Source organism: Rhizoctonia solani, chromosome 3 (genome assembly GCF_016906535.1).
Source record: "Rhizoctonia solani chromosome 3, complete sequence".
In the NCBI taxonomy this organism is placed as follows: Eukaryota; Fungi; Basidiomycota; class Agaricomycetes; order Cantharellales; family Ceratobasidiaceae; genus Rhizoctonia; species Rhizoctonia solani.
The window spans coordinates 10579-74283 of NC_057372.1; the positions used below are offsets into that span (position 1 = coordinate 10579).

General features: G+C 43.9%; 15 protein-coding genes across 15 annotated transcripts in view; 6 read left to right on the top strand and 9 right to left on the bottom strand.

The window, feature by feature from the left end:
- RhiXN_02418 (uncharacterized protein) overlaps positions 1-3195 on the bottom strand; it is a gene marked incomplete at both ends in the record, with an annotated part of 5143 nt that extends 1948 nt beyond the window's left edge. Inside the window, 9 exons of the mRNA XM_043322237.1 lie at positions 579-678; positions 744-776; positions 837-970; positions 1019-1613; positions 1684-1830; positions 1895-1969; positions 2025-2291; positions 2357-2697; positions 2763-3195. Coding sequence (XP_043177733.1) covers positions 579-678; positions 744-776; positions 837-970; positions 1019-1613; positions 1684-1830; positions 1895-1969; positions 2025-2291; positions 2357-2697; positions 2763-3195 — 2125 coding nt within the window. The remainder of the gene's footprint in view (positions 1-578; positions 679-743; positions 777-836; positions 971-1018; positions 1614-1683; positions 1831-1894; positions 1970-2024; positions 2292-2356; positions 2698-2762) is intronic.
- Positions 3196-4229: 1034 nt separating this feature from the next.
- RhiXN_02419 (uncharacterized protein) lies at positions 4230-5128 on the top strand (the record flags this gene model as incomplete). Its single annotated transcript, XM_043322238.1, has 4 exons — positions 4230-4290; positions 4352-4655; positions 4733-4801; positions 4861-5128. The coding sequence occupies 4 exons, from the start codon at positions 4230-4232 to the stop codon at positions 5126-5128; spliced, it is 702 nt and encodes a 233-aa protein (XP_043177734.1).
- A 417-nt stretch (positions 5129-5545) lies between these two features.
- RhiXN_02420 (capsular polysaccharide export protein) lies at positions 5546-10987 on the top strand (the record flags this gene model as incomplete). The annotated part of the gene is made up of 6 exons (XM_043322239.1): positions 5546-6428; positions 6491-7482; positions 7539-7787; positions 7842-8412; positions 10018-10496; positions 10538-10987. 6 exons carry the CDS (start codon positions 5546-5548, stop codon positions 10985-10987), a joined length of 3624 nt encoding a protein of 1207 aa, XP_043177735.1.
- Positions 10988-11201: 214 nt separating this feature from the next.
- RhiXN_02421 (uncharacterized protein) lies at positions 11202-12882 on the bottom strand (the record flags this gene model as incomplete). The annotated part of the gene is made up of 6 exons (XM_043322240.1): positions 11202-11649; positions 11703-11887; positions 11941-12298; positions 12350-12636; positions 12692-12733; positions 12778-12882. 6 exons carry the CDS (start codon positions 12880-12882, stop codon positions 11202-11204), a joined length of 1425 nt encoding a protein of 474 aa, XP_043177736.1.
- Positions 12883-23114: 10232 nt separating this feature from the next.
- Positions 23115-23723, top strand: RhiXN_02422 (uncharacterized protein; the record flags this gene model as incomplete). Its single annotated transcript, XM_043322241.1, has 5 exons — positions 23115-23128; positions 23189-23247; positions 23299-23468; positions 23541-23567; positions 23625-23723. 5 exons carry the CDS (start codon positions 23115-23117, stop codon positions 23721-23723), a joined length of 369 nt encoding a protein of 122 aa, XP_043177737.1.
- A 3134-nt stretch (positions 23724-26857) lies between these two features.
- Positions 26858-27443, bottom strand: RhiXN_02423 (uncharacterized protein; the record flags this gene model as incomplete). Its single annotated transcript, XM_043322242.1, has 2 exons — positions 26858-27199; positions 27270-27443. 2 exons carry the CDS (start codon positions 27441-27443, stop codon positions 26858-26860), a joined length of 516 nt encoding a protein of 171 aa, XP_043177738.1.
- Positions 27444-30900: 3457 nt separating this feature from the next.
- Positions 30901-32952, bottom strand: RhiXN_02424 (Retrotransposable element Tf2 protein; the record flags this gene model as incomplete). The annotated part of the gene is made up of 3 exons (XM_043322243.1): positions 30901-31445; positions 31554-32527; positions 32555-32952. 3 exons carry the CDS (start codon positions 32950-32952, stop codon positions 30901-30903), a joined length of 1917 nt encoding a protein of 638 aa, XP_043177739.1.
- Positions 32953-33356: 404 nt separating this feature from the next.
- RhiXN_02425 (uncharacterized protein) lies at positions 33357-33978 on the bottom strand (the record flags this gene model as incomplete). Its single annotated transcript, XM_043322244.1, has 3 exons — positions 33357-33505; positions 33544-33700; positions 33736-33978. 3 exons carry the CDS (start codon positions 33976-33978, stop codon positions 33357-33359), a joined length of 549 nt encoding a protein of 182 aa, XP_043177740.1.
- Positions 33979-37562: 3584 nt separating this feature from the next.
- RhiXN_02426 (uncharacterized protein) lies at positions 37563-38461 on the top strand (the record flags this gene model as incomplete). The annotated part of the gene is made up of 4 exons (XM_043322245.1): positions 37563-37623; positions 37685-37988; positions 38066-38134; positions 38194-38461. 4 exons carry the CDS (start codon positions 37563-37565, stop codon positions 38459-38461), a joined length of 702 nt encoding a protein of 233 aa, XP_043177741.1.
- A 417-nt stretch (positions 38462-38878) lies between these two features.
- On the top strand, positions 38879-41812 carry RhiXN_02427 (capsular polysaccharide export protein; the record flags this gene model as incomplete). Its single annotated transcript, XM_043322246.1, has 7 exons — positions 38879-39121; positions 39152-39761; positions 39824-40004; positions 40233-40815; positions 40872-41120; positions 41175-41749; positions 41809-41812. 7 exons carry the CDS (start codon positions 38879-38881, stop codon positions 41810-41812), a joined length of 2445 nt encoding a protein of 814 aa, XP_043177742.1.
- Positions 41813-48167: 6355 nt separating this feature from the next.
- Positions 48168-50747, bottom strand: RhiXN_02428 (chromodomain-helicase-DNA-binding protein 5; the record flags this gene model as incomplete). Its single annotated transcript, XM_043322247.1, has 5 exons — positions 48168-49079; positions 49141-49240; positions 49294-49447; positions 49499-50257; positions 50309-50747. 5 exons carry the CDS (start codon positions 50745-50747, stop codon positions 48168-48170), a joined length of 2364 nt encoding a protein of 787 aa, XP_043177743.1.
- Positions 50748-52635: 1888 nt separating this feature from the next.
- On the bottom strand, positions 52636-56278 carry RhiXN_02429 (methylene-fatty-acyl-phospholipid synthase; the record flags this gene model as incomplete). Its single annotated transcript, XM_043322248.1, has 10 exons — positions 52636-52699; positions 52747-52951; positions 53003-53027; positions 53410-53590; positions 53649-53955; positions 54363-54694; positions 54748-54893; positions 54942-55149; positions 55755-55818; positions 55876-56278. The coding sequence occupies 10 exons, from the start codon at positions 56276-56278 to the stop codon at positions 52636-52638; spliced, it is 1935 nt and encodes a 644-aa protein (XP_043177744.1).
- A 738-nt stretch (positions 56279-57016) lies between these two features.
- Positions 57017-59869, bottom strand: RhiXN_02430 (uncharacterized protein; the record flags this gene model as incomplete). The annotated part of the gene is made up of 11 exons (XM_043322249.1): positions 57017-57351; positions 57810-57882; positions 57934-58032; positions 58081-58176; positions 58224-58295; positions 58346-58423; positions 58472-58525; positions 58604-59238; positions 59298-59418; positions 59471-59587; positions 59636-59869. 11 exons carry the CDS (start codon positions 59867-59869, stop codon positions 57017-57019), a joined length of 1914 nt encoding a protein of 637 aa, XP_043177745.1.
- Positions 59870-59935: 66 nt separating this feature from the next.
- RhiXN_02431 (uncharacterized protein) lies at positions 59936-60714 on the bottom strand (the record flags this gene model as incomplete). Its single annotated transcript, XM_043322250.1, has 5 exons — positions 59936-60227; positions 60301-60348; positions 60405-60431; positions 60495-60537; positions 60660-60714. The coding sequence occupies 5 exons, from the start codon at positions 60712-60714 to the stop codon at positions 59936-59938; spliced, it is 465 nt and encodes a 154-aa protein (XP_043177746.1).
- A 556-nt stretch (positions 60715-61270) lies between these two features.
- On the top strand, positions 61271-62075 carry RhiXN_02432 (Transposase family Tnp2 protein; the record flags this gene model as incomplete). The annotated part of the gene is made up of 5 exons (XM_043322251.1): positions 61271-61303; positions 61355-61466; positions 61532-61600; positions 61657-61923; positions 61978-62075. 5 exons carry the CDS (start codon positions 61271-61273, stop codon positions 62073-62075), a joined length of 579 nt encoding a protein of 192 aa, XP_043177747.1.
- Between the last annotated feature and the right edge of the window lie 1630 nt (positions 62076-63705).

Sequence of the window (63705 nt, forward strand, 5' to 3'; positions counted from 1 at the left end):
TGTGTATGTCCTTTAAAAATATCAGTAAAAGACTCAACACTGTGTGTACATTGTCCCTTGTATGTTATAGTGGAGTTCCAAATACTCTAGGGGTATGGATGTTGGCCTTGTACTGTAAACACATGTTACCAAACCTTCCACAACCTTTGACAGTCTAAGCAACAGTCTAGTAATGCCTGCATGCCGTATCTCCCACTTACCTCATCAGTGAACAATGTGCATGCATATATTGCAGTAAATTGACTCAAAACTGAGCTTAGCGCAGCAATTGTGAGGTTTGGAAATACATTCAAGTCTTTCTTTGAGGGCAAGCCCAATACAGCTTGTATTGATAGGCAAACTGTCTGAACTGCTGCATTGAAAAATTAAAAGCATGTAGCATAACATATACAGTGATGAGGATATATACAAGGAGATTAAACCCTTAACTAGGCCTCCATATTCCATCTTTGGATATGCTGAAGCCTTGCATCACTCAGAAATCTGCCTGACTATCAGGATCTATGGTGCCTGATAATTAATTCACAAGTCAAATCATATTTCTCAGAGGGAGACAAAACCTTGAATAAGCTCCTCACCATGGTTACTATCTCCACTGCGGTTGCTGTGACCATCATTGTCATCATCCATGCTGTCATCATTGTCACCTTCCCAGTCATTTTCAGCAGCTTCTACCATCTGATTACACTATAATCAGCCATTATGCCTTTTGATCACAGGTCTTAACAAGCCCAATGACTCACCAATACAGCCTTGGCACCCTGTTTGGCATAGCGCTAACAACATGAAAAGGACAAGTTCAATGACACACTCATTTCAAATAAATAAGATCAAACCTGGCCGTCATTTGAGAGAGAGCGAATCACTTGTCCAAAGTAGCTTGTGTGATCTACACTCTGAATAACCGAGAGTAGATTGGACAAGGCTCTTGCATCCCCTGAACTCATGTGAAGAGCCCGCTCCTGTAATTCTGTAAGCTGTTCCAGTAAAACATGATGGCATCTCAATGTGCGTCAACCAGTCTCCTCAAGACCTGATTGCCCATCTTCTACCTCCATGTTGCTTGGAATATAATCATCATCCTGACTGGAGTGATGTTCTGATTCTGAGATGTTTTCCGAATTGATATCTTGAACTTCAACCTTTTGCCTTTTTACGGCAGGAAGAAAATCAGAAGATGTTGTAGATTCCAAATTTCTGGACTTGATAGCCGTGTCAAGAGGTTGAAGACTCCCAGTAAGAAAAGTTGATAGTCTACTTTGTTGAAGCGGCGGGTCAATATCCAGTTCTTGCACTTTGGTGGTTGTTTCAGGTCCAGGCATCTCCAGACCGTTGCCAGCGCTTTGGTTCAAGTCCATTTGAATCTGCCTCTTCTGCACCGCAAGAAGTAATGCTTCAGCTTTACTACCTGCATCAGGGATGGGGACTTTGGATAAAACAACACCCTCCAAAAGCTTTGATAACTTGAGCAAGCTTATCAGCTCACGCCAGTGTTTACTGAGACAAAGGAGCTCATTGTATTCCTTGGATTCCGTACTCAGAGCATTGCTGATGCCGTGCTGACTTAGCTTGGATACATATATCTCTTGGTTGGTCCAAAGTTGGTGAATAAGCTGCAAGAATAAGTTTAAATCCATTCAAGGTCTGTAAGCGCAACAATATTATCTCAAATGCATTACATACCATGTGAGGAATGTTGCTCTGCTTGCCCTGTGTTTGATATCGAATGAGCCTGGAAATTATCCCTACAGGATGATCTTCTTCACTGGTATGGGGCGTTTTGCTTGTGTATTTATCTAAACTTTCACTTCCAGCAATAATCTTGATCAACTAAGAGAAAAGAATATGTTTGGCTGAGTAACCCATAAAACAGCATCACCTTCCTAAAACCTACATGTTGTGTCAGATGGTACATGGTGTTAAGTTCAGAATATATCAGCTCAGAGGTAAGCACAGAGGGCAGGAGTACCTATCATTATTGTTATAAGGAACAGGAGCTTATTTGACACTCAAAGATAACTTACGGTCTGTGAAAGTGTCCATTCACCTGATCCATCAGGATTGAGAAATGTAACAAAGTCAAGCAGTCGCTGTTTTACCCTTTCAAGGGTGCTTGAAGCCCCGCCTGGAAGCTTTGTCCATGGATGGTCTTTTTTTAGTGTTGACTTTTCAAGATACCTCCACGTGCAGCACTGAGATGCAAGTTGGAAAGGCTGAGAGTCCACAAGTAAGCTAGTGCTTTGTATCAGTTTGCACTGAGCAATCATCTCATGAAGGAGATCAGCAACAAGCTATGTGAAGAAATCATAAGTACACACAAATCATATTAAAAAAAAACTGATTTCCACAAGCCCACCTGATAAAAACGTCCCTTTACAAGTTTCTTTCCCCATGTACTGGCATTGAAAGCGGGATGTAAGAACAAGTTATCCAAGACGTCTTTGACAGCATCGGCTAACACGTCAGAGCGTAGTAAATTGATGAGACCGTGACAAGATGCAGGATTGATGATGGATCGTGTCAACACTGCAAAGCTGTTATCAAAGACATGTTTGCTAATATTGCCATCACGGTGCAGCTTGTGCAGCTTGTGTAAAACAAGGAATCGCTCAGCATCTGAGCTTTTAAGGCGTTTTTCTTCTTCATTTTTTAGGTGCATCTGAGTTAAAAACTCAGCCGGATGGTTCTTCTCAAGGTCTGCATGTCATGAGTACTTCTGATACCAGAGCAAGCTTCTATGAAAGTTGAATCTGCATGCTTACCAGGGTTATACACTTCTGCAATCCACCAATGTTCCTCTTGATCTGTTAGGAGATTACAAGCTTGAACTCTGTGCTGACCATGGTACACTAAAACCAGAACCTCCTTGGGCAGCTGGGGGATTTCTCCAGGACGGCATTTCTCCTTTAAGGACGTGATGAAAAACGTATCTTCTGCTTCACTCAAGATCACTTTGATGGGATGCACCTCCCTAGCTATCCCTACTTCAACAAATTGTTTGTGGAGTGACTGGATCCATTTTATGGTTGGTTCCCGTTGACTTGGGTGGGGCTTGACCTGCCCATTACTGGTGCTAACCCGGAACAGGCCAAGGAAAAAATCATGTTCTGCTTGTGCAAAAAAGTTGGAACACAACTCCCCCGTGTGCTCATTATTTTTTCTTGATTGTGTTGAATTGAATGACAGGGAATCCATTGAGATGCTTTAGTTGAATTTGACTAGATTTAGCAGATGGTTATTGAGCGTGTAGTACTGGCAATAGTCTGACAGGTATTGTAGTCCAGAGGGGGATGCAATCTGAAACATTATCATACCTCAACCTTATTATCAAATCTCACCGTGCTGTGATCCTTAATGGTGCCTTGCCCTGAATTCTAGTCATGTGGGTGGCTGAATGAACATCTATAAGTTTGGATGTGCACTAGGGCTTGCATGTTGCAACCCCAACAACTAACCTTGCTCCTTTACAGCATCTGGCAGTGCTATGTCAAAAGAGGATCAAAGCTTTAAGAACAGAAATAAACATATTCAAAAGTGGGTGATAGCTTCTAACACAAGATCAATGAGTGCCTAACATTCTTAGTAGGCCTATGGCTCGAAAAATGTAAGATATCAATGACATGTTGCTAAGTAATTTGAATCCCAGAGAATAATTGTTATGTTTCACTATAGTATATGGGACACCCTTCCTTCTGAAACTCCTTCACCTCGTAGTGTCCAAACCAGAGAATCAACCCCAAACCTTACGGCTCAAAGATTGTCTAATCAATTGCAATCGTCAAGCCCTTTACCTTTCACCCCACTTGATGGGTCACCGCTTCCTTTCCAAACTCCTAAAAGGCCCCGTAAATCTGATGAGATTGAACTACGGTTCAAACGACGCATGCTGCATACATTGTAAGCGCAATGACAGACCTACATATTATTTTCACCTCACTGGTTTATACACTGGGTCCAATAGCAATGAGTCTGCCACCTCACTTGAAGAGAGTGTTTCATCTGTGCACTTCCTGTGAGAGGTCCAGTGAAATTAATATTCCATTCATCTAATCTTTAATAAGTGAATTAACCGCTGAGCACACAACAAACCAGACAAAGCTTCAGACTCCTTCTACTCCAAGTTGCAAGTAAGGGTATCTGTTATTTCAAAGAATATTAATTCTCACCTATATTATTTCCTTTGCAAAGCGCAAATAGCTCCAGCTCAAATCCCCATGCATTGCATAGTGATGCAGAGAGCAAGAGAGAACAAGTTGGGTGGCGTGAAACTAAAGTCACTATCCCGTCAAGGTGAGTTTACAATACAAAAGTTGAAATCTCATTGTGATACATTCCTTTTACTTCAGCCCAGCGCCAAGTGCTTCAAGCAAAGAAGACTCCTCCAACTCTGATGTTGATGTTGTTGGATTGGATGATGAAGATTTGAATGCTAACAAACAAGAGTCCCAAATTTACTCTTGCATGGAAGGTCAACTTATTGCAGCTTCATCAGTTTCAAGCCTAGGCAACAGGAGCTTTGCATATAGTGAAGATATTATTGATTTAACAAGTGATTCTGAAGACATAGACCTCAATCATGGTCACAGTGGCTACACCTGTTCTAATAATCAAGCTGATATTATTGAAATTGATAGTGATTCTGATGGGCCTGACCAGTATGTGCTGCACTGGACATATAACATTTATGTTTTACTTATTCTTAATTCCCCATGATCTTTGACTCTTTATCTAGCTATGCTAACATTACCAATAATGAATATTCCCAGTATTCAAATTCAAAAGATACTGTAAAGACAGAAAGGTATGTGTGGGCCTACAGCGCACTGGGACTATTCTCAATCGCATTGGTTTCTACTACAGTTGCACTGAATGGATCCCATGCCTCAATACTTTGGATCACAATGAACTCATGATCCTCAGCACATGCATTGAAGCATGGGAACCGGCTATCAATTGGGAAGCTCAGAGCGATCACAATCCTCTCTGGGACGTTCTACATAGCCCACTTATGGGTTCGCATACTTTGGATCAAGTAACAGCATACCTTGTCTATGTTGCATGCCGCAAGCAACCAAAATCTCTAGGGGGACTTTGTCTGCTACCTGCATCATTATCTGGCGCTTTTTGACATGAGAACTATGCCATGGATTACACTATATGGGCTCATTCAGCTTCACCAGAAAGCCTTGCCCAGCTGCTGACACAACAAAGCATGATCTGGACCCATAATCTGGCTCCCCAAATCATCCTGATTCCAATTGTTGACCATAAGGCTATGCATTGCTACCTTTGGTATGGAAAGGTCATCCACAATTCCATACTTAACAAGCTTGATCTCTCTCTGCAACTCCTTGACTTGTTACCAAACCCTGGATCTTCCAAATTCAATCGTTGATTTGTCTTTGTCAAGAAGCTTGTAAATTACATGCTGCCACACATCAACGGGAGCATTAAAGGTAGCTTGATGGATTTACCATACTATTGTCAACGCCCTGGTAGTGCAGACTGTGGCTATTTTGTGTGTCAAGCAGTATTGGCTTTGACAATGAACCATGAACGCGCACTGGATGACTTGATTGGTATCACTGAGATCAAGGGCCGGGTATTCCAAATCTTACAGGACTGTAAAGATGGAGCATTACAAAATCTTTCTGATGGCTACATCCCGCATTCCTCCATTGTGCTTCACAAATTGTCCACTATTGCGCCCCCACCCTGGCTTGGGACTCTTGATCAGACAGCTAACAATCATTCAGACCCCAATAGCGAGAAGAAACAAACCTGGAATGTGCCTCAAATAGTTCGATCACTCTCAGAGCCAAGTGAGGATATTCCACCTGAGGGACTCTCTGGAGGTTGGAACGAAGTTTTTGGGGAACAAATGGAGAGAAGATTTGCAACGGTTGACCCAGAAAGATTCAGTGGCTTTCTTGATGGAGTTGAAAATGCCAGTTATCAGATACCTCAAGGAATGCTCTATGGTGTGGGTGGTCAGCTCCCCCAAAGTTTGATGAAGGCCCTCCTTTTGGAAGATGATAATACAGAAGAGGTTTCCTGGTTACCTGGAGATCACGTTCAATTGGACTCGGATAGTGACTCCCTTGAAGAACCCAATAACAGTCTGGCTGTGCCACGCTTTTTGAAATCTCTACCCTACCTTGGAAGTGAAGATGATCAAAACAAGGCCTTGTTAACTGGCTGTCACAAAAGGCGCCCACTCAGGCTCAACTGGGCCAGGGACCCATTGCCTATTGAGCCTGAGAGTCTCACAGCTGGCCTTACTGTTGACTCATTATCCCTCACAGTGAAGAGCCCTCAGTTTACCTCAAATATTTCTTTGCATGTTTGCCCACCACGAGGATCCACACTCACAACAGACATTGGGTTATTGGTCTTGATCAATGGGAAGGTAACAAAACTAAGTCATAGTGAGTAAACCTTACCTTTAGCTAAACTTGTGTTCAAAATCCCATAATACATGAAATTGTAGTTCCCAACTTCACTTGGGGCCATGTGGGCAGTGCCAATCCTTTCCGGATCAACGTGTTTTTCCCAAACTATGAGAAAGGCAAAAACGCTGGTGGTCGTTATATTACAATGCTCAATGCTCAGGATTGCTCTCTATGGTACACAGAAGTTGTCCGTCAAGCCATCATGCAAGCAGAAATGCGGTGCGCACCCCAACTCCGTCATGCAGTCACTTCCCTTCAACAAGAACTTCCTGTTACCTACTCTAATGCTGAATCACTTGTAAATGGTGGGAACCAGGGAAGGCTCCACAGGGGATATCCAGTGTGCCATGAAGTCTTCAACATCATTGCGCTTCTTGCCAGGGAAATAGTGGAAAACACAAGAAGGCTGGCCAAATTTAAGGGCTTTTTCTTTCATATCTGGGGCAGTGGTTTGAAGTCCTTAGGGCATCAAATTCCTAATGAGAGGGGATCTGCATTGCTTTGTATCTTCAAAGAATATCCTTTTGTTGATTGGAGTCTTCAAAACCCTCAAGACATTGTGGTGGACATTGGCCTAGAAATCAACATCAAGCAAGAGGAACTCTCATTGGATACAAACGACTTGACATTGCTATGGAAACTCAGTGTTCTCAAACAGCTTATTTGGCCTGCTTGGCGTAAAGGACATGTCAACTCCTACATGCACTCCCGTGTTGTGGCAGGACTTTCTGCAGCTCCGCGTAGCCTTATAAGCCACTCTTTTTACTATTCCCACGCATACATGAAGGACAAGGTTGTCACCTACCATCATTGTGACAGCAGTATTGGGATTGGCTTCTCACCCAAGGATGGTCTGAACAACACGGACCAATACAATAATGAGATTGCCAAGTTGACAAAAGGATGGACCCAGAGCACAGGCTGTTATGGAGTGCAATTAGAATGGCGGTGTGGAATCTGGGCATCAGAACAGATATTGAGGCTAGACCCATCCTTGTGGGTGCAACGTTTCCTGATGAAAGGCGCTATTGTGAGTGTCTGATTTACAAAGGGTAGTTGGGTTCACATTGACCAGATTCATTTTAGCTTGCATTCAAAACTCATCATGTGGTTCAGCTCAAAGTCACATTTCTCAGGGCCTATGACTATTTCTTTTGTAGGGTGCAAGTTTTGCCAGCCCCACAGCGCAGAAGTGAAGAGGTTCTTCTGCTTGCTGCAGTCCTTCATTACCTTATGCATGGACTAGTAAAGCGCCCAGATGAGATGAGCTCTAGTCGTTACATGGCAAAGGGTCTTGGAATTCTTTCCAGGGCTATGTCTTATGGGTTTGCTTCAGTCAACCCAGCAGCCCTCTCACCTGATTGTTGTGGAATGAGTTGATCCCTCCAGTTCACTGAGTACAAGATCCTTCAATACTCAGCTCGTCATACCCCTGCTGGAGCTCGTCTCAAGCCAACCCTTTCATTATCCAAGACTGATCAATTTATCATTCGGGCACTTGAAAACATGCAGCAGAAGAATGCAGCCAAACGGGTAATGCGTACTGGGAAAAAGCTGATCCAAAAGTCAAACAACCCAACTACACCAAGCAATTCAGCTCCTTGCCAACTGACAACAGAGACTGAAGATTTTGTCTTTTTTGATCACTTAATCAATGAAGACCTTTCTGGTTGGCTTTGGTCAAAGTTCCCCATCCAGGATCAAACAGAGGTGCCAAATTTGCGGAGCTTTGAAGGTCCATTTCAGCTGAAACTATGGAAAAATTCAGTTGGTCCTGGAGTTAAGTGCAAGAGCCGTATTTCTTGGGCAGGGTTCCAGAATGTTATTTCTCAACTATTCCCTGATGATTGGGTCATGAAGGACCGTGGGCAGATGTGGGATTCATATCAAGCAGTTGTTTTGGACCCCATCATAAAACGGCTTGAACAAGAAGACAAAGCCAATCGTGCCACCCGTGCCAGTGGGTACAGAAAATCAATACAGTTTGTATTTGGATATTGGGAATTTATCCCATGCATACAAGGTGACCGGATCTGGAGCTATAAGGGGGGAGGAAACAACCGGGTTTATATGATATATCATAATCATTCCAAGAAGACAAAGTAGTAGTCACTGTAGATCCAACATGTTCCTTGATATCTATTTTTTTTTTTTTTTTTCAAGTCACAGCACTTCAGCGAATTTTTTTTTTCAAGGCTGGACTGGTGGCTTGGGCATGGAAATATGTCAGGTTGGGCTCAGGTAAGATAAAGATCAGGCCTAGGCCAAGTGAATAGCCTGGTAGGATGTCACCAGCATAGATATGATTTGGGCTGTGGATAAGTGAGACTTGGAATAGAGTATCAATCACAGAAGATATATGAGAGTGAGGCTAGTACTGATGAGCATGTACTGAGAGCGGCTACAGATGTATATAGAACAGACAAGTGGAATTGAAAAAAAAAAAGGAATCTGTGGGACGGTCCCACATGGACCCTGAACAGCGGCAACAAAGATATGTGGGTTGCTCAGCAGCCAGAAGACATATGATAGTGAGGCTAGTACTAATGAGCATGTATTGAGAGCAGCTACAGATGTATATAGAACAGACAAGTGGAATTGAAAAAAAAGGAATCTGTGGGACAGTCCCACATGGACCCTGAACAGCAGCAACAAAGATATGTGGGCCGTTCAGCAGCCAGATGACATATGAGAGTGAGGCTACTGCTAATGAGCATGTATTGAGAGCGGCTACAGATGTATATAGAACAGACAAGTGGAATTGAAAAAAAAGGAATCTGTGGGACGGTCCCACATGGACCCTGAACAGCGGCAACAAAGATATGTGGGCTGTTCAGCAGCCAGATGACATATGAGAGTGAGGCTAGTACTAATGAGCATGTATTGAGAGCGGCTACAGATGTATATAGAACAGACAAGTGGAATTGAAAAAAAGGAATCTATGGGACGGTCCCACATGGACCCTGAACAGCGGCAACAAAGATATGTGGGCCGTTCAGCAGCCAGATGACATATGAGAGTGAGGCTAGTGCTAATGAGCATGTATTGAGAGCAGCTACAGATGTATATAGAACAGACGAGTGGAATTGGAAAAAAAGGGATCTGTGGGATGGTCCCACATGGACCCTGAACAGCAGCAACAAAGATACCTGAATTGCTCAGCAGCCAGAACATATATGAGAATGAGGTCAGAACTAGAGTAGCTCTCTAATCAATCTCATCCTTCCTGATTCATTGATATAAGCCTTATAGAGCTTATGATAGTTCAATGCTGTACATCCAATTTGAAATTTTGGATTGGTGGACTCAAGAGTGGTCAGACCCTGAACACCCAATGGTCTTGAGACTTAGCAGGATGGTTGGGACTGCTGCTGAGCCACAGTGTACCAAAAATTAGAGGCTGAAGCCAAGCTGCTGTTGTGCTACTGGACTGTCCCAGTGGTGATCAGCCCATCTGAGGTCTATTAACCTGAGGTGTGTGGGAGAACAAACCACTCTACTGAAGAACATAGGAAATCACGTGACCCTAGGGCAAAGGGCAATAAAGGGTCTGACAAGCGGAAAGATAAGGGTCCTGGCAACCCAGGGTATAAAGGAAGGCATCCCATGCCTGGGAAGTCATCTCAAACCACCACTGGCACCACTACTTTCTTATCCATCCCCATTACTAAGACATCATGCCTGCCATCAGAACAGAGACCAGGATCTCCAAGGCCACTGGAGAGTCCACCTCTTACCACCTTGACAGATCCAGTGAGCACAGGACCAAGTTCCCTTGGTCCCAGGACAACCTGGATCAATGGGCACCCCCAGATCCATCCATGGGCTGGGACATGGGGAATGATCAACCCCCTATCACCAACATCTATGACTGGCATAAGGTCATCACAAGATGTGATTCCTTCCAACAATCCAAGGCTTATGCCAAACTACTTGATCCCTCAGCAACCCTTGATTACATACCAATGGGTCAATGATGGAAGTGCTACTGGATTGGAAGAACCCTACGCTGTCCAATCAGGGGATACCTCCGCTGGGTTGGCAGTGAGCCACCAAAACAACCCAAACTAATGCAAAGTACCAAGTTCTTTGTGTGTAGAGGTAATGTGGGTGCCTCTGTGGAGGATGTAGTGAGGGCCCCAGTGCTAAAGCACACAAGGAGGTTGGCAGAATGGCATCTAGACATTGAGGAAATTGATCCTGAATGGTGGATACCAATCTCAACAGTAAGGGAATGGCTGGCTGCGGAAATTGAAAACTGGAAAAACAAACTGCCATCAGGCTTAGGTGGCTATGTGGACAACCTCACTCCTGAGGATGTCTATTACATGATCCTAGAACACAAAATGAGCATAGAAGATCTACATGACTGGCTCAAACAATGGGCCATGCAAGCAGCTCAGAATGATCTGAGCAGAAGTATATCCAACTTAGCAATCCATGAACTAAGTGATGAAGGAGGACATGAGTCTGACCTTGAAAGTAACAAGGCCATGAACAAATGGAACCCCTTGGATTATGCTGATGGAATGTGATGAAATATGTAACATTCCATCCAATAACCTTACATCCTTCTCTTCTTCCTTTTCTTCCAATGTTTGCTCCTTCTTAGTAACCATCTGTCTTATCTGATCTTCCAAGAATCATTTTATCTCTAAGTGCCAAATGGAGGAAAAGAAAAGACACTTTTATCAAGACAGGGACCAAAACATACAAAGCAAGAAAAGACAAAAACAGGAGAGGAACTATCTAATACAACTTATCACCAATATACACAAAGGTGCAATTGGTGTCTATCCAATTCTTGCCATCAACTGTGGCATAACTACAATCAGCAAATACAGAAGGCTTAGAATTGGAACAAATAACAGTAGAGCGCCCCCATTGGCAATGGCGCTCTGATCTGTAACTAGTGCGGAAATTGAAATCTTCCTGCACCCACATCTTCAAAGGAACCTTGGACCAGTCCATATCATCCAGCACTGCATACTGAACCATAGGATGGTCACTAAACTCATCAGAGTTAAGGTTCTGCCTGAACCTAATGTGGTGGCCCCAAGAACAAGCAAGGGCTGACTTCCCTGTCTCTGAGGGACCCCACAGAATAAGGATCTTACCACAATCAGATTCAGGGTCACGCTCCAATATATTGGAGGTAACCCACTCCTGAACACCAGGTGGCAAATTGACTGTGGCCCTGGCAACAACATGTCAATACTCCCTTCTACCATAGAAAAGAAGGAGACTCACTTCTTAAGGGCCTTGGGCTCACATACACCCTGAGGAAGGGCGCCCCTATCCCTGTAAAAGTAACCAGTAAAGGCCTTGAGGTTGTTATACCCCATGGCCATATCACAAGGTTGGTGCTCCTTTAAGCAACCAAAGAAACCCTCTGCATCCTCTGCCTCCATTGCATAGGCAAAGTCCTCATTGCGCTGTGAAAGGAAGACTATTAGCAAGTAATTTCACTCCATATCTTGGAACTTACATTTGTCTTGGCCTTCAACCCTGCAGGGCATTGACCCAATAGGAACTCTTCTGTAAGGGTCCCATATTGTGCCTCCCAGGCATCTGCCTCCTTCTTGAGGTACTCATAGGCAGATAAGGAAGCAAATCTCCCATTACTATCCTTGAGCAAAAGAAGACGCTCATGGGGGCGCACTCCTTTATACTTCCATAGGTTCAGGCCCTCTGAGGAGATAAGAGTCCTGGCCCAAACAATGACATGGCAATGCCAGTCAGGATGCCACTGTCCTTCTTTCAAGTCATGGGACTCTGTAACCCCCATGGCACTTTCCAAAAGGGGTCCCCCTCCACTCCTTAGAGTGAGCAGGTGGTCCACTAGACTAGAAAGGAGATATTAATAAAAGAAGACAATATCCAATCAATTCACTTACTCCTTGACAACCTCATGACAAGAGGCTTGCACTGTATCCTCACCCTTGACATAACAGGCATATGTCAAGAGGTAACACTTGCCCTTGCGGCAAAAGCGCCTTCCTTCTTGGGGAAGAACCCCAATGTCCTCTTCCCCTTCAGGGGCTGCAGGAACAATAGAGTCCCTTGACTCCAATGGAGCCATGGATGGGACAATGGAGTTTCCTCCATCTTCTGAGCCTTCCCTGTTGCTGGGCATGACTAACCAACGCCTGGACAAGGGGGGAAGCTTGCAAGATATCTGTGACTATACAGTTATCTTTTAGTAAAAGAACCTTTTGCTATCAACCAAGACCACTTACTCCTTCTTCTTGGGAGTCCAGATCCAACCTTCTTTGAGAGCTCTGGGAGTGAGCTGTGACAGAGGCAGCTCTTGACTCTACCACACAGTAGATGCAATCTGGGAAACATAAGGGGTGGCATCCAACAGCCCTGAAGGCTGTGAATCCAAGACTGTGGAGGGAGTGGCGCTGGCAGTTGGGCATTGAGACATTGTGATGACTTATCCCACCTCCCACTACCCTCTTCTTTATACCATGGGGACCAGGAGACTGAGTCAGAAGAAAATGACTTACTTTAGCAATTCTTTCTGAACAGTAAAATGGCACCATGCAGTAACCAAGCAACCATGAAATATGTTGCTAACCAGGAACTTCCAGAAGACTTGAGAAGCTACCTTATAAAGACAGTAGTGTGGGAACTTTCCCACAGGAAGAAAACAACATTCTAACAAGGATCACATGACCCAGAACAAGTCAGGTGACCTCAGAACAACTCATTGCACAACCATACCTAGGAGGACTTGACAACTAATATGATATCTATCCAGACATCATTTTTGATGGCACAAGTTCATGTCCCCTAAACTGTGTGCAAAAGGGGGGGCAATGTCACAACCCTTTCCATTATTTCCATGAGTCCTGACCTTGTCAAGCCTCCAACACACTCATGTTGCACACCAACATGACCGCAAGCACGCATATACTAGCACATATGCACTCAGAACCTCCAAGTTCCCACATATAAGAGACTTATGGTCGACATGGCTGGACTTAGTGACATTCTCTAAGTCCAGGTCACATGACCTCCCCCCCTCCAGTCCTTTATCAAATACTATACTAAACTACTACGGATTTGAGGTGGGGGGGAGATGACATAATCTCTTCTATAATAATATATTATTCAGGCCTCACCCGCAGGCATTAACATTGGCCCGCGGATAGGGGGGCGGGGGGAGTGCAACGTCCCCCAGCAACTTATATTATTAATATATCACTGTGCATCATATATACTATATATATCTTTGACAGTGGATATATATAGTAATAACCCCTCCAGATATGGGTTATGACACCTGGTACAAGTGGTTACATGCTGGCCAAAGCCCAAATTGGGGGCTGAAGGTGTGATCATGGGTTGTCTGTAGAAGATCATTAGGGCTCTATGGCTCAGTGGTTAAGCAGGTTTGGTCTCAGCTGGTTGTATTTTCCTCATTTTATAACAAGTTTTGGAGACACCAGCAGTAATAGCACCATCAGAGAGAATGCTGATGACTAATCAACCCTGAAATTGAAATTCTGATAGGAAACCAATGCATTTGCTATCGATTGGTATATATACCACGTGATTCTGACATGTTGTGACTTCTTGCCTATTAGCTAAGCGACCCTGAAAATGAAATTCTACCAATAAACCACGTGATTCTGCGTCGATCCATATACATATCATGCCAATTTGAAAACATTGATCAAATTTGTGGACTAATGCCCAAACAGAGCATGCACCTTCCATTTTTGGAAGTCGAGACTACCATAAATGGAAAGAGGGGGTTCAATTACCCTATATAGTGCAGTTTCAAGGATAGATATAGCGTGTGGGAGGAGAAAATGAGAAATGAAGTAAATTTAGTGGATTTTGGTGAAGTGGGCCAGTTTTGAAAAATGGACTAAATTTAGTCCATTTTTTGTTTGGTTGCTCTGTGTGGCCATGGCCTGTACAAACAAAAAATGGACTAAATTTAGTCCATTCTTGCTTTGTTTGCGCTGGCCAACTTTTCACCAAGGGCCAAACAAAAAATGCACTAAATTTAGTCCATTTTTCAAAACTGGCCAACTTCACCAAAATGCTCTAAATTTACTTCATTTCTCATTTTCTCCTCCCACACGCTATATCTATCCTTGAAACTGCACTATATAGGGTAATCGAACCCCCTCTTTCCATTTATGGTAGTCTCGACTTCCAAAAATGGAAGGTGCATGCTCTGTTTGGGCATTAGTACACAAATTTGATCGATGTTTTCAAATTGGCATGATATGTATATGGATCAACGCAGAATCACGTGGTTTACTAGTAAAATTTCACTTTCAGGGTCGCTTAGCTAATAGGTCCCTGCACATAACTGCAATTTTATGTGAAGTATTGAAGAGATGAATTTTAACAAATGATTTCAAATTGCCTTGATAGGTATATGGATAAATGCGGAATCACGTGGTTTACTAGTGAAATTTCATTTTCAGGGCAGGTTAACTAATAGGTTTGGGCGGAAAAACGCGATTTGATTTAAGGTTCTGCTCAACCCCCCCTTGAGCCAGACCCCTATAATAGGTAGAACAAGTTGTATTCTTCAAGAGCATCAAACAAGGTATCCAAGTCAATAATCGGGGTCTTGTCACCAAATTCGGGGACCAAGTGGCACGTTCAACGGATATATGACAATGGAACTATCTGTTCCTGATAGGTTCTATTACCATTGGCGTTCGAGTATTGCTCTTGTAAGACCTTGAACATTCCCACTTGCTACTTCTGTTGTGAATACGAAGTGATCCAAAATAGTTATAGTATGAAAAAGCACCTGAATTTTGGAGAAGAACCAAGATACTGCTTTTTCCTGTGATCCAAATTGCATAGAACTTTGATAGGGCAGTCTACTACACCCTGTACACCTATTGTCAAATTATGGTACAATTCTGTTGAGGTGAAAAATAATTGATTTTTGAGAGATTCATGATAGCAGCATTGAGGACTGATCAGCAAACTACTGGTCAGTTGAAAAACCCCAATCCTTTTCCTTAATGCTGTGAGTGCCGCCTGTTCATGTCATACAGATCCCAATGGCTTCAAGTCCTGTACTCATAGCTTCAGTATTGCCTGAGATATAGCAATGGGTCCGCTCACTGCAGACCCTGGGGACTGGTTGGCAACCAGTCACCTTGACTTTCTTACTTTCTCTTCATACTGCGTGTGCTGCCTGTCCATGTCATATAGACCCCAATGGCTTCAAGTCCTGTACTCACAGCTTCAGTATTGCCTGAGATACAGCAATGGGTCTACTCACTGTGGACCCTGAGGACCAGTCACCCACCTGTCAACTACTACTTCACTTCTGTTTTTATTCTTTGAATCTTGTATACTGCTTGCTCATGCTATTCATGTTACACTGATGTCAAGTCCTGTAATGATGACTCCATTACAGCCTTTGATACAGGAATGTATTTTATCTATTATTGTTCCATGCACCAGTAATACATGACATACAGAATCAATAGTGGTGTGTTACGACTTGGAGCACACCTGCATTGTGTGAGTTACAGACCAGAAATCTACAAGTGAGAAAAATTAGAAATGCAACCCTGTAGGCATAAATGTGTAACTAACCAAACCAAGCTAAACCAACCAAGCAACCAAGCAACCAGCTAACAAAATTGTCCAACTGTATGCATTTAATATCATGTTCTAATATCATGTCTAGGAGTCAGTATCCTTTGCTGGCAATGCTCATTTGTTGTTGTTGTACGCACACCTGGTACTTGGAACAATACCAATTCAGCAGTGTCATACACTAATCACTGTGTAGTTAGTTGAATTTCTAACAAACTTCTTGATTAACTGCTACACTTTAGTTAGACAAACAGTGATGTGACTGAGAGTCATTTCAATATTAATATCTATATAAGGGAGCCCTCAGTCTGCCTCCATGCCCCCCTTGCCTGTGCCCAATGATCAAGCGCTACATTCCAAATAAGTGGGAACCCCAACCCCAACACCACCCAACACCACCTATTGGCTCTCAGAAATAGGTCTCCCCCTATGGGAGACTTTGGAGACAATTCAGAGCACAAGCTGAGCGGCAGTCTTTGTGCTCCTGATTGACCCCTGGACTCAATCCTAATGGTCCTAATGGTTGACATGACCATTGCTTCCACAATCTTGGACCTGACCAACACTGTGCCAATATAGGTGTCAATACAGCTGTTTGAATATCACTTGACAGTAGTTTACTTTGTATGCATACACTAATTGAGTAGATCAAACCACAGGCCACCACATGGGTCTGAGCACAGCAATGGGAAGCTAACAGTTTGATTCCAACTGGAATGCACAAACTCCCACCACTCATCCACAATAAACATACATGTATATATGACATTCAGCTGTTCCTGTAATACACCCATGTTCAAATTACCATGTAGAGTGGGCAAAGAAATGGCTGTACTGCAAACATAACATATGATAATTCTCTTGCTCCAGGCCACACATCCCCATGAACAGTATGGGCTGTCTTTTGATGGTCTGCCATCCCTTTTAATTTGAATTCCCCCTTTTTCCCTCCATATGGGTCAAAAACCATCACCAAAATCATAATTTGTGTTCTGAGAAAACATAAAAAGCAGACCTTGGTAATTGTGCCCTCAGATATCAACAATGTCACAATACCTGTCAAAGTATATCTTAGATGTATATACTTGTATGTATGTTGCTTATTTATATGGTAGGCTCTGGATGCAGCTGTCATGGTACTGAACATGGTGTAATCAATGCTGATGATTCATTGAGCATATATGTATGTTACACACAATATTGAATGAGATGTAAGTGCAGGAGTAAACTATGCAATACAAATAGAGACAAGACCAAGTATAATATGAGATACAGTATATATATATGCATTACTCATATGAGACTGGTTATTTACTTTGAAAATACCATCTAAATTGAGTGCTGGGAGGACTGAATATTTTCCCTGGATAAACAATAATTAACAGTACCAGTGCTGACAACAAGTATCCAAACACATGACCAACACGGCCCCCCTCATACCCAGACATTGCCATTTTTCACAATTATACAGTAAAGTTGTTGTACACCATGGTAAGGTGGGTACACACTAATGGAGATGGGCGCTTAAGGCTGTAACTAGTACACTGCAGATGCTGACTAACTATCTACTAGGCTTAACTATCCTACTGACTGCTTAAGGCAGTGTCTACTGGGCTATCTACAATGACAAAGGGGCCAGAGGCCTGGAGGTGTGGTGAGTAAGGTAGAGGGGTAAGTGGCTTCTGGAGATTGGGGGCCAGCTGCTTAGCTGGCTAGGTACCTTCTCTAATGGGTAAGAGACAAGGTAAAATCAACTTGGTGTTTCCAAGCAATTTCCCTGCTGTATATATAAGCATAAGGGCACTATCTACATGGTCTGTGCGCATGAGAAAGGAAGTACATGGATAAAATAAGAAGTGTGCTGCAGGCTGCGCAGAAGCATGGATTTCTCCTAAGCGCTCTTGGCACAGCATCTTGGCATGGCATCTTGGCATAATGAGTGCCAAGATCATGTGATTAAAAAACATAAGATCTCAAGTCTGTAAAAATAGTAAAAATATCAGAAAAAAGAGGCAATTTCAGTGGTATATGTTAGGAGGTTATAACAGAAGTCAACATTAAGAAGGTAATTGAATGTACATATTTAAGTGATTACTATCAACTAGAACTCAGTTGGCCCTCCCTTAGCAGCTTTGATAGCCTCAACCCAAGCATCCATATCCCCTGTGTGTTTATTGATATTGTCCACTGAAATGCTGGCCCAGACCTTGTTAGCTGCCTTCAAAAGCATGTCACAGTTTTTATGAGCTCCAGGGATCTTGAATACATGTGATCTGAGCAGGTGCTGTTAAGAGTTGTGTAAGTACAGGAGTAAGAAAGAATTACTATATACAAAATGTATATGAGAATAACTAAGAACTAGTATTAAGAATCAGAATATATGCACAGAATATATGCACAATATAGGCTAGATTATCAGGAATAACAACTCCTAACAAATAGTCTAGCAACTATGAAGTGCAGGTGGTTGGTTATGTATAGTACCTTAGACTAATGTTACTTAAGCCTAAGTGACTAAGGGTATGTATACTTAAGGTCTCTGGGATAGTACCTTAAGTAAGAAGGTTACCTGACTAATGTACAGGATTTATAGGATTTGCCTAATAGGTATAGGACTTATATATGCTTAAGTAAGACTTAAGACTTATGAGGTTTACCTAAAATATATCTAGGATTTATGAGATATTGTAGGTAAAGATATCTACAATATAGGGGGTATGGTGGATTGAAACACTATCACTCAATCACAACAATCCTTACAGTATTGTTGCACTATACTCAATGTTGAACTCAACAACTGTGACAGTCAAGGGGCACAGGGTTGCAGTAAGTACACTAATAGGTTACCCTGTGTCTGTTGGGACTGGCCTATGGTCTTAGTGCGCCAAATAACCTCCTATGCTATTTACAGTGAGTCAATCACTAAAGTGAATGCGCAGATAAGCTGTTAAAGGCTTGTGTGTATATGTCAATATATAAGAGTGGATAAATGGATGCATTAGAAGCGTCTTCACAGGGTCCTTTTATACCCTGAGAAGGCGCACAAACAAGTATATACATGATTGATACCAAGAGGGGGTACAGGAGGTACATGTGGCAACTGAAACACTTGAGGGAGCCAATACTTTGGTACATAGTAAACAAACAACAGATCCTAATATTTACCCCAAGGCATTATTTACCTGTGTGGGTCCTTAGATGTCCCAAGGCTAAGTGTTTCATCCTTGGAGTAAACAGTCCCAAAGGTAGGATACCTCTGCATTGGGTACTTACAGTAAATGGGGCATAACTCAGCCAAATGTTGTCCGTTTTGGGAGTTTGACCCAGCGTTCTGGAGCGCACAAACATGCGCACCTAAGCGCAAGCAATTCGGCCGTGTGGGATGCCCGGGTGATGGAGAAAAGGCGCATTTAGTGCGTCGGCGCTTAAGGGCTGATTAAGCGCCGGAGCACTTGCCTATGCGACAGGGGGGACCCTGAATATTTCTGTGTGTAGCCACAAGATAGAATCTTGAATAATAAATACTACAAACAAGAGAAATATTACTTGTTACTGTTTATCTACTCAGCTGAATTTATATATATTTAAATGAGTGAGAAAACAGCATATATGCAAAAGGCATCGCATATTAAGGGTATTCCTGAGGTTTGTAGGTTTTGTAAAGGTCACTATTGGATAGAGGGACCTTGAAAACCTTAGTTTGCATCTTTATCTCATTTATTTACTGTGAGATTACTAGTGTAATTAATAAAATAAGTACAGATTAAAGAAGAAATGTCATATCCATAACAATGGGGGCCAAGAGACTGAGTCAGAGGAAAATGACTTGCTCTACTAATTTTGTCAGAACAATAAAATGGCACCATACAGTAACCAAGCAACCATGAAATATGTTGCTAACCAGGAACTTCCAAAAGACTTTAGAAGCTACCTTACAAAGACAGTAGTGTTGGAACTTTCCCACAGGAAGAAAACAACTTTCCCACAAGGATCACATGACCCAGAACAAGTCAGGTGACCTCAGAATAACTCATTGCACAAAGGCATGGTAATTTATCTCAGGCCACAGTGAGGGTATAAAGTTGCAACTTGTTGCCAACATGCTTATATTACTATGATCAGAGTGTGTACCAATTATTAAGGAAAAATGGCAAGGTCAACTGGAACCAGTCAGCAACTGGTCCTTCAGGCTGCAATCATAAAATTAACAAAAATTGATTATTTTTGACCTTAACAGAATTGCACCAGAATTTCAGGGTGGGTGCGCATGGGATGAGAGACCATACTGACCAAGTTCCATGCACTTTGGACTGCAGGAAAAAGCAGAAACCTGATTTTTCTGACAAAGTCCAAGGGATTTTTCATATTATAACCCAAGCTACTACTGAACTACTGAGACCTGTCTGTGATGGTAGACAAGGTAAAATTGACTTGGGGTGTCCAAGCAATTCTCCTGTGGTTTATATACACAAGAGAACACTATTTACAAATTGATAAGGTGTGTGAAAGGAAGTAGAGGTTTAGAAATAAGAACCATGCTGCAGACTGCACAGAAGTGTGTTTGTTATGTACAAATTCTTGGTACAGTGTCTTGGCAGGTCTTGGCACAACATCTTGGCATGATAAGCACCAAGGCCACATAAAGCTATGCCTTATAAGAGTTAGCCTCTAGTGGTATGAATATCCTCTTCCCACTGAGAATCATAAGAGAAGGACTGAAACTGGTAGTACCCATAGCAGGGCCTAGACCACAACTCCCAGTCACTGAGGATAGTAGCTTCTGGAAAAGCATAATGCCAACTTAAGTACTATTGTCTGATCAGTCCTAACATATTGGGCCTTTTCTTTAAGAAAGCTGTATCTCCCTTAATACCTCATGTATTTACATAATCAAAAATAGTTGAATGTACAGAAAGATTCAGCAAATCTTACTACATGATTTATAAGTACTCATTAACTATGTTTTAATGTCAATTCCTGTTTGCTTACTGTGCCCTTCCTTACTATAGTATTCTGTTGTGTAATAGAGAACACATCATGAGTGATGACACATGGTCTAAACCTGGTACAAGTACGTCAGAGTCTGACTAATGAAGAATTGGATATATGCCTAAAGAGGCAGTGCTGGCTTTGGGGATAAGCAGAAGACTGCAACCAACACTTTAGATAGAGAGATTACTTGCCAAATATGGCACAAGACCCCTTAGAGTAGAGCAGGAGAGTGGGGAGGGTAGTCAGTAGATTGTCAGGAGGTCAAGTTCTGGTCTGAATCCCAGAACTCTCCCTTCATTATATACATCATACAGAACAAGGGAACTGTAAAGTACAAAGGAGAACAATAGAAGACATACTACAAAGGTATGGGTAACTAAGAGAACAATAGAACAATGCAACTAAGGACATATGGTAACTAAGTAACCAGAGGACAAAGCTAACAGGCTAAACAAAGGGACCATTCACATTCCATGTTGATTGCTCTGCCAGGGGAGTCCTGCATGGCCTGTGGTCATGTTGGGAACATACCCTGGTCCATATGATTTGTAAAATTTGGATAAAAAGATAATAGAATAATAGGGTATCTGTGTTCATGCCTCTTGGGTGATGACATGTGGTTACATGCTGGCCAAAGCCCAAATTGGGGGCTGAAGGTGTGATCATGGGTTGTCTGTAGAAGATCATTAGGGCTCTATGGCTCAGTGGTTAAGCAGGTTTGGTCTCAGCTGGTTGTATTTTCCTCATTTTATAACAAGTTTTGGAGACACCAGCAGTAATGGCACCATCAGAGAGAATGCTGATGACTAATCAACCCTGAAATTGAAATTCTGATAGGAAACCGATGCATTTGCTATCGAATGGTATATATATCACGTGATTCTGAGAGGTTGTGATTTCTGGGCTATTAGCTAAGGGACCCTGAAAATGAAATTCTACTAATAAACCACGTGATTCTGCATCGATCCATATACATATCATGCCAATTTGAAAACATCGATCAAATTTGTGTACTAATGCCCAAACAGAGCATGCACCTTCCATTTTTGGAAGTCGAGACTACCATAAATGGAAAGAGGGGGTTTGATTACCCCATATAGTCCAGTTTCAAGGATACATATAGGATGTGAGAGGAGAAAATGAGAAATGAAGTAAATTTAGTGGATTTTGGTGAAGTGGGCCAGTTTTGAAAAATGGACTAAATTTAGTCCATTTTTTGTTTGGCCCTTGGTGAAAAGTCGGCCAGCACAAACAAAGCAAGAATGGACTAAATTTAGTCCATTTTTTGTTTGTACAGGCCATGGCCACAGAGAGCAACCAAACAAAAAATGGACTAAATTTAGTCCATTTTTCAAAACTGGCCCACTTCACCAAAATCCACTAAATTTACTTCATTTCTCATTTTCTCCTCCCACACGCTATATGTATCCTTGAAACTGAACTATATGGGGTAATCAAACCCCCTCTTTCCATTTATGGTAGTCCCGACTTCCAAAAATGGAAGGTGCATGCTCTGTTTGGCTATTAGTACACAAATTTGATCGATGTTTTCAAATTGGCATGATATGTATATGGATCGACGCAGAATCACGTGGTTTATTAGTAGAATTTCATTTTCAGGGCCCCTTAGCTAATAGTTCCCTGCACATAACTGCAATTTTATGTGAAATATTGAAAACATGAATTTGAACAAATGATTTCAAATTGCCTTGATAGATATATGGATAAATGCGGAATCACGTGGTTTACTAGTGAAATTTCATTTTCAGGGCAGGTTAACTAATAGGTTTGGGCGGAAAAACGCGATTTGATTTAAGGTTCTGCTCAACCCCCCCTTGAGCCAGACCCCTATAATAGGGAGCAAGGGGCTGGAAATAACACAGCTCCGCAAAAGCAACCCCAAAATTCAAAAGCAGGCTCACAGCTCAAGAAATCAAAGGGCATCAGGGAAAATAGCTTTGAAGGTGATGATAGGCATGAAAGCAGCACCACTGAATCAACAAATGACAAGGTAAATGTCTGCAATTGGGATAGCCTGTGTATAGAACTAATGAGATACTCAATGGGAAGCCTTCAATGCCTCAGCCAGGGTAAGTACCAATACTATTTTCAACTGACTTATGCTTAGCATTTCTTTGTGGACCTAACAGAATGGAAATTGACACTGGGTGCAGCAGTCCAGAGGAACCACCAAAGCAGAACAGTAGTGGTGTGTTACTTCTCTTCATAGAACCAATTTCTAATATTGAATTGATCTTAGCTGTTGGTAATCGCCATCTCCTAAAGACAATCAAGAGCCTTGGCAGAACCACACCTGACTTTAACCATGTAGAGAGTCGGAAGCTGACACAGCTGCTGCAGTGTGTTCTTGGAGCTTGGAAGCAAGGTCAGGCTGAGGGAATGCTAGATGCCCTGGTGGAAAAAGCTAAAGTAGGTGCCAGAGTGCCTTTCAACACACATTTACATCATTTGTATGCTGGTTGACATATCTCTTTGCTGTAGGAGGTAGAAGAAAGCCTAAATGAGACAGTAAGATGCTTGTTCCTCTTCATCCACATCATAGGATATTGACTTTTAACACAATAGCAAGGACTCTGGCAAGAAGGTAGTCAGGTAGGGAGCCAGGGAGGGGATCAAGATGAGGACAGCCAATCAAATACATCTGAGGACTGGAATAGTGACTGAGATAAGAACAGATAGACCTGAATCTATCTGCACATGTGTACCCCTTTGCTGATTGTGATCCATTGGCACTAATAGAAATGTGAAGGATCAAAAATGAATTGCATGCATCACACAAACATCATATGTCTGAGGAGGTTACCAACATTTCAGGCAATTGTCATATGGGAGGGTACAAGTGCAACCTCTCCTACACAACCTGTCAAAACATGCAGTCTATTGCAAGACTTTTACCTGAGTGAAGGTGCAAACATATAGTTACCAGTTTGCATATTTGATCTGAAGCTCTTTATAGTGCAAGTACCATACTTCTGAGTATCACACCCAGGTAATGTTCTTAGGTACACTTCAAAAGCATTCAGTATTCAGGTATGCTCAACTTGATATTGCAGTATCCCCAGACATGGGTTGTTGATTGCTACAAGAGAAATCATAATTGCACAATCTAAAGTTAATCCTTTATGTGCCTGTTGGATGCAAAATACATGACAATCCCAATGATAACAGATGATCAGAAAGTGATATGTGTCAAATATAAGAAACATGAACTACTTGCAGCTTTCTGGATTGTAAAACCAGTAATGCATCTCTTGAGTGATGAAGAGGTACATAGCAGAATAAGGTTGACCTCTCCCACTTCTATCCATTTGTTTGCACAACTTTTCTGGGGATATATGATATACCAGCAATGAGCAAAATGGCTGCTGAAGTCAGAAGACCTACCTGGCTGCATGTTTTTACAAGTGACACCCATTACCACCAACAGAGATCAAGCTGGATGCTTGTGATTTGTAGCCAAAGTATATATACAGGAAGTATTGCAACTAATATTTGACAAAAACCACCAAACTAAGGCGTGCAAACTCTACAACATGGACCTGTGACTGTCCGGCAGGCAGTGAACTTGGTCTCAGGTTGCTATCACCAATCTTTTTGAGAGTTTGCTAGTAGGTTTAGTACCTGATATATAGGTCCATACACAGAGAATGAGGATATAAGATATAGAAACCAGGGAGATAGTCTAGTTTAACATTATGGACCCTGAGACTGTCTGGTGGACAGTAAACTTGGCCCCAGGGTGACCATCACCAATCTTCCTGAGAGTTTTCCAGTAGGTCATCACTTGGTACATGGGTCTATACACAAATTATGAGCATATAGAATGCAGAAACCAGGGAGATTGTCCAGGTTCAACATAATGGACCCTGAGACTGTCCGGCGGACAGCAAACTTGGTCAAGGGTTACCACCACCAATCTTCCTGAGAGTTTTCCAGTAGATTATCACTAAACACAAAGGTCTAGATACAGAAAATGAGCACATAAAATGCATAAACCAGGGAGATTGTCCAGGTTCAACATAATGGACCCTGAGACTGTCCGGCGGACAGTAAACTTGGCCCCAGGGTGACCATTGCCAATCTTCCTGAGAGTTTGCCAGTGGGTTGTCACTTGGTACATGGGTCTATACACGAATTATGAGCACATAAGATGCAGATACCAGGGAGATTGTCCAGGTTCAACATAATGGACCCTGAGACTGTCCGGCGGACAGTAAACTTGGCCCCAGGGTGACCATTGCCAATCTTCCTGAGAGTTTGCCAGTGGGTTGTCACTTGGTACATGGGTCTATACACAAATTATGAGCACATAAGATGCAGATACCAGGGAGATTGTCCAGGTTCAACATAATGGACCCTGAGACTGTCCGGCGGACAGTAAACTTGGTCTCAGGTTGCCATCACCAATTGGGCTATAAATTAGTAGGCACATGCATATGTGCTATATATACATAAGCTCCAAGTATGACAGCAAACAGATCAGTGATCACAGGAAAAACACCATATTTCCAAAAGTTTTCCAAGACTTTTCCCTCTACAACCTAACCTGGGGTTGGATCACGCGTTCTCAGCAGGCATATTGAAGTGGTGAGTGGGGAGCAAGTTTGTACAGGTGGGAGAGCGCAGAGGACTGAGGATAGGGGAGGCTGCTTTTTGTTTGCGCCGCCCCTATCCCCTGTCTCTAATATATTGTAATTACTGTTGGAATATATGCAGTCACTGCAAAGCGCCAAACTCCCAATTTGGTTACAAATCTTCAGGGCCTTATCTTATCAGCTTGATCTTGTTCCATTCTAAAGCTTGATACGTGCTTTACAAAATAGAAGGGGGGGATACCCCCCCTCTCTAAAAAAAGATTTTAGATGTTTAAAACACCCCCCCTCCAATATCCAAATCTGCGTCCGAGCGCATTCCACACCAAGTTCCACAGTGTGATCTGCATCTGGACTGGGCCTCATTTCTAAACTGACTTTTAGAATGTCCAGGATGTTCTAAAATTGTTACAGAAAGGCAGCCAATGGGTACGTTTCTGTAAGGATTTCTTCTAAATTTGTTGTCCTAAATTGTTCTGTCAGGACAGGACGGACTTGGCCCGCACAGCAGAGGCTGTGCTAGCGCTTGGACTTCATGTATTGCCTTTCCGTAAGGAATGATCCATGTAAAATAGACTTTACTTATAAAATCATAATTGAAAATCTATGTACATGATCAAAGATCCCAAGTCAGTTGCTGTTCTTGCAAACTGGTGCGCTTGTTGATTGTTTCATGCTTGGTCAGCAGTGGCTAATCTTCCATGTTGGATCACCAGACTGAGGGTGCGTTCATAGGTGGGTCAAACAAGATAGGTCAAATGTTTTGTTGAGTACACGCAATGTTGTGATTAAAAATAATTATAGAGCTACATGTAAGGTTTTTGAGACATCTGGCTATCACATACTGGGTTCTCAAAGTTGTAAGCTTAGCTGCAAAACGTCAAGAGACATTTTGCATAAAACAATCAAAGGGGGGACAGCGCTAGTACATCCTTAAAAAATAGTAGGGGGTAGAGCGGTGGGTGGTCATGTGACTCACCCTCACAAGGACCCCCAATTATCACGAGGGAGGCTTCTTCAGAAATCCGGCCCTCTACTAGTGTTCATATCCGGAAGCTTTTTGGCGGCCGCTCATAGGACTCATGTCCGGAACCCAAAGATGCCTTGGACCCCAAGCCTTCCATGTCCGGAAGTTGAATGATGCCTTGGGCCGTATGCGCCCGGCGCTTAAATGTATTTATCTCTAAATATATACATATTTTTCTTTTATGACCCCGCTCCAGTTTTTGAGCCCACTCGCGGTATGCCGGCCTTCTCTAGCTTGGGTAAAAGTTGCGTCAGTTCATTCCTATCCTCGAGAATGTGGCGATCCTTCAACTCCACGTTCTCAGTTTCCAAGCCTGTTGTGTTTACAATGCCGACGCGCATCAAGAGCTCATTTGTTGGTACCAGTTGGTAGTAGGGGATCTCCATTGGCCGACCAAGATGTATAGCCCGGTACTTGGCCCGCAATCCAATCTTCTGATAGATTTGGATGGCGACATATGAGATATGGCTGAGATGGTTGGTTTGGGGGACCCATAGGTTCATCCCATTGTATCCACCCTCCTTGATGTATATAGCCATAACTATAATCTTCAGTTTGAACTTGTCCATATACAATTGAAACAAGACTTACCTCTCCCAAGTACAAGCTGTTTTTCCAACAGAATCCAGACAAAAGACCCGGAGTATCAAAGGCAGGGAGTAAATCTAAGAAAGTACTAGGGGCGGACAGCGCGCTATTCCGTTCAATTATATCCTTCCCAGGCCAAATGATATTACGCGCGGATAGTTTGCCTAAACTTGCCATAGTATGTGTACAAGTTTTAAGGATGATTGCAAACAAGCTCTGACTCTAACAATGATCACGCAATACGCTAAGAACAGCTAAATTTTTTGGCATGGGAAGACAACAGAAGTTCCCCAAGCGTTAGTAATCCTGAACAAAATGCAAGCGCATATACCCGGGACTTCAAACTCAAAACAGAGGATGAAAACAATTGATTTTAATTTAGACTAGTAAATACAGTAGCTAAATGTACCAGGAATGCTACCTAACTCCCAAACAACAACGCAAGTTGAATACCATCACAATCAAAATTGATTGTTTGATGGTGTTAGCGCCCGGAAAAACAATCACCCAGATAGTGGACCTGCACGTGATATCCGGAAGCCAAAGAAGCCTCCCCCAGGATAATTGGGGGTCCTCCCTCACATAACTGTGGGTGGTATAGTTGCGTACCAAGTACGCAACTCTGCACAAGTAGAGTGGTGGATGGTCATGTGACTCACCCTAACGTAACTGTGGGTGGTATAGTTGCGTACCAAGTATGCAACTCAACATGAATAGAGCGGTGGGTGGTCACATGACTCACCCTAACACAATTGTGTGTGATATAGTTGCGTACCAAGTATGCAACTCTCCATGAGTAGTGCAGTGGAGGGTCACATGACTCACCCTAACATAACTGTGTGCGGTATAGTTGCGTACGCAACTCTGCATGAGTAGAGCGGTGGGTGGTCATGTGACTCACCCTCACATAACTGTGTGTGGTATAGTTGCGTACTTGGTACGCAACTCTGCATGAGTAGTGCGGTGGAGGGTCACATGACTCACCCTAACATAACTGTGTGCGGTATAGTTGCGCACACAACTCCGCATGAGTAGAGCAGTGGGTGGTCATGTGACTCACCCTCACATAACTGTGGGTGGTATAGTGGCGTACCAAGTACGCAACTCTGCATGAGTAGTGTGGTGGGTGGTCACGTGACTCACCCTAACACAATTGTGTGTGATATAGTTGCGTACTTGGTATGCAACTCTACATGAGTAGAGCGGTGGATGGCCACGTGACTCACCCTAACACAGTTGTGTGTGGTATAGTTGCGTACCAAGTACGCAATTCTGCATGAGTAGTGCGGTGGAGGGTCACATGACTCACCCTAACATAACTGTGGGTGGTATAGTTGCGTACTTGGTACGCAACTCTGCACAAGTAGAGTGGTGGGTGGTCATGTGACTCACCCTAACATAACTGTGGGTGGTATAGTTGCGTACTTGGTACGCAACTCTCCATGAGTAGTGCGGTGGAGGGTCACATGACTCACCCTAGCACAGTTGTGTGTGATATAGTTGCGTACTTGGTACGCAACTCTGCATGAGTAGTGCAGTGGATGGTCATGTGACTCACCCTAACACAATTGTGTGTGATATAGTTGCATACCAAGTACGCATCTCTGCATGAGTAGTGCAGTGGATGGTCACATGATTCACCCTAATATAACTGTGGGTGGTATAGTTGCGTACCAAGTACGCAACTCTGCACAAGGAGAGCGGTGGATGGTCATGTGACTCACCCTAACATAACTGTGGGTGGTATAGTTGCGTACTTGGTACGCAACTCTCCATGAGTAGTGCGGTGGAGGGTCACATGACTCACCCTAGCACAGTTGTGTGTGATATAGTTGCGTACCAAGTACGCAACTCTGCACAAGTAGAGTGGTGGATGGTCATGTGACTCACCCTAATGTAACTGTGGGTGGTATAGTTGCGTACCAAGTATGCAACTCAACATGAGTAGAGCGGTGGGTGGTCACGTGACTCACCCTAACATAACTGTGTGTGATATAGTTGCGTACCAAGTACGCAACTCTCCATGAGTAGTGCAGTGGAGGGTCACATGACTCACCCTAACATAACTGTGGGTGGTATAGTTGCGTACCAAGTACGCAACTCTGCACAAGTAGAGCGGTGGGTGGTCATGTGACTTACCCTAACATAACTGTGGGTGGTATAGTTGCGTACCAAGTACGCAACTCTCCATGAGTAGTGCGGTGGAGGGTCACATGACTCACCCTAACATAACTGTGTGCGCTATAGTTGCATACGCAACTCCGCATGAGTAGAGCGGTGGGTGGTCATGTGACTCACCCTCACATAACTGTGGGTGGTATAGTTGCGTACCAAGTACGCAACTCTGCATGAGTAGTGCGGTGGGTGGTCACGTGACTCACCCTAACACAATTGTGTGTGATATAGTTGCGTACCAAGTACGCATCTCTGCGTGAGTAGTGTGGTGGGTGGTCACATGATTCACCCTGACATAACTGTGGGTGGTATAGTTGCGTACCAAGTACGCAACTCTCCATGAGTAGTGCGGTGGAGGGTCACATGACTCACCCTAACATAACTGTGTGCAGTATAGTTGCGTACGCAACTCCGCATGAGTAGAGCGGTGGGTGGTCATGTGACTCACCCTAGCACAGTTGTGTGTGATATAGTTGCGTACCAAGTACGCAACTCTGCATGAGTAGTGCGGTGGATGGTCATGTGACTCACCCTAACACAATTGTGTGTGATATAGTTGCGTACCAAGTACGCATCTCTGCATGAGTAGTGTGGTGGGTGGTCACATGATTCACCCTAACATAACTGTGGGTGGTATAGTTGCGTACCAAGTATGCAACTCTGCCCAAGTAGAGCAGTTGGTGGTCATGTGACTCACCCTAACACAGTTGTGTGTGGTATAGTTGCGTACCAAGTACGCAACTCTGCATGAGTAGTGCAGTGGAGGGTCACATGACTCACCCTAACATAACTGTGGGTGGTATAGTTGCGTACCAAGTCTGCAACTCTGCACAAGTAGAGCGGTGGGTGGTCATGTGACTCACCCTAACATAACTGTGGGTGGTATAGTTGCGTACCAAGTACGCAACTCTGCATGAGTAGAGCAGTGGATGGTCACGTGACTCACCCTAACATAACTGTGTGCGATATAGTTGCGTACGCAACCCTGCATGAGTAGAGCGGTGGGTGGTCATGTGACTCACCCTAACACAATTGTGTGTGATATAGTTGCGTACTTGGTACGCAACTCTGCATGAGTAGAGTGATGGGTGGTCATGTGACTCACCCTAACATGATTGTGGGTCATATAGCTGCATACTTGGTACGCAACTGTGAGTACAAGGAGTAATCATTGATCATGTGACTCACCCTAACATTGACCATGGTGCTATACTTCTGCATGTTGTACGCAATTCTGTGTGGGATGGGTGGTCAGTTGTCACATGACTCACCCTAACTTAGGGGATGGTGGTATTGCTGTGTGTAAAGTACGCAACTTTTTGTAGGAGGGCTGATGCTTTCCCTATAATCCACCCTAACACCATATGTGGGTTGTGTCCACCTGGTTCCCACCCTGTGCCATCTCACAGTTCACCCTGCAGTGTAGCTTGGGCCACCCTGCAGTGTAGCTTGGTTCAACCTACCACCACCTACTACTTTGTAATAACCTAATGGCATCAAAGCCTTCTGAGACTGGTAGTCCCACAATCATGTCGTAAGCTATGTCTTCCCAAGGACGTTCAGGAATTTGCAATGGCTTTAGCAGTCCTACAGGTACTTGGTTTGTTGGTTTGGACCTGATACAGGTTTCGCAGTGGCTGACATAAGAATTGACAAACTTTTTCAGCAATGGCCAGTAATAACTCCTGGAAATAAGTTCTAATGTCCTGGCTTGTCCTGGGTGTCCCGCCGCCAAGGCATCATGCCTAGATTCTAAAATAAGGTTCCTAATGGTATTGTCTTTAGGTACAAAGATTTTTCCCTGATACCATAGTAGTCCTTCTTTCAATTCCCAATCCAAGATCTTTTCCTTGTTCTGGAGTTTGTGCAGGATTTCTTTCAGACGGTCATCCTCATAAATAGCTTTGCCAATTAGGTCATTGATCTCTTGATCCGGAGTAATAGATGCAATAAAAAGTTCCGGTTTCAGGAGAACCTGGTTCTCTACCCCCCCTTCAAGGGGTACTAAATCATAGCGTCAAGAAAGGATATCTGCCTTTTTATTCTGTGCCCCAGGTCTGTAGATAATCTGAAAATTGTAGTCTACTAAGAAATTTGCCCATTGAATTTGACGTTTGTTCAGGGATTGTGATGTAGAGAAATACTCCAAATTCTTATGATCTGTTAGAACTTGAACTGGTAACTCTGATCCTTCCAGTAAATGGCGCCATTCTTTAAATGCCCTAATGACTGCCAATAGTTCCTTGTCAAAAATGTTGTAATTCTTTTCAGCAGGGGACAGTGACTTGGATAGATAGGCTACTGGAGCTAGTTTCCCTTCAGGGTTGCGTTGGGATAATATAGCTCCAGTGGCATAGTCCAATGCATTGCATTCTATGTAGAACTGTTTTGTTGTATCCGGCTGTAGGAGTAGTGGCGCTGAAGTGAGGCATTTCTTTAAACTGTCAAAGGATTGTTGTTCCGCCAATTCCCATTTCCATAGGCTGTCCTTTTTGAGCAAATTGTATAGGGGTTGTGCCAAGTTACCAAAATTGGGGATAAATTGTCTATAAAAGTTCACAAATCCTAAGAATTCTTGGATGTTTTTGACATTCTTAGGTGTTGACCAATTCATGGCATCCGTGACTTTAGATTGGTCAACTTCTATACCAAATTCAGATATAATGAACCCTAGATAGTCAATCTTCTTGACATGGAAGTGGCATTTTTCAATATTACAAAAAAGGTCATTGTCCTGTAGCCTCTTTAGCACTTTGCGCACGTGAAGTTCATGATCTTTTTTGTTCAAGGAGAAGACTAGGATATTGTCCAGGTATATGATGACATAAACATCCAGAAGATCCCTGAATATTTTGTTCATCATATCTTGAAAAGCCGCTGGCGCATTTGTTAACCCAAAGGGCATAACCAAGTACTCAAATAGTCCGTATTTTGTCTTGAAGGCTGTTTTCCATTCATCACCTTCTTTAATTCGGACTAAGTTATATCCGGCCTTGAGATCGAATTTACTAAAAATCTTTGCACCTTGTAGCTTCTCAATCAAGTTTTGTGGCAATGGTAGAGGATATACATTCTTCTTGGTCATGCTATTTAAGCGTCAATAATCCACACACATGCGTAGCTTCCCGTTTTTCTTCTTGACAAATAATATGGGGGAAGCCATGGGAGATTTAGACGGGCGGATCAGGCCTGCCTTCAGTTGCTTTTCAATGGTTTCCCTAAGTTCCGCATCTTCCCTTGGGCCTAGGCTGTAAATGGGGCCATGTTGGGGTTTTGCGTCAGGGAGTAGCTCAATGGCGATGTCGTAAGGACAATGGGGTGGTAATTTTGACGATTCCTCCTCTGAAAATACTCTAGCAAATTCTTGATAAGGGACAGGAATTTCTTCCACTGCTTTGAGCTCTAAAACAGCAGGTGTGGCTAAACAATTGTTGGAACAATATAGAGAATTAAAAACAAGTGTATGTTTTTCCCACAAAATTTGGGGATTGTGTTTTTTCAACCATGACATTCCTAAAACTAATTGGTGATTGCCAATATTGGAAATATGGCATTCTAGTTCTTTGGTGTGATTGCCAATGGTACATCTAAACCAAGTAAAATGAGTGATTTGACCAGAATCAATTTCTTGGCCATCAATAACGCGTAGTTTCTTGGGGATTGGATGTATATAGGTTGGAAGTCGATAGGTTTCTACTAAAAGAGGGTGGATGAAGCAAGAAGTTGCTCCAGAATCAATCATGGCTTTTCCTTGAAAAGGTTTAGCCAGAAAACTTGATTTTTGGGATTTAGGAGTTTCACATGGATTTGCAGAGAATGACGCATATATTTGAGATGTATTACATAAGGACAGTATTTCAAAATCATTGTTCTCATAATGCAAATCCGCAAGCATACAGCCAAGTGCCTTACTCCTTAGTTGGCCTTGGCTTTTCCTTTTCCCGACTCTTCATCCTCAGAAACAACTTCAATCCCATTTTCTTCTTTAGGCCTTTCCCAAGACCATTCGACGTTAGCCACATGTCCAGACATGGGCTTAGATGGGCAACTGCGCGCAAAATGTCCTTTACCGCCGCATATGTGACATGTAAGATTTGCAAACCCCTTCCGTCAAGATCCATAGGGCCTGGGCCTTTAGCATTCAAGGCCAGGACAGGGGTGGGGGCAAGGATGGGTTTAACAGGGGCGGCTGCGGCAGGGCGCTTGTCTTTTTCAAGGAAGGGAATGGAATCATAGTGTCTTTGGATTCTCCATTCCACCTGACGTTGGGCATATTGCCAGAGGTGGTACAAACAATAGATGTGATAGCGCCTTTCTTGGCGCAACGAGTGGTGGGGTCAATCATGTAGACGTTATCTCCCACATTGAGGCGTGTACAAGTGGGGGTGGGATTGGAATTGGGGGCAGTGCTGGAAGATACGCAAGTAGTGGGGGTGGAAGCAGATGGATTAGACAAGCGTGTGGATTCAATATGGTTGGCAATTTCTTCTGCTTTGTCATAAACCTGCTGAGCTGTGGCGCAACGCCATTGGAACATGGTGGAGAGCATGATGTCCTTGATGTCATTTTTAAGGCCATTGTAATACTTGTCATGCAAGGTTTTGTCACTATAGCTCAAGGACACTGAGTATTGTTGGAATTCCCAAGTGTACTCTTGAACTGAAGCCTTCTGCCGCAAGTTGTTCCATTTTTGACGGTACTTTTCATCACGATTTGTGTCCACATAATGTTTAGTGAATTCCGCCCAAAATACATCAATATTTCCAACAAGGGAACCGCTTCTCCCCTAAACACCTTCCTTTCTTATATGGGCGTACCCAATCTCTGCTGCTCCCTCGAAATATGATGTTACCCAAAGAATCTTTTCCTCATGGGATTGGTTTGCTCCCTTTGCCCTTATGTAAGCCTGACAGGCAATGATAAAATTGAGGGCGTCTTTTTTTTGCCACTAAATTTGTTTGGTTTGGCAAATTTCAAATCAGAAGTAGAAGACGTAGGGGCAGGTGGGGGATTGATAAAGGTGGTAGTGCCAGAAGGCAGGGGAGGTGGAGCTGTGGAGCGAGAGGAAGATTGATGAAGAAGCTGATCTTGCACAGCCTGGATGGAAGTAGCCGCCCCTTGAATTGGTTTGAATAAAAAATATGTTGATTACGCGATTGATTGCAATGTTCCTCAAGTTCTGCCCTTAATAATGCTATTTGGTCGTGTTGTGCTTCATAAGCACCTTGTAATTGTGAGAATTCTTTTTTTAGCACAATCATATTTTGGGCAACCATATTTAATAATTCTCAATCAGACATGTGGTCAAAGGACATAGGGGAATATACATGGGGCAGCACAGCCGCAGGAGCAGGAGTATGTGTTCGAGAGGATGGGGCTGACCACCCCGATTGGATTTGGGAGGGAGTCAGACTAGTCTCTCCCATCACGCCCAAACCAGGCATTGTCATATGAGACTGCAAAAAACTCATATTCTTTGTAGTAATGGATTCTCCCTTTTCCGTCTTGGGTGATATCCTGAATGGAGCAATGGAAGTTATCTAATTCTAGCTCTTTTTCCACCAATAGTTGGTCTTTTCCTCAATGCGCCTTTCTTGCTCTTCAATTGTGAGAGCTAGATCTTGATTGTGGGATTCAAGATTGGCAATAAGGTTTTTTTGTTCTTGAATATCTGCCTCGTATATATTATTGAGGCGCTCGGCAAAGGACTTATGGTGTTTGATATGAGCTATTGTTTGGACTAGCCCTGGTTCCTCAATACGAGCAATGTGTTCTTCAAGATTATTAATGCGACCAACTAGCACATGATTGATGTTGTTGATGGTTTTTTCGAGGTAGAGATAGCGGGTGACAATGGAATAGGGCCAAAAAATGGCAAAGAGGACAAGATCTAGAAAATCGAACACTAGAATGTGTTCCCGATATAAATCGGTACTTGATCAGATAGATAAACGGGTTTATAGTTCAAACTACTAACTGTTTGCTTCCCCACTAGCGTTAAACAATCCTTTTACTAAAATCAGCAGCTGTGTACGAGCGTGATATTAGTCAGGGTTTTTGTAAGCGGAGGTTCAGCTGACTAACAGCGTATGACTAAAGGTGCGGACACCCTGGTATGCGGACGATTGCTAGCAAGGGGCTATCCTGCGGCTTTACTGACACTTGTATTCCTGTCTTTGATTATTACACAGGGGCTACGATGCAATGTCCTTTCAAGCTTTGGTGCTTATCCAAGCGTAGGTCTTGTTTGTTGACAAGAGTACGAGTAACAAGACTTGACCTAGTGTCACGACTCAGCTTGGACCTATGGTTCAAGGGGGCTTAAAGTCCGTGGCACTATCACCAATGGACTATGAGACAGGTAGAGGGGCGACAAGGGCCCAGGGGTTATGGATAAGGGTAGAGAGGCAACAAGGGCCTAGGGTTATGATTCTTAAGTAATGTGCACTTAGCCAACTAGGGGCTTGGGCAAGGGATAGGTAAGAGTTGAGGTGAATTGACAAAGAGGTCAAGTCTTGCTGTTTAGCAGCGACTTGACCTGGTTTAAATACATGAGAGAAGCCACATCAAAAACAACAGTACTAAATAGTGAGTCATTTACAATTTCACATCATATATCAAATATGTCACGTGATCTTGATGAGTCATAAATATATACCAAAAAAGGAAACTGTCTCAGAAAAAAGGTAGAAAATAGTAGAAAAATATGTCATGCCAATGAAGGTCATGACACATGGTACACTAAAACCAGAACCTCCTTGGGCAGCTGGGGGATTTCTCCAGGACGGCATTTCTCCTTTAAGGACGTGATGAAAAACGTATCTTCTGCTTCACTCAAGATCACTTTGATGGGATGCACCTCCCTAGCTATCCCTACTTCAACAAATTGTTTGTGGAGTGACTGGATCCATTTTATGGTTGGTTCCCGTTGACTTGGGTGGGGCTTGACCTGCCCATTACTGGTGCTAACCCGGAACAGGCCAAGGAAAAAATCATGTTCTGCTTGTGCAAAAAAGTTGGAACACAACTCCCCCGTGTGCTCATTATTTTTTCTTGATTGTGTTGAATTGAATGACAGGGAATCCATTGAGATGCTTTAGTTGAATTTGACTAGATTTAGCAGATGGTTATTGAGCGTGTAGTACTGGCAATAGTCTGACAGGTATTGTAGTCCAGAGGGGGATGCAATCTGAAACATTATCATACCTCAACCTTATTATCAAATCTCACCGTGCTGTGATCCTTAATGGTGCCTTGCCCTGAATTCTAGTCATGTGGGTGGCTGAATGAACATCTATAAGTTTGGATGTGCACTAGGGCTTGCATGTTGCAACCCCAACAACTAACCTTGCTCCTTTACAGCATCTGGCAGTGCTATGTCAAAAGAGGATCAAAGCTTTAAGAACAGAAATAAACATATTCAAAAGTGGGTGATAGCTTCTAACACAAGATCAATGAGTGCCTAACATTCTTAGTAGGCCTATGGCTTGAAAAATGTAAGATATCAATGACATGTTGCTAAGTAATTTGAATCCCAGAGAATAATTGTTATGTTTCACTATAGTATATGGGACACCCTTCCTTCTGAAACTCCTTCACCTCGTAGTGTCCAAACCAGAGAATCAACCCCAAACCTTACGGCTCAAAGATTGTCTAATCAATTGCAATTGTCAAGCCCTTTACCTTTCACCCCACTTGATGGGTCACCGCTTCCTTTCCAAACTCCTAAAAGGCCCCGTAAATCTGATGAGATTGAACTACAGTTCAAACAACGCATGCTGCATACATTGTAAGCGCAATGACAGACCTACGTATTATTTTCACCTCACTGGTTTATACACTGGGTCCAATAGCAATGAGTCTGCCACCTCACTTGAAGAGAGTGTTTCATCTGTGCACTTCCTGTGAGAGGTCCAGTGAAATTAATATTCCATTCATCTAATCTTTAATAAGTGAATTAACCGCTGAGCACACAACAAACCAGACAAAGCTTCAGACTCCTTCTACTCCAAGTTGCAAGTAAGGGTATCTGTTATTTCAAAGAATATTAATTCTCACCTATATTATTTCCTTTGCAAAGCGCAAATAGCTCCAGCTCAAATCCCCATGCATTGCATAGTGATGCAGAGAGCAAGAGAGAACAAGTTGGGTGGCGTGAAACTAAAGTCACTATCCCGTCAAGGTGAGTTTACAATACAAAAGTTGAAATCTCATTGTGATACATTCCTTTTACTTCAGCCCAGCGCCAAGTGCTTCAAGCAAAGAAGACTCCTCCAACTCTGATGTTGATGTTGTTGGATTGGATGATGAAGATTTGAATGCTAACAAACAAGAGTCCCAAATTTACTCTTGCATGGAAGGTCAACTTATTGCAGCTTCATCAGTTTCAAGCCTAGGCAACAGGAGCTTTGCGTATAGTGAAGATATTATTGATTTAACAAGTGATTCTGAAGACATAGACCTCAATCATGGTCACAGTGGCTACACCTGTTCTAATAATCAAGCTGATATTATTGAAATTGATAGTGATTCTGATGGGCCTGACCAGTATGTGCTGCACTGGACATATAACATTTATGTTTTACTTATTCTTAATTCCCCATGATCTTTGACTCTTTATCTAGCTATGCTAACATTACCAATAATGAACATTCCCAGTATTCAAATTCAAAAGATACCGTAAAGACAGAAAGGTATGTGTGGGCCTACAGCGCACTGGGACTATTCTCAATTGCATTGGTTTCTACTACAGTTGCACTGAATGGATCCCATGCCTCAATACTTTGGATCACAATGAACTCATGATCCTCAGCACATGCATTGAAGCATGGGAACCAGCTATCAATTGGGAAGCTCAGAGCAATCACAATCCTCTCTGGGACGTTCTACATAGCCCACTTATGGGTTCGCATACTTTGGATCAAGTAACAGCATACCTTGTCTATGTTGCATGCCGCAAGCGACCAAAATCTCTAGGGGGACTTTGTCTGCTACCTGCATCATTATCTGGCGCTTTTTGACATGAGAACTATGCCATGGATTACACTATATGGGCTCATTCAGCTTCACCAGAAAGCCTTGCCCAGCTGCTGACACAACAAAGCATGATCTGGACCCATAATCTGGCTCCCCAAATCATCCTGATTCCAATTGTTGACCATAAGGCTATGCATTGCTACCTTTGGTATGGAAAGGTCATCCACAATTCCATACTTAACAAGCTTGATCTCTCTCTGCAACTCCTTGACTCGTTACCAAACCCTGGATCTTCCAAATTCAATTGTTGATTTGTCTTTGTCAAGAAGCTTGTAAATTACATGCTGCCACACATCAACAGGAGCATTAAAGGTAGCTTGATGGATTTACCATACTATTGTCAACGCCCTGGTAGTGCAGACTGTGGCTATTTTGTGTGTCAAGCAGTATTGGCTTTGACAATGAACCATGAACGCGCACTGGATGACTTGATTGGTATCACTGAGATCAAGGGCCGGGTATTCCAAATCTTACAGGACTGTAAAGATGGAGCATTACAAAATCTTTCTGATGGCTACATCCCGCATTCCTCCATTGTGCTTCACAAATTGTCCACTATTGCGCCCCCACCCTGGCTTGGGACTCTTGATCAGACAGCTAACAATCATTCAGACCCCAATAGCAAGAAGAAACAAACCTGGAATGTGCCTCAAATAGTTTGATCACTCTCAGAGCCAAGTGAGGATATTCCACCTGAGGGACTCTCTGGAGGTTGGAACAAAGTTTTTGGGGAACAAATGGAGAGAAGTTTTGCAACGGTTGACCCAGAAAGATTCAGTGGCTTTCTTGATGGAGTTGAAAATGCCAGTTATCAGATACCTCAAGGAATGCTTTATGGTGTGGGTGGTCAGCTCCCCCAAAGTTTGATGAAGGCCCTCCTTTTGGAAGATGATAATACAGAAGAGGTTTCCTGGTTACCTGGAGATCACGTTCAATTGGACTCGGATAGTGACTCCCTTGAAGAACCCAATAACAGTCTGGCTGTGCCACGCTTTTTGAAATCTCTACCCTACCTTGGAAGTGAAGATGATCAAAACAAGGCCTTGTTAACTGGCTGTCACAAAAGGCGCCCACTCAGGCTCAACTGGGCCAGGGACCCATTGCCTATTGAGCCTGAGAGTCTCACAGCTGGCCTTACTGTTGACTCATTATCCCTCACAGTGAAGAGCCCTCAGTTTACCTCAAATATTTCTTTGCATGTTTGCCCACCACGAGGATCCACACTCACAACAGACATTGGGTTATTGGTCTTGATCAATGGGAAGGTAACAAAACTAAGTCATAGTGAGTAAACCTTACCTTTAGCTAAACTTGTGTTCAAAATCCCATAATACATGAAATTGTAGTTCCCAACTTCACTTGGGGCCATGTGGGCAGTGCCAATCCTTTCCGGATCAACGTGTTTTTCCCAAACTATGAGAAAGGCAAAAACGCTGGTAGTCGTTATATTACAATGCTCAATGCTCAGGATTGCTCTCTATGGTACACAGAAGTTGTCCGTCAAGCCATCATGCAAGCAGAAATGCGGTGCGCACCCCAACTCCGTCATGCAGTCACTTCCCTTTGACAAGAACTTCCTGTTACCTACTCTAATGCTGAATCACTTGTAAATGGTGGGAACCAGGGAAGGCTCCACAGGGGATATCCAGTATGCCATGAAGTCTTCAACATCATTGCGCTTCTTGCCAGGGAAATAGTGGAAAACACAAGAAGGCTGGCCAAATTTAAGGGCTTTTTCTTTCATATCTGGGGCAGTGGTTTGAAGTCCTTAGGGCATCAAATTCCTAATGAGAGGGGATCTGCATTGCTTTGTATCTTCAAAGAATATCCTTTTGTTGATTGGAGTCTTCAAAACCCTCAAGACATTGTGGTGGACATTGGCCTAGAAATCAACATCAAGCAAGAGGAACTCTCATTGGATACAAACGACTTGACATTGCTATGGAAACTCAGTGTTCTCAAACAGCTTATTTGGCCTGCTTGGCGTAAAGGACATGTCAACTCCTACATGCACTCCCGTGTTGTGGCAGGACTTTCTGCAGCTCCGCGTAGCCTTATAAGCCACTCTTTTTACTATTCCCACGCATACATGAAGGACAAGGTTGTCACCTACCATCATTGTGACAGCAGTATTGGGATTGGCTTCTCACCCAAGGATGGTCTGAACAACACGGACCAATACAATAATGAGATTGCCAAGTTGACAAAAGGATGGACCCAGAGCACAGGCTGTTATGGAGTGCAATTAGAATGGCGGTGTGGAATCTGGGCATCAGAACAGATATTGAGGCTAGACCCATCCTTGTGGGTGCAACGTTTCCTGATGAAAGGCGCTATTGTGAGTGTCTGATTTACAAAGGGTAGTTGGGTTCACATTGACCAGATTCATTTTAGCTTGCATTCAAAACTCATCATGTGGTTCAGCTCAAAGTCACATTTCTCAGGGCCTATGACTATTTCTTTTGTAGGGTGCAAGTTTTGCCAGCCCCACAGCGCAGAAGTGAAGAGGTTCTTCTGCTTGCTGCAGTCCTTCATTACCTTATGCATGGACTAGTAAAGCGCCCAGATGAGATGAGCTCTAGTCGTTACATGGCAAAGGGTCTTGGAATTCTTTCCAGGGCTATGTCTTATGGGTTTGCTTCAGTCAACCCAGCAGCCCTCTCACCTGATTGTTGTGGAATGAGTTGATCCCTCCAGTTCACTGAGTACAAGATCCTTCAATACTCAGCTCGTCATACCCCTGCTGGAGCTCGTCTCAAGCCAACCCTTTCATTATCCAAGACTGATCAATTTATCATTCGGGCACTTGAAAACATGCAGCAGAAGAATGCAGCCAAACGGGTAATGCGTACTGGGAAAAAGCTGATCCAAAAGTCAAACAACCCAACTACACCAAGCAATTCAGCTCCTTGCCAACTGACAACAGAGACTGAAGATTTTGTCTTTTTTGATCACTTAATCAATGAAGACCTTTCTGGTTGGCTTTGGTCAAAGTTCCCCATCCAGGATCAAACAGAGGTGCCAAATTTGCGGAGCTTTGAAGGTCCATTTCAGCTGAAACTATGGAAAAATTCAGTTGGTCCTGGAGTTAAGTGCAAGAGCCGTATTTCTTGGGCAGGGTTCCAGAATGTTATTTCTCAACTATTCCCTGATGATTGGGTCATGAAGGACCGTGGGCAGATGTGGGATTCATATCAAGCAGTTGTTTTGGACCCCATCATAAAACGGCTTGAACAGGAAGACAAAGCCAATCGTGCCACCCGTGCCAGTGGGTACAGAAAATCAATACAGTTTGTATTTGGATATTGGGAATTTATCCCATGCATACAAGGTGACCGGATCTGGAGCTATAAGGGGGGAGGAAACAACCGGGTTTATATGATATATCATAATCATTCCAAGAAGACAAAGTAGTAGTCACTGTAGATCCAACATGTTCCTTGATATCTATTTTTTTTTTTTTTCAAGTCACAGCACTTCAGCAAATTTTTTTTTTTCAAGGCTGGACTGGTGGCTTGGGCATGGAAATATGTCAGGTTGGGCTCAGGTAAGATAAAGATCAGGCCTAGGCCAAGTGAATAGCCTGGTAGGATGTCACCAGCATGGATATGATTTGGGCTGTGGATAAGTGAGACTTGGAATAGAGTATCAATCACAGAAGATATATGAGAGTGAGGCTAGTACTGATGAGCATGTACTGAGAGCAGCTACAGATGTATATAGAACAGACAAGTGGAATTGAAAAAAAAGGAATCTGCAGGACGGTCCCACATGGACCCTGAACAGCGGCAACAAAGATATGTGGGTTGCTCAGCAGCCAGAAGACATATGAGAGTAAGGCCAGTGCTAATGAGCATGTATTGAGAGCGGCTACAGATGTATATAGAACAGACAAGTGGAATTGAAAAAAAAGGAATCTGTGGGACGGTCCCACATGGACCCTGAACAGCGGCAACAAAGATATGTGGGCTGTTCAGCAGCCAGATGACATATGATAGTGAGGCTAGTACTAATGAGCATGTATTGAGAGCGGCTACAGATGTATATAGAACAGACAAGTGGAATTGAAAAAAAAGGAATCTGTGGGACGGTCCCACATGGACCCTGAACAGCGGCAACAAAGATATGTGGGCTGTTCAGCAGCCAGATGACATATGATAGTGAGGCTAGTACTAATGAGCATGTATTGAGAGCGGCTACAGATGTATATAGAACAGACAAGTGGAATTGAAAAAAAGGGATCTGTGGGACGGTCCCACATGGACCCTGAACAGCGGCAACAAAGATATGTGGGCCGTTCAGCAGCCAGATGACATATGATAGTGAGGCTAGTACTAATGAGCATGTATTGAGAGCAGCTACAGATGTATATAGAACAGACAAGTGGAATTGAAAAAAAAGGAATCTGTGGGACGGTCCCACATGGACCCTGAACAGCAGCAACAAAGATACCTGAATTGCTCAGCAGCCAGAACATATATGAGAATGAGGTCAGAACTAGAGTAGCTCTCTAATCAATTGCATCCTTCCTGATTCATTGATATAAGCCTTATAGAGCTTATGATAGTTCAATGCTGTACATCCAATTTGAAATTTTGGATTGGTGGACTCAAGAGTGGTCAGACCCTGAACACCCAATGGTCTTGAGACTTAGCAGGATGGTTGGGACTGCTGCTGAGCCACAGTGTACCAAAAATTAGAGGCTGAAGCCAAGCTGCTGTTGTGCTACTGGACTGTCCCAGTGGTGATCAGCCCATCTGAGGTCTATTAACCTAGTCTGATTTAATCTTATCTAATTTAATCTTATCTTGTCTTATCTTATCTTATCTTACGTTGCTTAGGTAAGTTGTGGTAAGTGGCTGTGTGGTTACATAAGCTCAGCGCTTGAGGTATTGATTGGTAAGCATCTTACTAAGCCCGCATATACTCCGGCCTTAGTAAGTTTTAACAAGTAAGCCCAAACGCTCATTGGGCTTGGCATTCTCACAACCCTAGATAACCCTAGATAACCCGTGAATATCAACCAATGGTAAGGATCCAATCTCCAACAAGGTTCAATTGCCGGGCAAGTTACTCCCCCCGTTCACACAATAGTTTCCCCGCCGCACTGCCTTGGCAGGGGTATATAAGAGAGTGATCCACTCAACAGTTTGACATATCAAACAAAACTTAAGCCCTTTACAACAACAAGTAAGTAGTTTAAGTTTGGAATTAGGCAGTACTCTTTGTGGTTGGTTATGTTTAGCCAAGGTGACGCCCCAACCTTTGGCTGGGGCTAGCCTTTTCCTTTTTTGTTCAGAGGTGTGATCTCCATGCATACACTCAAGCCTAAGAGGTTTACCATGGGTAGCCTGGCTCAGTTTGGGTCCCAGGTTGGGAGCAAGCCTACCTAGCAACCTAGTTTCTCTCATTAACCTGATTTGTGCACCTCTGTATGTTTCAGTGTGCCTCACACTAAATGACCCCTACACTTGAGTCCTGCTTTATAATCTACCCTGAAAATTAAATTCTACTAGGAGACCCATCAATTCCGCATTGTTTGACATATATATCACTTGACAGGGTCCATATTGACATTTCACAAGTTATGTAATCCACTTAGATATTGAAATCTTGCTAAAAAACCACGTGATTCCGAGTCAATTCATATATATATCAAGCGTATTTGAAAATCTCATATGAAATCTCACAATGATGCCCAAATAGGGCATTGGATTTCCATTTTGGGAGGTCAACACTACCATAAATGGAAAGACCGCACTCAATAACCCATTGCTATGTGTTTTCCTAGTCCAATAGTATAAGCATACAGCCCTCTAATTTACTTAGCCAGGTAATTCAAAATATCTTCCAAAGTCCAGGATAAATACCCAAATAGGCCATCATGTTTCCATTTTTAGATCTACTTAGTGCCATCAATGGAAAGAGCATGTCCAATTACCCCATGTGCTATGTCACTTAAGTCTTAGATAGATCTGTACAGTGTCTTGAGAATTTATTCTTCAGCTCTACACTTAATCTGATGTTTTATGGCTGTTAAACTAATTTTCTCAGCATATTCTGGGATATCAATCAAGAGAGCCGAATTTTCTGCATTTTATGAGCTACTAAACACTTGGTTGAGATGAGATTTCACAAACGTCCCTCACTATAGGACCCTGAGGACCGGTCGCCGACCGGTCCCCTCTGGTGTCGAGCAGACCATCAACTTTGTCTTGCGTGTATCTCACTCAATACTGAGCCAATCTACGCCGTTCTAGTACTGAGGTACTCTGTGCAATTATGCGCATTCTTTGAGCACTTACAGACCTTATTGTGGTGACATTTGGGATGCTCAATTATCTGAGGGAGGACCGGTCGCCGACCGGTCCCCTCTGGCGCCAAAGCTCTACATGTATATTGTTTCCAGTATATCTCCACAAATACTAAGCCAAATAACATTGTTCTGGTGTCAAAATGATTGTATGAGCTAGCTCTACCTTGTGAGACAATAAAAAAAGTTTCTGAATCGCGTCCACGAATGTATTTTGCTGTTTTCTCAACGAGTTCTTGACCAATTTCAAATGTCTTTCCATTTTTGGAAAGTCTGTCATGGTCCGCATTTTTGAAGATTTTTGTTAAATTTCCAATTGACCGGTCGGCGACCGGTCCTCAAGGCTGCAGTGATAAAATTGGTTGAAAATCGATTATTTTTGACCTCAATAGAATTGCCCCAAATTTTGACAGTAGGTGTGCATGGCATAGGAGACCATAATGACAAAGTCTCACGCAATTTGAATCACAGACAAAAGCAAGAATCTCATTATTCTCCAAAATTCAAGCAATTTTTCATACTATAACTGATTGATTGTACTTGTTGTTTACCATGCATGGATAACGGATTACAGAAATATGAGCACCATCAGAGAATCATTACTGCATGCTCTGTGCGTACATAGTATACATAATAAGTAATAGCTTGTGTGACCAACGCAAATGCTGAATAATCAGGTTGTTTACGCTCTTGATGCGTACTTAGTACGCATGGCGTGTGGTGCTATGTGCGCACCAGTATAAGTGCTAAGAAACAACAGATGTTGCACTCTCCGCGCATAACTGGTACACGTGTTGTGTGGTGCTACGTGCGCACCAGTACAAATATTGATAAACCACAAGCGTTGCACTCTCTGTGCGTACAAAGTACGCATGGTGTGTGGTGCTATGTGCGTGGTGGTGCAGATGCTGACAAATCATCAGTGTTGCACTCTCTGTGCGTACTTTGTACGCATGGTGTGCGGTGCTATGTGCGTGCCAGTATAAAATACTGACAAATCACAAGTCCCACACTCTCTGTGCGTACAAAGTACGCATGGTGTGTGGTGCTATGTGCGTGCCAGTATAAATACTGACAAATCACAAGTGTTGCACTCTCTGTGCGTACTTTGTACGCATGATAAGTATCACACTGTGCATACTCTCTTTTTCAGATGTCAAGTGTTGTGCTTGCTGTGCATACAAAGCATGCACTACAGGTGTTAGCTTGCATGTTTTCATTCAAATACTGACTAGTGTTCAGAGGTGTGATCTCCATGCATACACTCAAGCCTAAGAGGTTTTACCATGGGTAGCCTGGCTCAGTTTGGGACCCAGGCTGGGACCCAGCCTACCTAGCAGCCTAGTTTCTCTGATTAACCTTCTATCAATATATTCCCTCAAACACTCTTCTTGCTTTTGCTTTTCTTGTCTATTCAAACTGACTCTCATTTTTATCGAATTATTCTATGCCTTTTATTTTGGTGGTGTTTCTTAATGTGTTCATCTCTCTGTTCAACTTCCTTGTCTTAATATTTTGATATCATTGTAGCTTTAGCTTTTGCCCTTTCTTTACACCTTTATCACTTTCCTCTTGTTTCTTATCACCCCCCCGCTCTCCTTCTTTGCCTCTGGGATCTCAGGCGTTGCCCAACTATAGAATATTCAGGATGCAGTTGTTGATTGTTTGATGGTTTTGAAGAGTTTTGCATTTTATATGCGGGAGTACTGGGACTAAGCCACGGAACATACGGAGCTTGGAAGCGGACTAGTTAGATGTTTTGGAATTGTGTTGATGTATTTCATGTTTGTGTGGATGGGTTCCGGTGCTAGACCACAAGAGGTCCGATGGTTAGCTGCGGATCAGCTGTGAGTTCTGGGGTTTAAAAATGTATATTTATGTATTATATGCGAATTGTTTGCCAGCCGGTATGAATACCCCATTACACTTACTCGTGGTTTAACCACGGAATAACTCTCGTCGCCCGTGAAGCAGTCACGTAACGGTGTAACAACGGAACAAAATAACTTGGTGGCAAACTTTGGAAAATGTAATGGTTCCGGACCCAACCTACACTATGAACTAAACAACGAAACTTCCGTAGCTCGGCCTCGGAACTTCCGATTGTAGAGTATGGAAAATCGGGCACGGAAGTCACGGACCTAGGGGGGTACAGTGTCCGCAGTGATGGCAGCAAACCTACCTGAAAAATTGCTCCCTCAAATATTGATATGCCCAGAATGCCCTCCACGCCAAGCACCGGGAGTGCCAAGTACTTCACATCGTGGTAAAAGAATGAGCGCTCAACACAGTGGTGGCCAATGGGAGCATAACCAAATAACCGCTGGCTGGATCGGTCGTCAATGCCGCACTCGTCAACCCACAAAAACGCGGAGGCATCGTAAATACCCCACTGAGCTTGCCAGGCAGCTCGAAGCGCCTCATTTCGCTCGAGTGCCTCCCAAGAAATCGATTTTCGTGAGTAAGCAGCTGCAACCAGCGCTCTCGAAATGGTCGAGAGTGAGACATTGACCTCTTGGTGGGTATATAAAGCCAGCTGGATTTCATCTAGATCCAGTGATGGTCGAGCTTGTAGAAGTGCTGGTATACAATCTCTGTCTTTGGTCGATAAGATTTGAGGGCGACCAGTCGAAAACCGAGGGGAAAGCACAGTCCCGTTCTCAAGAAAACAACGGATTACACGAAAAATGCTGGATCTTGAACGCTGCGAAATTCGTGCACACTCGTCCGCATTCCATTCTAGCTCGATATACCAGTATACTACAGGCCAACGAAGCTCAGGCGACAGTGGAGGGGCCATGATAGCATAGTAGCACGACTACTGAGTTCACCCAATTTAGCCATCCGCACCTCTCCGCACAATCCGCCATGGGTTCCGTAGCTCGGCAACTTCCATTCCGTGGTATTATTTACAATTCAACGCAGTGCGTCGAAATTGCGAGTGTCAACTGATCTGCAAACGGCTGTATGCTTTCCGGTCGTGGAGCACACGAGTCAACGCGGATGAGTATGGGTACTTTCAGCTTTATATATGGCCCTTGTGACGGTGGCTCATTTCTCTCCAAGAGTTTGGCTCATAACACCTATTGCTCGCGCCGGAGAGTGAGCGAGCGGCCACGGGCTCCGCCCCTCCCCCCCTTGTACCGCGTACGGAACATACATAGGACATATAGCGACCGAAACATAGGTTAAGTAAATTTATCAGAGCCTAGCGAGCCCAATATGAGCAATACAAATAGCCCACAATTTGTCGTGAGTGATTCCTTCTGGTTTGAAGTCATATATTTCATTGAAAGTTCTGTGAAAGATAGCGTAGCGTCCTAAGAATTCAATAATCCAACCATTCTATATGTAAACCTATTTACACAGCGTACTTCTCATGCAGTGGCTGGAGGCGTAATCGTAGAGTAGCCAGCTGGATGCTTTAGCCATTGCGCCATTGTATCCCATATGAGTCCCTGTGCCTCCGCTAACAAATTCGCGGGGATTGAATCTTGATCGTTGGAAGTACGGCCTGGGTGAGGCTCTTTCAGTCGTGGTCTAGGCCCCGAGTGAGCGTTCAATCCAATATTATCATCTTCCTTAGAGCGACTCCTCTTTCTGGCACTGGTAGACGTAGTGAGATTTGAATTCGCCTGTAGAGAACTGGATAGAGAGCCAGGATGTTTTGATTCGACTGGGAGCGCACGAACTATGCTTCCAAACTGTATGTCAGAATTCTCATCATCAATACGAACAATCTCTGATAGGATCAGTCGCATCAAGGCCTCGTGTACATGCTCCCCGTCAAGCTCGGGCCGATAACTCCATTCAGGTAGGACATATTTGTGCATTTCGCTAAGCATGTGTGCTACGCTTTTGAGCCCAGGATGGAGAATCTTCCTCCAGTCTTCAAGCTCTGGTGAGAAGTCGGCGCGAGCATCAGAACCTATCTTGCCAGGGTGATGTTTCTCCATCTCTGTGACGAACGTCTTGAACTCATCGGTGGGCTCTGGGTCCATGGGATAGTCCTTAGGTAAAGCGCGAGCAAGTATCCAAGATATGACCCAAAAGGTTGATTTGGCGTCATGAAAAAGTTGATGTGTGAATTCGGTCGTACAGCCAGGAGTATGTGCGTAGCCTCGGTCAACCGCTTGATTGTAACTATCGTACTCGACGTTGCTGGAGACCTGGTATAGTTCACGGGACTTCCCTTGAAGTTTTGGGATAATCACCCCATCAGGCTTGTAAACCGTCCGAGGTAGGGGTTTGCCTTTGGAAACAGAACGAGCTATGAACTTTGGGGTGCCCTGTTCCATGGCTTAACTTTTGATTCTATACTTCGACTTATTCATAAAATGAAATACGCACCGTTCTTTCGGTCAGGGCCATGGAGCCCTTCCTTGTATCCTCTATTTGCGCGCCGTTTCCAAGATCTACAATAAGGCAAACGGGCCGGGGTGGAGTATTTCTATAATTAAATAATTCAATCCATGTCATCTAGTGCATGGGATCTTGGCTCACTTATTCTGAGCCAGAACTTGATTCAGATATTTAACTTCGTCATATCCACCAATGCAACGCTTGTAGAATTGTTCATCTGTGGGAGCAATCATAATATTGTTGTCGCTGATGTCTCGGTGAAGGATTTTGCTCTTGCGATAAAGGTTGCGCTGTACTGGTTGTCTACATTAGCAAAGTGAGGACATGAGGATAAAGCAATCCTTACCAACACAGGCATCATACATGACGCCAAGAAGTTCGCGCAAGGAGTTGACTTTTTCCAATGGTATACCCACATCACGCGTTGCAATGCGCATTTTTGATCTGATTTTAATGCCGCTGTTGCCTTGTCCTCTTCCATAGCTGGTGGTTTGAATCAGGTCGCCATTTTTATTAAGGACATAGCCATAATGATCGGCCTGCATCATCCCCGGCAAAACCCGCGACTCGTGAGCTTTAACATACATAACCCCTTCAAAGAACCGCCGGAGATCATCTCGATAGAAGTCTTTGATAAACCAGGGAATCTGCGTTTCTATGTGCGTTGCCAGAGCGGTAAAACGACGTTGACCGAGCCCCGGATCCGGCGTTGCGGTTGCAACAATAAAAACATCAGAGTCAATTCTAACCACCCATCTCGGATTTTGGTCGTTAGGTCGTAGATTAATTATTGAAGGGTCATATGTTGTGCCTCGATAGAGCTGTCGGACAAAAGCGTGCAGAGGACTTGAAACGCTCCAGTCACAATTAGCGGACTGATGTATAGCACTAGCGTCGTGATAAAAGATTGAATAGCTGCTGGCTTTTGCACTAAATCCAAGGACCGAGTGCAGATCAGGCCGAAGCTGAAGCTGATTACGAAGATAGTTGGCAGTTTGATAACGAGCATTGCGTTGTACTTTAGCCTCCCCAACTGCAACAACATTCGACCAGGTTGGAGTGCTAGGAGATTCAAAAGCTTGTTCGCCCTGATACGCTCCAGAAGCTGTCGGACAAAATTAGTTGTCCACTCGTAATGAGCATAGATTATACTTACCTGTCATAGTTTCCAGTATGTGCGAAGGTTGCCGCAAAACGATTATATCAGGAGCCAACGATTGTTCGGAGAAAGGGTGAACCATAAATTTGTTGTGGTTGGAGTAAAAAACAAGAGCGTCGATTGGATCATGCAGGGAGTCGAAAACACGCTTACTGGCAAGGTTGCAGAGTCGGAGAAGTGGTGAAAATCCTGTGTACAGAGCGGTTTCATGGCCGGGCTGAATGCTGCGTATGTGATCAACGAGAGGCGCCTGTTCGTCGCTCCAGGATAATTCACATGGGGGCTGATTTGATGCAACAGGAAGATGGTGGGTAGTGAAATCATGAAGGGGGATTTCGGAGACAGCACGAGTAGCCTTCAGCCAGTTCACGGTCTCTGAGGCTTTGTGAATAGGAGGATGCCCAAGTTTGATAGGGCTGGAGCTGCAAGAAGTCATAGTCGCCGGGGAAGATGTGTTACCACCAATGTTGTCGGACTCAGGGTTTGGTCACGGGATTACGACTGGGCGATCTAAGCGCCAATGGCAATGAATATGACAAATTTCGATAAAATAGTCAGGGCTCAGGAGCGCTTATGAGTTCTCCCCAGTTCGGGGAACGCGTGAGAGAAACCGCCGTTTCTCGGGAGCGCACATACTGGGCTCCTCGGCGCTCCTCAACTCCCTGTGTTCTCCCTAAGTGCCCGTTAGAGCCGGGCCGGTTCGTTGGGCCCGCTTAGGAAAAGTGACGAGTAAAAATCTAGATGCGATATAAGAGTAAGATCAATATAATGAGTATTCATACCGGCCCGATACCAGACGTGCCGGATTGAGAGGGTGCTTTAGTGCGTCGAATTCGTGTATCGATGCTCAGCTGGTGCGTATGGGGCTGGTGTCGAGAATGGATATTCTCTGACGACACACTGCGTGCTGTTTGATATATTAGCGGGTGCGCATGGGGCTAGTATCGCGCATGGACATACATTTATGACACACTGCGTGTTGTGCCATACATTAGGAGGTGTGTATGGGACTGTTGTCGAGATTAAATTTGTACTGACAACACACTATGTTAAAGTATATGACGAATGTATATACTTTATATATATTTCTTGCTTAAGACGTTGAGCTCTGTGTGTGATTCTTTACGATAATACAATATGGCATATACAAAACTCTATATTGATGCACAATACATGCGCATTAAATACATTCAGGAATGGGGTCTAGTTGCGGGAGTAAACGGTACAATATGAATAGAGATGAGACACTTTATAGTATGAGGTGCGGAGCATACATGTGCATACCTCATATGAGATCGGCTATTTACTTTAACGCACTGCTTAATGGTTGGTAACTCAGTGGGTATGTGCCGCATATCCAAGGACTTCACAAGCTTACGGGTCGCTATTTCCCGTCTAAGGCCACTGTGGGAAGTCTGGCGACTACCATTATGTCCCAACGGAACCGTAGAAGTGTTTGCCAGTCCTTTCGATACCGTAGGTCAGCTCGTGACAGCTGTCCCAAAAAAACAAGTTCCATGTGCGCCAGCTTCAAATCGATTTTCGAAAGGAGAAAAGTCCTTGAAGAACTGCGGGGAATTTGTTAGTACCAACGGTGCGTTTTCGGAATTGTTTGGCCCATTTTAACCAATGGTACCAGTGGAACTAACGTAATAATCACAACCCCGGATTACAATGACCATGAATAGTGACGTGGTTATGTCTTGCCCCGTATAATAAAAAAAACATTGACTTATGATAGCCGAGTATAAATATGATAGAAATTTAATGAATAAACAATTACGAGGCGCTGATCAAATTCAGCACTGTTCTCCTCAACAAATTGAGTGCGTGCGCCATTTCGACTGCGGTCTACAATTTCCCAAGTGTTGTTACCAAGGTCGACCCTTCCAACTGCAGCATTAATCGACTCAATATGTATCATTTCGGGCGTACTCATTCGACGGTATGTGACTAATGGGCTCCCGGGCAGTGTTACGTCAGGTCCACCGGTTTGACACTCTTTGACACGAGTCAGCAAGTGTGGCTCACGAGTGTTATCAGAGTTACTGTAGTACACATACGTTAATCAATTAAGAGCTTGATATTGCTATCGACTCGCCCTAAATCTACAATAAATTCGACATAATAAATCTCAAGGACTCGACCATAATATGTCCGCCAAACGGGAACTTCTGGCCGATGTCGGTAGTTGACATTGGCATACTCTAGGAGATGGTATTGCAATAGGTGTAACAAGATCATCAAGAAGAGAGATCAAAAGTAGATGAGATAAGCCTGCCCGAACAAATGTGTTATCCCGGGAGCCTTGATCGGGGCTATTGTCAATCTTTGGTAAGCCCAGCCTCTTTACGGATTGAATCCCCATATAGCTTCTTCATATGGAGACTGTTATTTTGTAAGTAATCGGAATATTCAACTTACGAAGCACTTACCGCTCTACAAAGCTCAAGAACCACCAATGCACACCGACACTGGCCACCGCAACTGAAAATACGGCGTGACTTGTCGATGTAAGAGCGAGACCAAATATGGTGGCACCAGACATTGTTCGCTCAGGATTATTTAAGAATTGGTAAATTCCGGTATAAGAGAGCTGAGCAAGATAATCCGAAATAAAGAAATATCCAAAGAACCAACCTATTTATGCGTGAGAAACAAGAGACAACAGTATACGCAAACTGGACTGACCAAATACTCTCAAGATTTCGAATGTCTGTAACGCTGCCCATAGATGCAAGGCAAGTAGGAGTTCAATGAAATATATCGGTAGGTAATATAGCACTAAATCAATTCAAGCGCTTACGACTCCAAGGGTGTCTGAGAAACTGATCACTGGCGGTCCACTCGACAGGTGGTGTATAGGTTTTCCAAGCCAGCAGGGCAAATGACACTATGAGAAACCAAAATGAATCCACCGCCAAAACGATGACGAGGTGTACGTACAACAAGTCCCGTATAAACTCATAGTGTAAATTCGTTTCCAATTTGCAAAAAAAAATCCTCGAGTGCGCCATCCCCCTCTCCGTGTTCATGGTAGTACCGCTGCATGTTCCTTGTTGTTAATTTGTTCAACTATAGTTCAGTAGAAGTCTTACCTCAACAAAGTGTCTCACGAGCCGTTTGCCTTTACTTTGGGCCCTTAGAATCCCCCCTAATACGAAAGAATGGAAAACCCTCCACGCAAGTGCATGAAGAAGGTAGGTGGCCGTCGTATTTAGAAGGATAGAAGGAAGAACAATGTATAACGTCAAAAGGTCCAGTTTAAGGTCCGAAGCCCTGAGTAGAATCGGGCTATGTTAGTAAATGCGAGACTGGAGAGTCGTGCCAAACCCACCTCAATAAATTGATGTTCTTGAGCCCCACTACATCCTTCCTGAAATAATGTGCAAAAAGGTCATGTTTGGAGGTAGACTTGTTTCTCGAGTGCCTCGGGCGGTGTGACTTGACACGCTCCGCTTCGGAATCATTGTCAACCCTAATCAAACTGTCGCTATCAGTTCGGATATGCAAAGTATGGACCGTCACGGAGCGTGAAGGAGACGCTGGAGACAGAGTGTTGGGCTCTGCTTCAACCTCAGCTTTGGTTTCGGTCTTAGCATCAGTGTGGACTGGGGTGGATAAATTGGCGGGGCCAAGCTTGGCTATAGGATGGGATGTTGGATTTCAAGTACAGGAAAGCAAGTAGTCATAGTGCATAGAGGGCGATTTGCGATGAGCAGTTAGGGTTCGACAGGATCCATAGCGAGCAGGTTAGATTGCAAAACGGATTAAACGACGCCATGGAGCAATTGAGGAACGAATGACACCCAGACAAAAAGAACCGTTATTAACAGTTAAAGTAGTTAATGTATTGGTCCACATACCGTGAACTGGCCTGGGTAATTCCAAGGCACTGGCGAGCGGAGTACTTGGGACGGGGGGGGGGAGTTCTCGCACCGATCAGTTGTTTTTGACTATATGCGCGCTCGATATCTATGAGCATAATATTTCCATTCGCTCAATTGCGAACGGCCATTTTAATCTGAATACGAGAACAAAGGGTGCTTACAAGGATTGTCGAACCACACTAAAAAGCCAAATTGCATCGCATGAGCCCATAAACTGACAAAGAATAGAGCGTAGCTTCCAGCTATCAAGCTGAGTCCATAATATCCGGCGTATCCTACGGAATACACCGGATGGGCGGCCATTTCAAAGACTCCGTCAAAGCCGAGGGAAGTGTCGAACACTGTGCCACTAGAATCAGGTGACGGCGATGGGACAAGTCGACCGCGCTCAAAAAAGTCGTCTCCCCAATACCACCCATAGTCCTTTACAATATGATGAGCTTCCGTTTTGACCCAGAGATTGAAAAGTATCAAGTCGAATCCTACAAGCCAACTATACGCCTTACATGTGAGCATCGAGCACCAATTGAGCGGTCAGACACATACCGCAGCGCATGGGAACTCAGGCTAAGGCCGTCAGGCACACGGAACACGGTAAATGCAAAGATGCAGTATGAGAGGAAGTCATTGATGAGTATGATATCAACCACTTGACGGAAGAGAATCCAGGTGTTGTACTCGACCGGCAACTCCTGCCCAAATAGTTAATACGTGGAATACGAATTCTGGCTCAGACTTACATCAAATGAATAGTTGATGACCATCTTATTGCGAAGTTCATTGCGAATCCACTCATAGACCTTGGACCGTCGTTCATTATCCAACCAGCCTTGTACTTGAACCTGCTTGACAATCCAGCGCCGCTTGCTTTGTTTGGTAAGAACCCAGCCCAAGTCGGCGTCATAAGCGAGTCTCCAGAATGGGAAGTATACCAAAAACAGGGCTTGGCTAAAGGCGCACGGAAGCAGAGCAAAGAGCAGAATTCAACCACCAAATAAAGCCAAGTTCACCAGATTGAGATGCGACTTGGGATGTAATGGGTGAAAAAGAGAAGCCAATACGTCTTGAGTGGCTTCCTTGGGTTGTCTCAAAAGCCGGGCCAACATTGAGGAGTTGGGCGCTGACCGCCCTGTTGTTAGGAACTAAGGTCAGTGGCGGGTCGGCTACGCTTGTGCAAGAGCAGCCAACCTTGCGCTATTCTCACCTGGGGACCAACGCACACCACCCGTACATTTAACTCCATGTGCTCTAATGATTTTCAGGCAACAACAGGATGAACAAACGGTGATGCATGAGCTTGATACTCATTAGCTGGTCAGTACATTGAAATTTAGTATGGACCAGGTCTTAAGCAAGTTACTGAGACTAGATGAATTGGCTTGTATTCAAGTAACCGATATCCTCTCTTCAAAAGGACCGCACTACTTTACGGTTATGCATTACCAGAGTGCCCAGCAAATGTAGTTCCAATGCTAATCTGATCGAATTGATGATGGGAGCTTACGCAGATCTTATTAATTTATCACACCTCTGATATACATGTACGGACCTACATATCATCCTCACTTGATCTATAATCTTTGGACTCGCTTGGCTTGGATAGCTCCCTTTGACGAACTTGATTGAAAGGCATAGTTAGAGGGCAATCAACTAAGTTCATCAATAACTACTTACATGTGGACAGAACATCAAGTATCTGGCCCATCTGGGTACGCAACTCTTGGATACCTGTCTCCACCCTGTCTACCTTCCGTGAGACTCCTTCCACTTTCCGTGAGAGGTTGTTGATATCTGTAGAGAGTCTATTTATATTTGCTTGACTAGATTCCAGACTGGAATTAAGCCCAAGTATTTGATGGGACTGGCTTGTGAAGCTCTGTCGAACTTGTTCTTGATGGTCCGTAAGGTTAGCTTGTAAACCAGCATGGTTCTGCAAAATCTCCGCAGTATTTGCATCTATTCTGTCAAGACGGTCAATTACAGCACTGGGATTGAATGACATCAATGCTGCTATGTTAGGGTGAATTGAAGTTCCAAGGATAGTTGGGGAGGGTTGGGTGCGGGTGTTGGCAGACATGATTTGAGTTATGTCACGTGACTTTGCATGTGGCTTGTTAAATATGAATCCAAAAAGAGTGTCACGTGGCTGAGCTTTTTTTTAAAAAATACATTTCCATATATAAACAATACTGGAGCTACATGCAAACTAGGCAAACCGCTCACAAAACCGGAACCAAACCGTGAAAGCTACAACACAAGGCGCAGAAAGAGGAAGCACAAGAGAGAAACAAAAGGAGAAGACGTGAAAACAAACAAGAACGTAGCACGGTCAGAGATCAGAAGAATAGGTTGCGTGGCGACATACAGGTGGCTTAAGGCCTAACTCGGGGTAGAGGCCGTAAGGGCGGGAATGGAATGGCGGCCTTAAGGGCGTATATACTACATGGTTTGAGCGGCTGCCTGCGGGCCTCCTTGTCTTTGGCCTATGCCCGTCCTGGCGATGAACTTTGCGACTGCTTACATCACGTGGCTGAGCTTTTTTTTTGGATTCATATTTAAGGAGCTACATGCAAAAAAAGGCAAACCGCTCACAGGAAACCAAGGCAAACTATGCTAAGAGAAAGAGAGAGAGAGAGGAGAGAAAGAAAACAGGAGAGAGGAGGCGACAAGCAAGGTAGTAAGCACGGGATGGCCGTAAAGACCAGGTACAGGGGCCATAAGGGCGTGATAAGAGGTGTGTCCTAAGGACGGGGGTGAGGCGGCCGTAAGGGCGTAAATATCGGCCGTAAGGACGTATGGACGTGGGCATAAGGCCTTACAGGGGTTGAGCGGTTGCCGGTGGATCTCTACACTTCCCGATTCCCGACTTCAGTATGAACTCAGATACCGCCTCCAGTCCCGGTAGTGTTCCAAAAATCTCCTCCCAGGAGCGTTCAGGTGAAATCTCCGTGATGATGCGTCTGTACTCTTCCGTGTCCGGGCAGAACATGAGCAGGTGTTTGGGCGTTTGTAACGGTTTGCCGCACAAACACTGCGGATCTATGTGTGGGTGAAAACGAGCGCTATCTGCCCCATAAAAGCCGTGTCCGGTGAGGAATTGGACGAGTCGGCATTGTACATTGCGTGGGTGTGTGGGGCGGTTCCACGTGGCTGAGCGGCCACAGTGAAAAGTCATACAACTAAATTTAGTTACTTTCAATAGAACTCGTTTACGCGCAAGAAATATTTAAGTTACATGTAAATATACTTGTTGTTACATGCACTTCGCATGTGACAACATATTGGTGGTTAGGTCATGTAAACTTACCCGCATGTATCCTTCCTTCTGTACACTAAAACTTAGATGTTTCTGTACTTGTTTTAGATGCCAATACATGTATTAATCTTGGTTGATTTGACAGCTATTTTTACACGATTTTACTACTACAACTAAACAATACCTGCAAATGCAGGTATAAAATTCGTACCAAATCACATAAACCATAATCCCACGCGTGCAAGCCAGGTTGTGCCAGTAGCCGAGAAGCAGCATACAGATAACATATAAAGAAATGATATAAACGAGGGGTATAAGACATGGGAAATGGGGAGGAGGTAAGCCTAAGTACAAGGACGAAGTTCGCAAGAGGAGTGTTGCGGTGGCCGTTTAATCTTGATAACTCCAACCGCTTTTGCCTTGCCCTAAGTTTGATGTATTGTTAGACAGTCAATGTAACAAAAAAATCCACCAACCGTGTTAACAAGCTGTTCTGAGTTGATCTGGGTCGTGTGAACGGCTTCTATGGCTGATTTTGACGGGCCGACTTGAGGCTCATCCATCAAGCGGGTATGCTATAAGTGAGTATTAGTATTGCGTGCAAAAATGTCAATTTGACAAACCTTTGCTGAGCTCAAGTTGTGAGTAATGCGAGGAGGCAGGGGCAGGAGCTCTTCATCTTTGTGATTGTCTTGCTGCGTCTGACGCACCTTCACGGGCTAACAGATAATTTAGTTGCGGCACAGCACAACCAACACTCACGTACCGGGCGCCTCCAACGTGGGGGCTCAAGCTCCTCTTTCTCGGCATCCTTGTTGGTATCCACCGTCGGTGAAAGCTATTGGTGTAAGTAGACAATAATAAATACACGTCTAGGACTGTACTCACCTGTTTACGCTTCCCCTTCCTGTTGACCTTGTGTTCTCTTGCGTTCACCTGCAGCACAGTAGACTTTTTATTTGTAGTCTAAGGCAAACTTGTTAGCCTGCAGGAGCTTTGAGCATACTGACATACCTCAACAGGTTTGGGCTTGGGGGAGCTTTCAATAACGGGACGCTTGGTCACTCTCTTTGTGACAGTTCAAGTGGGCTAACAGATATGTAAAAGTCAAGAAATAAGATGAATAAAATAATTTAGATAACTTACCTGTTTGTCGTCCTCATCCTGACTCTCATCCTTGTCACTATTACCCTTTGCTTCCTTGTGACGACGGCCGCTTGACTTGGAAGCTTCCGGTAAAGCCCCCAGCTCCTTTCCCTTTTTACCAGGCTTTGACGCAGCTGTCAGCTTTGCTCCCGCCTTGCCCTTAGAGTTGCTGAAAGTCTTGTTGCGGGCGGTTTCTTGTGCAACAACCTTATCGGCACGTCGGCGCTGAGCAGGGGTTGGCTCAGGCGGCAAGTCCGGTTCCTTGTCCTCGTTGTCCTTGTTGTCCTTGTTGTCCTTGTTGTCCTTGTTGTCCTTGTTGTCCTTGTTGTCCTCGTCATCCTCGTCCTTATTGTAGCGTCTGTCTGCACGTGCCTTGGGCCGTTTGTTCTTGAGGTCATGGTCGGCTCGTTTTTTGGGCAGGAAATTTGAAGGAAGTGCCGTCTGGGTGGTCTTGAGACGACAAGCGTTGAGGATGTAGTCGTCCTGGTAGGCAGCCTTGTTAGTATCAGGGTCGTTCTTGTCCTCAACGTCCTGGTAATCATCTCGATCCCCATTGTCCTCCTTGTCTCTCCCGTCCTGGTTGTCTTGTCCCCCAGACTCATTGCGCTTGAGATATAGTTTTGCTTTCTTGTTTTCTAGGAGTTAAATTAGCTAAAAATGAATATTTATATTGAATGTTTAGTCAAAAACGTACTGCCGGCCTTTGTGTAAGCACTGTTTGAGGCAAAATACAAGCTCAGCATCACATTGATTGCCCAGCTATCCTCACCCAACTCATTGCGCGTGTGGTACAAGAAAGGAAATTGTTTGTACATCTAACCAAGTACTGTTAGCCACTTGCACTAAATGAGATAAATAAATACTCACATAATCATTAATTTTCTTCTTCGTCAATGGGCCATAGTGCTTGAGCGTGAGCTTCTGACCTGGCTTAAGCGTCAAGTTCCTTGGGCGGAACTTAATTGCAGCCTTGCGGACCAAGCTCTGTGGAATGTGAATAAATGTGAGTGATATAGAAACATGATTACTTACCCAAATGTCTGATGAGAAATCATAGTCGTCCCGTAATCCAATAGCAACATGGATGGGATCGTGGTTTCCACGGCCGGGCTGATAGCCTTTGGGTTTTTCAATCCAATGGCAGTTTGCCTTGTTCACGGCGCTGAAACTATAAGGGTTAAAATAGAACCCGTGCTTATCCCCAAACAGGTGCCCATGTTTGAGCACGTGTTCATACTTCTTGTGTTGATGGATGAGTTGTTCCATCAAAGTTTGCTTGATTTGCTGTGTGCCGTTGATGGTCTCATATACATGACCCCCACGCTTCCCCGGTCAATTTTTGTAAGACGTTTTGCAAGTGTTGTATGGGTGGGGTGGTGCGTTGCTGTGGTCGTTGTTGGTTTGGCGACGCTTGGATGGTCCTGATACAGGGGATGGGGAGCAACCACGTTTGCGGGAGTTGGAGGGAGCTGGTGTTGCATCAGGAGAAGGGGTGGGAATAGGAGGTGGAGTGGGGGATAACAGGCAGTTCTGTCTCGCCTGCTTGTTGCGCCAAGCAAAAGCGCGGGGGGTTGTACTATGCTCAAGTACGGATTTGGGCTGTTTCTTGGAATTAGGACTGGACCTATCAATCCCAGTAAATTAATTAGTATAACATAATTAGCCCTTGTTTACTGAATGTATGCGATCAAACTTACCAGGTGTATGTGTTTTCAAGCTCTAAACGCTTCTTGGGGAAGCCGTTACTGGAGCGGACGTGTGTCAGCAGGCTAAGATACAAATAAATGCGCGTATAACTCACTTGTTGGGTTTGCTACTACTAGTCTCTCTGTCCAGCAAAGGCGGCAGAGGTGTGAGGGTTCAATCCTTGGCTGAATCCACAGGGCTGGACAATTGGCCAAGTGTTGAACCCCAAGATTCATTGAGCTTGTGGCCTACCCAATGTTAGTCCAACAGACTATACGTACTTAAACAAATCCAATGTACCTTTTACTGTGTCGTTGCGTTCTGGGGGGAGATTGAATTTATAGGAGTTAAACATGGAAAGAGAACTCACAGATTGCTCTGAACGCTAGGAACTGCTTGAACTCGGCTAGGAGCCCAGGATCCATGTTAGAGAGCTCCATAAATATCTGTACAAATCTCTTGTTTAGCTTCAATTAGTAAATTAGAATATAATCTTGACTTACCTCAAAAATTGTTGTATGAAGCCCGTTCAAGTTGGAACGTGCGGAGGCAAGCTAAGTGAGGCAAAATGAAATTTAGGATATTTTTATTGCTGCAGGAACAGTGCCTTCTGGAAGGCAAGCAGAACAGCAGGACAAGGCGGGAGACAGCAGTGGTGGTCGGGAGCAAGGTGGCAGGGACGGGCGGGGACGGGCGCTGGCGGGGACAAACCGGCGGATGGGCAATTGGCAGATGGGTGATCAGCAGATGGGTGATTGGCGGATGGATGATTGGCAGCCACGTGACTACGCAACCGTGTCCTTGTGGGTCTCAATCAAAATTAACTAAGTCCCTCAATCAAATTTGACCAAACCTCTCTCCGCTTGCGCCTAGGCCTCATCCCTCATGTCTGCTATTGCTTGGCGCTTTCCTGGCAGCGGCGTCCTAGTCTATTGTGCTCACTGCAAAATGTTTATTAATTCTAACACTCAAAATAAACATATGAAGGACTGGCGGCCCAACTTGGATTTGGATGTACAAACATTTAACATTGTGCTCTGAGAATTAAGTACTGATAGTTTTTAGGACAAAGACTCAGGAAGAAACAATGATATCAACATAAATGACGATTCACTGCCAGGGGACTTGCAGACGGGAGAACAAGGAAATGAGGATGCAAACATGACAGGCGCGCCCAGTGAGCATCATTTGAAGCTATTATTTAATATATTTCTACTAAAGAACTGCTTACATGTACCTCAGATTCTCAGACTAAAAGTAATGATAACAATATTGCTCATCAACTAGCGGGTCAGGAGTTTTGCATGGAAGGTATGTCCCCATAGTTGCTATCAAAATCTGAATATATGCTAATAAAATTACTATAGAATATCCACAGATCAATGAGACAATTGGCTATAATACATACAACCCCAAAGGCAATACATTGGACAATGATGACTGTTTGCACTACTCTTGCGGCAGCTGGTACTGGGTTGCCACACCCCTCCCTTCTCCACCGTTGCCTCCACCCAAGCATGAGAGCGGTCTCTCAGAGCCTGACAATGATGGATTCCAGAACGTTGACGCCAAGGACTATTGGGAATACAAACAATGGTACGCGGAGGATAACATATATGAAGACTCAGAGATGCGTAAGCACTTTTATACAAATGAATTTATCCATTGTTACTCACAATTTTGCTAAGTTGCCAAGACACTGACCAATGAGGAGGTTGATAGCATCATCATGCTAGCAATCCAACAGTTTGGAAGTGTTACACAGAACAACTATGAACAAATTTGATATTCTTACCAACATAAGCTTCAACTCATGAGTACCCAACGCTTGAGGACATGTATTGCCGCTCTCTCCAGCGTTGAACCAGAGAACATTGACTGCTGTCTCAACGTATGTCATGCATTCACTGGACAGTACGCCAAAGAGGATGTCTGTTCAAAATGCAACAAACCCCGTTACAACTACAAGGGTTGACCTCGAAAGACCTTTCAGTACCTCCCTGCCACCCCACGCTTCCGCGCATATTTCAACAACCCCGACTTCATTCGGAAAATGCTTTATCAATTTAATTTTGTTCTGTTGTAGACACAATCGATACCAGGGAATTTATTCCCATTTTCTCGAATTTAAACGAAGACAAATGGACAACCTTTTCAATCACGTGACTTCGGCGCTTATATCATACGCTAAGCGCCAAGCCACGTCCCCTCCCGCACTTACCTCAGCACACGTAGCCACCTCCACCTAATGACATCACCATGACACGTCAGTGACACGTATGCATGAGTAAGGCCAACTGCGGAGCGGGGTTCTTATTTGATACAGTATTTGATATAGTACATTTGTAATTAGCTAACCTGTAGAATATATAAGGAGGCCAACCAACCATGGTAACACCCAGGTTGATTACCTCTCGTCACATCCCACCACTGTACGAGGGCCTTAAGCCCAGTAACCTACTTAGTCACTCAGTGTACACCGCCTTAAGCGGCCTCCTTGTTGTAGTTACATAGCTGGTCATTGCCCTTACGGCCTTGGTCACTGTAGTATAGCCGGTTGTTGTCGTAGGATAGCTTGTTGCCGCCTTACGCGGTTTCTCACTTAGATACATCCGGCCGCAAGCGCCCCCCTCCTTGACGTCCATACAGACGTCTAGGACACTAGGTAATTGACCTTACGTTGGTTGCAAACCGTTCTGCACCCAGCCACTTAGATCCAACAAACAAGAGAGCCTCCTGTACTAGTACAAGGGAAATCAGGTGATCAGACTTGCCTTTTGCTGTTAATAATCAAACCAGCGTTGGTCCCACCTAGTACCAAATTACTACAAGGCAGACAGGTCTTAATTGTCCGCATACCCCCGGTCACTGCACCCTCTACCTGCAACCTTAGACAGTCAATCCACCCGCTTGCAGAAAACCTGCTCCACATCACGCCCGCTCACGGCTGCTGATTGGTTGAAAGGACTGTCCAACGCTAGGTTGGTTGAGACAAAGGTTTAGCGTTTGAGTAGTAAAGCAACCCATAAGTCCTGTTATTGTTAAGAGTTGTGTAAGTACAGGAGTAAGAAAGAATTACTATATACAAAATGTATATGGGAGTAACTTAGAACTAGTATTAAGAATCAGAATATAGGCACAGAATATATGCACAATATAGGCTAGGTTATCAGGAATAACAACTCCTAACAAATAGTCTAGCAACTATGAAGTGCAGGTGGTTGGTTACGTATAGTACCTTAGACTAATGTTACTTAAGCCTAATTGACTAAGGGTATGTATACTTAAGGTCTCTAGGATAGTACCTTAAGTAAGAGGGTTACCTGACTAATGTACAGGATTTATAGGATTTGCCTAATAAGTATAGGACTTATATATGCTTAAGTAAGACTTAAGACTTATGGGGTTTACCTAAA